Source organism: Hordeum vulgare, chromosome 7H (assembly GCF_904849725.1).
Source record: "Hordeum vulgare subsp. vulgare chromosome 7H, MorexV3_pseudomolecules_assembly, whole genome shotgun sequence".
In the NCBI taxonomy this organism is placed as follows: domain Eukaryota; kingdom Viridiplantae; phylum Streptophyta; class Magnoliopsida; order Poales; family Poaceae; genus Hordeum; species Hordeum vulgare.
In genome coordinates this window covers 521,350,290-521,422,378 of record NC_058524.1, presented here as the reverse complement: position 1 = coordinate 521,422,378, position 72,089 = coordinate 521,350,290, and the positions used below count along the sequence as shown (strand labels likewise).

The 72,089-nt window shown below is 45.5% G+C and overlaps 1 protein-coding gene across 2 annotated transcripts; it reads right to left on the bottom strand.

Annotated features, from left to right (window-relative positions):
• Positions 1-51,592: 51,592 nt before the first annotated feature.
• Positions 51,593-58,892, bottom strand: LOC123410314 (peroxidase P7-like). 2 transcript variants are annotated; one of them, XM_045103244.1, is made up of 4 exons: positions 58,557-58,892; positions 58,263-58,454; positions 57,618-58,160; positions 51,593-52,441 (listed from the first exon to the last, which is right to left on the bottom strand). In XM_045103244.1, exons 1-4 carry the CDS (start codon positions 58,776-58,778, stop codon positions 52,019-52,021), a joined length of 1,380 nt encoding a protein of 459 aa, XP_044959179.1. In that variant the 5' UTR covers positions 58,779-58,892; the 3' UTR covers positions 51,593-52,018. The 2 variants fall into 2 exon arrangements, with proteins under 2 accessions (XP_044959179.1, XP_044959178.1); XM_045103243.1 differs by lacking the exons at positions 57,618-58,160; positions 58,263-58,454; positions 58,557-58,892 and adding exons at positions 52,682-52,873; positions 52,969-53,449 and having other exon boundaries at positions 51,593-52,573.
• Between the last annotated feature and the right edge of the window lie 13,197 nt (positions 58,893-72,089).

The window sequence follows — 72,089 nt, the reverse complement described above, 5'->3', positions numbered from 1 at the left end:
TCTAAGTTGGCTAGCCAGTTGATCAAGGATAGTCAAGGTCTTCTGACTATGTACAAGGTGTTGTTGCTTGATAACTGGATCACATCATTGGGTGAATCATGTGATGGACTAGACCCAAACTAATGAACGTAGCATGTTGATCGTGTCATTTTGTTGCTACTGTTTTCTACGAGTCAAGTATTTATTCCTATGACCATGAGATCATATAACTCACTGGCACCGGAGGAATGCCTTGTGTGTATCAAACGTCACAACATAACTGGGTGACTATAAAGATGCTCTACATGTATCTCCGAAGGTGCCCGTTGAGTTATTATGGATCAAGACAGGGATTTGTCACTCCGTGTGACGGAGAGGTATCTCGGGGTCCACTCGGTAATACAACATCACACACAAGCCTTGCAAGCAATGTGACTTAGTGTAAGTCACGGGATCTTGTATTACAGAACGAGTAAAGAGATTTGCTGGTAAACGAGATTGAAATAGGTATGCGGATACTAACGATCGAATCTCGGGCAAGTAACATACCGAAGGACAAAGGGAATGACATACGGGATTATATGAATCCTTAGCACTGAGGTTCAATCGATAAGATCTTCGTAGAATTTGTAGGATCCAATATGGGCATCCAGGTCTCGCTATTGGATATTGACCGAGGAGTCCCTTGGGTCATGTCTACATAGTTCTCGAACCCGCAGTGTCTGCACACTTAAGGTTCGGCGATGTTTTATGCGTATTTGAGTTATATGGTTTGTTACCGAATGTTGTTCGGAGTCTCATTTGATTACCGGAAAGTTTTCGAGCATTACCTGGAATGTACCAGGAGTGGCGAATGGGTTCCGGATGTTCATCGGGGGGTAGCCCACCCGGGGGAAGCCCATAGGGCTTAGGGGTGCCGCACCAGCCCTTAGTGGGCTGGTGGGACAGCCCAGGAGGCCCTATGCGCAGGAATCAAAGGAAAAAAGACAAAAAAAGGGGGAAGTGGGAAGGAGGAGAAGGACTCCCCCTTCCAATCCTAGTTGGACTAGGATTGGAGGAGGAGGACTCCTCCCCTTGCTTCGGCCGACCCCTTGGGGCTCTCTTGAGCCTCAAGGCAGGTCCCTCCCCCTCCCTCCTATATATACTGAGGTATTAGGGCTGATTTGACACAACTTTGCCACGGCAGCCCGACCACATACCTCCACGGTTTTTCCCCTAGATCGTATTTCTACGGAGCTCGGGCGGAGCCCTGCTGAGATAGATCATCACCAACCTCCGGAGTGCTGTCACGCTGCCGGAGAACTCATCTACCTCTTTGTCTCTCTTGTTGGATCAAGAAGGCCGAGATCATCGTCGAGTTGTACGTGTGCTGAAGGCGGAGGTGCCGTCCGTTCGGCACTAGATCGGAGCGGATCGTGGGACGGATCGCGGGACGGTTCGTGGGACGGTTCATGGGGCGGATCGAGGGACGTGAGGACGTTGCACTACATCAACCACATTTCTTAACGCTTCTTGGTGTGCGATCTACAAGTGTACGTAGATCGGAAATCTCCTCTCGTAGATGGACATCACCATGATAGGTTTTCGTGCGCGTAGGAAATTTTTTGTTTCCCATGCGACGTTCCCCAACAAATATCATGTGATTAGACTATGTTAATGTTGTTGGGAGTTGCCACTAGTGGAAGTATGAAGCCTAGGCCCTGTTTCTCACCATTGTTACACCGTTTATGCTCACTTTTGTCACTTGCTACCTTGCTGCCATTTTTATTTCAGATTTACAATACCTTATTTTACCATCCATATCACTTGCCTTTTAACATATCTTCACCGAACTAGTGCACCTATACAACTCACAATTGTATTAGGTGTGTTGGGGACACAAGATACTTCTTGTATCTTAATTGCAGGGTTGCTTGAGAGATACCATCTTCAACCTCTACTTCCCTGAGTTCGATAAACCTTAGGTCATCCACTTGAGGGAAATTGCTGATGTCCTACAAACCACTGCGCTTGGAGACCCAACATAGTCTACAAGAATAGAAGTGTGCGCAGACATCAAGCTATTTCTGGCACCGTTGCCGTGGAGTGTAGCGCTATTGGTAAGTGAAATTGGTAAGGAAAGATTTACGTTGTACGTGCTGTTTTTATTTTACTATTTCCGCTTTTTGTCCCTATGGACAACTCTGCTCTTGGTTTGTTGCTTGTGGGGAACCGCCCCAACGCTATTGTGGTGGAGAAGCCTCCCCCACCTACTGAAATTGTACCCTTTAAAATACCAACTAGTATTATTGATTGTGTCTTGGCTAATCGATATACAAGAGATAGACATCCAGGTGAACACTTGCTATATCTTTCACAACTATGCTCCTAATTTAAGCTTGTAGGTATATTGATGGATTTTGTTATGATAAATATATTCTCTCTATCATTAAAACATAAGGCTTTGGATTGGTATAGGCTTCTTGATAACTCAAATTTGCTAAATTGGCAAGATCTTATACCTCTCTTTTATGCAAAGTTTTATCCTCTTCATGAAGTCCATGTGGATCATGGTAACAATGTTTTATGTGATACTTATATTTTTGATTTATTCATGATCCCACTAAAAATTATTATGATAAGGGAACATATGCTTATATATATTTCAATAATATCAAGTTCCCTCTCTTTATGTTGAAGGTTTTGAAGCTGCACTTGTTTTGCCTTCCGATGCTTATTGCTTTGTGCTTCAATGAATTATTCTATTGTAATGTTCCTATGCATAGGAAGCATGTTAGACTTAAATGTGTTTGGTATTTTCTTCTTGATTCTCCCTTTTGTTCTACAACTCTTATTCCTACGAGAGCATCATTAAAATCTTAAGCCTATCTTTATGGCTATAAAGAAAGAGCTCTAGGAGACAACCCTTGTTATCTTTACTCTGAGTTTTTACTTTCAGTTTTTAGTGGTCTTGATGTGTGTTACTACTGTAGCAACATCATTGTATATTTATTTTTAAGCTTTGTGCCAAGTTTTAGCCTCCGAATGCAAGAAAGTTCAAAAGTTGTGACATGTTGTCCAGAAACAGATTATGTCTGCTTGACGGAAAAATTCGTCAAAAATCACCAGATCATCTTTTTGATCTTAATTTATTTGAAAGCATGCTATATATAATTGTATTTCTCGCATATGTTCTGAGTTTTTTTATTTTAGTTGCAGAAGTGCCCCGAAAAAATTATTTACTACCTGTTGTTCTGTTTTTCACAAATTCTGCCACGTTTTGCGTTTTCATCATTTTGCAAATATTAAGCTTGCTTTTACTTTGCAAAAACCTTTTGGCAATCATGAGGAACAGTAGATTTTCATGAAAATATTTATTTCCAGTAAGTAATGAATTAGTTTATCATGGGTACTAACCACTCTAATCAGCTTATGATGAGTTTCATATGAAGGGAGTTTTCAAGTATGCGATGGAAGGTGATGAAAGAAGATCCAGGAGTGTCAAGCGCTCAAGCTTGGGGATGCCCCCATGAACCCCCAAGAAATATTCAAGGATACTCAGGCGTCTAAGCTTGGGGATGCGCCCGTGCATCCCCTTCTCAATCAACAATCATCAGTTCGTCCATCTCCATGCTATATTTTTATCACTTCATATGTTATGTGATATGCTTGGAGCGTCCCACTCTTTACTTTTTAGTTTGTTTTAATTTTTATTGCTGTTCATAAAAAGTTGGAACCAAGCCTTCCTTGTTTGGGAGAGAAACACGCTCCATTCCACTCTAGAACACAACATAGGCTTTCATGCTTATCCTTTTTGTGTGTTCTCTATCTTTACATAGCTGTTGTCATGCTTAGCTCTTAGTTTTCATACTATATCTTTTTAAGAGCTTTTATTTAGGTTTCTTTTGGAACTCTCTTGAGTTATCATGCTTATCTTGTTTAGAGAGTTGGCTTGTTGCACTGAGTTGTGTGTCTTGCATGAGTAGGTAATTGAGGTTGCTATTTAAGTATAGTAGTAACTTGCAATAGTTTTGAGGTATTGATTTGAGTAATGTTTGGACTATTGGTGCCAAGAGCTTGAGCCTATTAGTGATAGGTGTCATATTTTGGGAAATCCGTGTGTTTTTCAAAAACTAAAAAAATTAGTTGAGAACTCTAGCTACTAGATGGATCGCTAACCTCTAGAGGGGTTGGAATATATAGAGTACCCTCACGTTATCATGGGTCAAGGATGCGCAAGGATAACCAAAACCCCCAAACATTCCTCAGGGTACTTGTCTCTTTGTGAATCTCCTGACTAGATAGAGAGTTATCGATAATAAGTGCATGAGTTCTTCGGACTAATGCGAGTATTCGATTGTGGGCACTTACACCATCCATATTTTGCTAGCCTCTTTGGTACCGTGCATTGCCCTTTCTCATCTTGAGAGTTGTTGCAAACTTCGCAGGTGCATCCAAACCCTTGACATGATACACTCTGTCATCATAAGCCTCATTATATCTTTCCTCAAAACAGCCACCATACCTACCTATTAAGGCATTTCCATAGCCTTTCTGAGATACGTTGCCATACACCATCCACCATCTCATGACTTGATCTTCATGTCATACATGCTTTTGCTTGATCGAGGAGCCGCATGCTAGTTGGGCTTTGCCCTTATTATTGCTACATGACACGCTAGTTTCATTGCATATCCTGCTACACTGGCAGAGGCATACATTTGCATACATCATGATAGTTTTCATTTGTCTTTATGTTGAGTACTTCTTATAAAGTGTGAAGATCTTCTTTTTATTCTTGTAAAATATAGAGTGTTGCCCTTAAGTGAGGAAAAGATCCCAAAGAGGACAAATTAAAAGATCCCAAAGAGGACACATGAAAAGATCCCAAAGAGGACAAATGTGAGATAAATAGAAAGAGCGATAGAGGCCACACAAAAAAGAGAAGGGGGCAACACTACTATTCCTTTTGAAAGATCCACACTCGTACTCCATTGTTATATTTGTACTCCATAGAGATTATTATTCATGCATAACTATGTGGGGACCCTTACACTATAGAACTTGGCTTGTATATTCCAATGATGAGCCTCCTCAAATGAGTTGTAGGTCTTCAAGAGCAAGCAAGTTGGATGCACCCCCACTAGTTCCATTGGAGAGCTTACCTTAGCTCATATGTGCATTCGTTGTATGGCAATCCCTACTCCTCACATCATATCTATCATTTGGCTTTCTCTCGCCTATGGTTGTCCTCATTGATGTGAGCCTTTCACACCTTTCTTGTCTTCCTTCCCCATCATTATTCTCTTTGCCATCCTAAGTGACAACATATCTTGCTTGCGCTCATCCATTGCATGAGTGCTCAAAGTCAAAAGGGAGAGGATCATTTTGACTTGTGCCTGACTAGTGGTCTGGGGATGAGTCAAAATAAGATTCCGAAGGAGAACAAGTGTGAAGTTTTAGTAGATTGAGTTCTCAATTAAGAAAATGCTCTAAACCCATCTCCCACTTCTTGCACGCAAACAGCATTTGGAGACATTCGAGTCACGGACAACGAGAGATCTTGCACCTTTATGTTCTTACTATGCTATTTTCAATACTAAATATGGACTCTTGCTTGTTATTGTCTTGACTTGAATTGCATATCTTACTTGCTTTACTTTGAAGTTCTTATATGTATGTTAGCATGTCACCACAGAAATTATTTGTGTTATCATTTACCTACTCGAGGACGAGCAGGAATTAAGCTTGGGGATGTTGATACGTCCCAAACGTATTTATAATTTCTGCTTATTCCATGATCTTTTGGGTGACATTGTTATATGTTTTCCTACACTTTTATATCTTTTTACACATATTTGGACTAACCTACTAACTCAGTGCACCCACTGCCAGTTTCTGTCTGCTGATGTCTTTTTTGCAGGGGCTTTTACCCAAATTTCCAAAGCCCCAAAAATTCCGAGAAAAATATATAAAAATCAGCGTGACAGAAGCTTCCAGATCACCGAAGATGGGCTAGAGGGGAGCCAAGGGTTGCCCAGGCGGCCACCCTGCGCGGCCTGACCCCTAGCAGCGCCCACGGGTCGCCTGGGTGGGCCCCACCTCCTCTGGTGCCCTACCTTGGATCCTATTTTTACCCTCGTGGAGGAAACACTGATTCCGAACCCTTTTCTCCAGAAGAAATTCCGATCTCTGCCGCCATCGCAATCAAGTTTCGGGGGACCAGAGTTCCTATGTCGGCACCGTGCTGGGACGGGGAAGTGCCCCGGATTCATCTCCATCGACGTTGCTTCCTCCCTCCATGAAGCGGGAGTAGTTCCTCCTCGGGACTAAGGTCTTCTACAACAGGTATGTGGTTAATTCTCTCTCCCATGATGTGATCTTGATTGTGATCATAGGCTATGTTAATCTAGGGTGATCCCATGATGTTTCCCCTTCTTCTTTGTATTGGATTGATGTACTCACTTGATCTTATCTAGTATAATCCCCGAGACCATGGTGACAGCGGTCTATTGGACATGGATTAGAAGAATATTTTCATGAGTGATTTCCTCTTTTGTGAATTGATTGAAGAGTGAGAGTCTCTTGGTGCTTGTCTTTAACTATCCTTGAGATGCGTTGTGGTGATTGTGGTACTCTCTTTGGATGGCCACGGTGTCATTGAGAAATCTATAGAGAGAACTATGAACTCTGAGGTGTGCTTTTTTAGCCCTACATAATTCTCGTCCTCCCTTGATCACAAAGGAATGACCTCCGAGTACGTCTCTATTGCATGTTTTAGTGGAAATATCATGTGATTAGACTATGTTAATGTTGTTGGGATTTGCCACTAGTGAAAGTATGAAGCCTAGACCCTATTTCTCACCATTACACCGCTTTGTTGGAAATATGCCCTAGAGGCAATGATAAATAATTATTATTATATTTCCTGTTACAAGATAGTCGTTTATTATCCATTCTATAATTGTATTGAATGAAAACATAGATACATGTGTGGATACAAAGACAAAACAATGTCCCTAGCAAGCCTCTAGTTGGCTAGCCAGTTGATAAAGGATATTCAAGGTTTTCTGACTATGTGCAAGTGTTGTCCCTTGATAACTGGATCACATCATTAGGAGAATCATGTGATGGCCTAGACCCAAACTATGAACGTAGCATATTGATCGTTTTGTTTTATTGCTATTGTTTTCTGCGTGTCAAGTATTTATTCCTATGACCATGAGATCATATAACTCACTGGCACTAGATGAATACCTTGTGTGTATCAAACGTTGCAACGTAACTGGGTGACTATAAAGGTGCTCTACAGGTATCTCCGAAGGTGTACGTTGAGTTAGTATGGATCAAGACTGGGATTTGTCACTCCATGTGACGGAGAGGTATCTCGGGGCCCACTCGGTAATACAACATCACACACAAGCCTTGCAAGCAATGTGAATAAGTGTAAGTCACAAAATCTTGTATTACGGAACGAGTAAAGAGACTTGCCGGTAACGAGATTGAAATAGGTATGCAGATACAGACAATCGAATCTCGGGCAAGTAACATACCGAAGGACAAAGGGAATGACATACGGGATTATATGAATCCTTGGAACTGAGGTTCAACTCATAAGATCTTCGGAGAATATGTAGGATCCAATATGGGAATCTAGGTCCCGCTATTGGATGTTGACCGAGGAGTGTATCGGGTCATGTCTACATAGTTCTGGAACCCACAGGGTGTGCACACTTAAGGTTTGATTATGTTTTTAGTATAGTTGAGTTATATGTGTGGTTACCGAATGTTGTTCGGAGTCCCGGATGAGATCACGGATGTCACGAGGGTTTCTGGAATGGTACGGAAATGAAGATTGATATATAGGATGGTTTCATTTGGTCACCGGAAAGTTTCGGGCAATTCCGGCAGTGTACTGGGAGTGACGAATGGGTTCCGGGTGTTTACCGGGAGGGGCCCACACACCCGGGAGTGAGCCCAAGGCCCTAGTGTGGCGCACCAAGTCCTTAGTTGGCTGGTGGAGTCAGCCCAAGAGGGCTATGGCGCCAAATGTAAAAATACCAAAGGAAAAGAAGAAGAAAAGGAAAGAGGGAGGTGGGAAGGAAGAGGGGGACTCCTCCTTCCCAAACCGAATTGGAGGAGGAGTCCTCCTCCCTGGCGGCCGGTGCACCTTGGGGCCCTTGTGCCCCAAAGCTAGCCCCTCCCCTCCTCTTATATATATTGGTTGTTTAGGGATTTTTGAGACACAACTTTGCCACGTGCAACTCAAGGCTATTCCACATAGTTTTACCTCTAGATCGGATTTCTGCGGAGCTCGGGCGGAGCCCTGCAGGAGTAGATCGTCACTACCACCGGAACGTCGTCACGCTGCTGGAGAACTCATCTACTTCTCTGTCTCTCTTGCTGGATCAAGAAGGCCGAGATCATCGTCGAGTTGTACGTGTGCTGAACGCGGAGGTGTCGTCCGTTCGGCGCTAGATCGGAACCGTTCGTGGGACGGATCGTCGGATGACGGTGATTTGAATCACGAAGTTCTACCACTACATCAACCGCGTTTCATAATGCTCCCCGCTGAGCAATCTACAAGGGTACGTAGATCTAACCTCCTCTCGTAGATGGACATCACCATGATAGGTCTTCGTGTGCGTAGGAAAATTTTTATTTCCCATGCAACGTTCCCCCAACACGTTTATGCTCACTTCTGTCACTTGCTACCTTGCTGCCATTTTTATTTCAGATTTACAATACCTATTTTTACCATCCATATCACTTGCCTCTTAACATCTCTTTGCCGAACTAGTGCACCAATACAACTAATAATTGTATTAGGTGTGTTGGGGACACAAGAGACTTCTTGTATCTTAATTGCAGGGTTACTTGAGAGAGACCACCTTCAACCTCTACTTCCCTGAGTTTGATAACCCTTAGGCCATCCACTTGAGGGAAATTCTTGCTGTCCTACAAACCTCTGCGCTTGGAGGAACAACATAGTCTACAAGAATAGAAGCATGTGTAGACATCAGTTTGCAAGAAAATAAATAACACGTAAATAAAAACTAGGGCGTGCTAAGATAAAGAAACAACTAACCTGGTCTTAGTATAGATCTTTTTGTCACAAGAAGGTTTAATTGTCCCTAGGAAATCGATAACTAGATCGGTGATCATTATTGCAATTTTATATGAGGGAAAGTCATAAGCTAACATACTTTCTCTACTTGGATCATATGCACTTATGACTGGAACTCTAGCAAGCATCTGCAACTACTAAAGATCATTAAGGTAAACCCCAACCATAGAATTATAAGGTATCAGGTCCTCTTTATTCCCATACGCAAAGAACCTACTTACTCGGGTATGTGCTTCTGTCACTCAGCCACCCACAATAGGCAAATCATAAACATATTGCAAACCCTACACCGGGGATACCTCACCCTTGTGCGACACGGAGAGTACCATAGGACAACACCAATAATAAAACATGCAACTCAAACTAATCAAGATCATCAATCAACCCATAGGACAAAACAAATCTACTCAACCATCATAGGATAGCCATACATTATTGGGAAATAATATGTAGCATTGAGAACCATGTTTAAGTAGAGATTACGGCGGGAAGAAGGGGTGTTACACCGCTGCATAAAGGGGGAGAGAGTTGGTGATGACGGCGGCGAAGTATTTGGTGTAGATCGCCGTCACGATGATGGCCCCGGCTGTGTTTCGGTGCCACCGGGAGAGAGGGGGGAGAGACCCCCTCCTTCTTCCTCTTACTTGGCCTCCCCCCTAGATGGGAGGAAGGATTCCCCTCTGGTCCTTGGCCTCCATGGCGGCGGAGGGGCGAGAGCCCCTCCGAGATTGGATCTCTCTCTCTATTTCTTTTTGTTTCTATGTTTTTCTGCGTTCCAAATTCTGGCGTTTCACCATTTATTATATTCCCGGAGATCCGTAACTCCGATTGGGCTGAATTTTTAACACGGATTTTAACCTAAAATTAGCTTTCTTGTGGAGAATGAAGTGCATCGACCGCCTTACGGGGTGGCCACAAGCCTGCCAAGCACGACCTACCCCCCAAGTCACGCCCCTATGGCTTGTGGCCCCCTCGGGCACCGCCTTTTGTTGATTCCACTTCCCAAAATTCACAAATATTCCAAAAGAACTCTGTAAGTTTTTATCCCGTTTGGACTTTGTTTGATATGGATTTTTGGAAAAACAAAAACATGAAACAAACAGGAACTAGCACACGACACTGGATCAATATGTTAGTCCCAAAAATAATATAAAAAGTTGCCAAAAGTATATGAAAGTTGTATAATATTGGCATCAAACAATCAAAAATTATAGATACGACGGAGATGTATCGGCATCCCCAAGCCTAATTCATGCTCATCCTCGGGTAGGTAAATGATAAAAAAGATAATTTTTTATGTGGAATGTTACCTAGCATAATCTTGATCATATAATCTAATCATGGCATGAATATTAAGACACGAGCAATTCAAAGCAATAGTCTATCATTTGACATTACGACAATAATACTTCAAGGATACTAATAAAGATATCATGTATTCTGAAATTATCTTGGCTAAAAGAAAGTTATCGCTAGCCCATCATGCTCAATCATTGATCCATTCATTAAACACACTCAAATATTAGCTATGCCCAATGCTCAAGTACGATCATAGTGTTCCCCAGTTGGTGCTTATAAGAGAAGATGAAGACTCAAAGAAAAAATAAAACTTGCGTAAAGTAAATACATAGGCCCTTCGCAGAGGGAAGTAGGGATTTGTAGAGCTGCCAGAGCTCAAGGTTTATATTGAGAGAGAAATTATTTTGAGTAGTGTTGGGGATATTACCTGCGGATAACCCGCCCTTAGTGGGCCGGGTCACCAAAGGGGCGACTTACCATTCAATGCGCGTCCTGTGGCCCAGAAGCTGGATGGCGGTTCAAGAGGTCGTGCGGATGATGGATTACCAAGAAAGCTCCTGATCGTGGAGGACATTGCGACTTAGAAATAAGGAAAGCCACAAAGAATAGCATGGCACGACTTTGTAAACCCAAGGGCCCCGGCCTGTATGTAAAGGCGAGTCCCAGGGAAAGGTCACGCGAGTTAGAGAGAATCGAGAGCTAGGTCAGGCGAGTTACGCCCTCCTTGTAATCGAAACCACCATTAATCCACACAAAGAGGGACGTAGGCTTTTACATTCTCACGAGGGGCCAAACCTGGGTAAATCTGTGTCTCGCTTTCGCTCACCCCCTTCGAGTCGCCACAAAGGTGCGATGGCTCCATCTTTAAGTCCTTTCACGAGGACATCTGCCATGACAAAACCACGATAGTTGGCGCCCACCGTGGGGCTAGCGCACGATGGACTTGAGTTCTCGAAGGGAGCCCTACCGGGGTTAGAAAGCTATGCGGTCGGTGTCATGACAAAGAGACGTCGCGGGAGGTACTACATCGACAACTCGCTGTGGGAGTCGGAAGCCGATTCAGTCGAATCTCGCTATCGAGTCCCCTTCGGCAGGATCAACGTCTTCATCGGCATGATTGGGACACCCGTGCCTGCGCCGGACACCTCCACCGACAACGTCGAGCCGGCCAGGTACGTCCTCCCCATCACACGGCGGGCCAGGAGTCGCCACGCTTGTTCGGTTTTACATAGGGAAACGACATGCAAGATGAGCCGGCAGTCCAGGAGATCACCCCTGTCAATTCCGACGGCGAGTCATCCATGTGTGAGACAGGTTCAATCCACCCTCTTCGGGAAGGATAGCTCGGAGGACTGTCGTTGGCGATGGATCTCGAGGTCCTTGAGAGATCCCTTCGACAAGTCGCCATCTACATGGTGGGGTCGGCACAGCCTCAGCAAAATCCAGCCGGTAACAACGAGACCGGCGGAACGTCCAAACCCCCGACACAAACCATGGCGGAGCTAGAGGCAGAGGTCGCCAGCCTTATGGCAACTACCGTCACAACCAAGAATCAGGAGTCTATTAATGGCGAGCTAGCAAAGCTGCGGGAGGCGATGGCCAAGGCGCAGCGTGACATGGAAGCAGAAGCCGCCAGGGTGGAGACGCAGCAGGATGCGATCGCGGCAGAGACGGAGCGGTTGAGCACCGAGGGATGCCGGCTCGAGAGATGGCAGCACGCGTCCGACGCCGTTCACCAAAGGAGGCACCACGGGCGCATCCCGGCCGACTTACATCCAACTCGCCTTTTTGACACCCCGCGCACCCCCGGGGCAGATCCTGATCGGCCTTTACAAACTGTCCTAAGGGGAGGAACGGTTCCACCGCCCAATCCGCCGCCGCCTCAGGAAATGGATGCCCATGCGACTCGGTTCCATACGCCACGGGGTCACTTCTCGAATCCTGTAGACAATGTGCTGGCAGAAACCCGCCACCTGGAGTCCCTTTCGATCTATGGGGACTCCCCGGTCGAGATAGAGGCCAGAAACGCCATCGAGATGCTAAATCCGGCCGTGGTCCAGCACGCGCAATATTCCCATAGCCTCGATCGGCTGCACTCCACGCCTCAGGCGAGTCACACCAGAAGTCGCCATGAGGACTTGCCCGCAGTAACCAGTGGGCTACGGCGATTCCCTCAACATGACCCGCTCGGGATGCCCGACACGCGAGCCCAAGATATCGTGGATGCAGGCGAGCCGCGCATCAAGTAGAGCCAATAGCCGCGGCGGGTCAGGTTTACCCGGCTTACATGCCATCACCTCCCGTGCCCCTGTACGCCGGGGGCAAGCACATCGGGGTATCATGTCTTGCACCGGTTTTGCGCAACGAACGAATGATGAAGGACTTCAAAGGGCCCCGGAAGGTCCCTAATTACTCACCAGATCTCGAACCAGGATCGTGGATCGAGAGTTACGACCTGGCGATGGACATGCTCGACGTAAATGAGGCGGTTTGCGCTAAGTACTTCACTATGATGCTCGAAGGGACGGCACGTGCGTGGTTGAAAAACTTACCACCCAACTCCATCAACACCTGGGCGGAGCTAAAAGAACGTTTCATCAAGAATTTCAGAGCGACTTGCAAGCACCCGATGACCATCGTCGACCTACAGCACTGCGTCCAGCAGTCGGATGAGTCAGCCCACCATTGGACCCGGCGAGTTGCGGAAGTTATTCATTCATCGGAATGCATCTCGGCGGCTCAGGCGGTGTTGATCCTGGAGAAGAACTACCATTACGAACCTCTGGTACTAAAGCTAGGGCGACTTAAGCAAAAAAAGTACAGGACATGGGCGAGTTAATGGATACCCTTACCAGGTATGCTGAGTCAGACGACACCAAGGATCCTGGGGAGGACAACGACAAAGTTAGTACCGCCAGGAAGGGCGAGTTACACAAGGGCCATTCTCAGTTTCAAGGCCGGGGCAACCACCACCATGGTGGACACGGCAAAAAGAGACAACAGGAAGGTCCTACGAAATTTGTTGCTAATACTAATACAGGCAACGGAAACCCGCATCAGAAGAAGCGGGGCTTTAGCGGGAGGAAACCACCCAATTATCACGAGATGCTCAAAGGCTCTTGTCCGCAGCATGCCACGGCGGAAGGACCGGCGACTCACTCATGGGAGGATTGCTATGTGATGCAGGAATTTCGGGCCGTGGCGCTCAGGAGAGGTCAAGGCGGTGAACAGGGCCAGCGACAGGAACAACCCGGCGCATCCGGGTCACGCCAGGTCACGTTCGGTGGGTTTCCTAACCCGGGACCACAAGGCGGGTCACAGCCCAACATGGCCAGTACCAAGTTCACAACTAGCAGTACCATCCACCGAGAGTGTTCTAGGACCCCCCCCTGCAAGGGGATCCCCAGCGACAGGAAGATCGTGGCGGGTTTCAGAACAACCCCAAACAATTGAGCAGCGGGTTGTATCACGTGTTCACCACCAGCACCTGCAAGCGGGATCGCAAGGTGAAGCATAGAACCTTCAGCATAGCTAAGTCGGCGCTCCCTCAATACCTCCATTGGTCTGAACAGCCTATAACCTGGAGCAGGGAAGACCATCCCCCCCCCCCCCGAGTTGACAACCCTGGCGACTTGGCTTTGGTTGTGGCTCCCCAAGTTGGAGGGTACACCCTTTCCAAGGTCCTCATGGATGGAGGCAGCAGCATCAACATCTTATACTTTGATACTTTCCAACGGATGAACCTCTTGGAGAAAGACCCGATGCCATCATCCACAATCTTCCACGGCATTGTCCCTCGTAAGTCGGCGTATCCAATTGGGCGGATTAAACTTAACGTGGCTTTTGGCACAGAATCAAATTACAGGAGCGAGTCTCTCCTGTTCGAAGTGGTCAAGATCAAGAGCCCCTATCATGTGTTGTTTGGACGGCCGGCATACACCACATTCATGGCCCACCCATGTTATGTTTATCTCAAACTCAAGATGCCCGGCCCTAAGGGTCCCATTACCGTCAGCGGAGATAGGAAGATAGCTCAAGAATGTGAAGAAGGGGACGCGGCTTACACCGAGTCGGCTTGCGTGGCTGAGGAGCTCAAATTTCACCAAGCTAACATTGACCCGACAGACATGACGCCGCTCAAAAGGTCAACCATCGATTCAGAGGCGCCCCTCAATTTTAAACCAACGGACGACACCAAGGTTATAGATTTCACACCTGGCGACTCCACGAAGCAGTTCACTATTGGGGCGGGTCTCGACCCCAAATAGGAAAGCGCGCTCATCGAATTCATCCGTGAGAATCGGGACATCTTTGCATGGAAACCTTCTAACATGCCCGGTGTACCGAGAGAATTCGCTGAGCAACATCTTAACACTGACCCTAAAGTTAAGCCAGTTCGACAGTACCTTCGCAGGTTCAATGAAGAGCGTCGTAAGGCGATCGGAGAGGAAGTAGCCCGGCTTCTGGCCGCCGGGTTTATCATCGAGGTTTTCCATCCCGAATGGCTGGCTAACCTGGTCATCGTGCTCAAAAAGAATGGCACCTTCTGCATGTGCATTGACTACACCGACCTCAACAGAGCCTGCCCGAAGGATCCCTTCGCCCTTCCCCGCATTGATCAAATTATTGACTCGACGGCGGGTTGCGAACCTTTGTGTTTCTTGGACGCTTATTCGGGATACCATCAGATCAAGATGGCGGTGTTGGATCAGGAAAAGACATCTTTCATAACCCCATTCGGGGCCTTCTGTTATGTGTCTATGCCGTTTGGGCTCAAGAGTGCGGGGGCAACCTATCAGTGTTGCATCCAAAATTGCTTGCACAACCAGATAGGCCGTAACGTCCACGCTTATGTGGATGACATTGTGGTCAGGTCTCACCGAAAAGAGTCACTCTTGGAGGATCTCAAGGAAACCTTTGAGAACCTGCGTGTTTACCAGATGAGGCTTAACCCCACCAAGTGCGTCTTTGGTGTCCCTGTGGGGAAGTTATTGGGTTTCTTGGTGTCGGAGCGTGGCATTGAGGCCAACCCGGACAAGATTGAGGCAATTACCTCACTAGGGAAACCAGCCAACGTTAACCAAGTCCAGCGCATGGCGGGTCGAATCGCAGCTCTGAGCCGCTTTATAAGTCGCCTTGGGGAGAAGGCCATCCCTCTCTACCAGTTGCTCAAGAAAACTGATCGTTTCGTATGAACGGACGAAGCCAATGAAGCTGTTGAAGCCTTGAAGCGGCAATTAGCTAACCCGCTAGTGTTGGCGGCTCCGACAAACAAGGAACCTATGCTCCTGTACATTGCAGCCAATTCCAAGGCAATCAGTGCTACTGCAACAAAAGACCTTCCAACGGCACCAGAAACAAGTGTGCTGACGGGAGACTATTCTTGTCTTGATACTCCTCAGCAACGGCACCAGGAATCCTTCTGCCACGGCTACGCCTTTAGGGAATTCCTTGGGAAATATGCAAACGATTCCCCCGTGGCCTTGGAGCCTTGCGTTGTTGTCCCCTAGAAGCGGAAAGGGTGATGTAGCACAGTGGCGGTAAGTATTTCCCTTAGTTTTGAGAACCAAGGTATCGATCCAGTGAAGGAATATCACAAGTACCTTCACAAACACAAAGAGCTTGCACCCAACGCTATGAAGGGGTTGTCAATCCCTTATAGATTGTTTGCCAAGTGAGAACTGAAAGCAAAAAAAGAAACAAAGCAAAGTAAAAGCAAACGTGGAAACGATAGGTGTGAATAGACCCGGGGGCCATAGTGTTCACTAGTGGTTTCTCTCATGAAAGCAAGTAGACGGTGGGTGAACGAGTTATTGTCGAGCAATTCATACAACCGCGGAAAGTAGTGACATTATCTATGGCAATGATTATATCTATAGGCATCACGTCCAAAATAAGTAGACCGATACTTTCTGCATCTACTACTATTACTCCACACGTCGACCGCTATCCAGCATGCATCTAGTGTATTAAGTCCAAAAGAACAGAGTAACGCCTTAAGCAAGATGACATGATGTAGATGGACAATCTCATATCTACGATAAAAGCCCATCTTGTTACCCTTGATGGCAACAACACGATGCGTGCCTTGCTGCCCCTTCTGTCACTGGGAAAGGTCACCACACGGTATGAACCCAAAACCAAGCACTTCTCCCATTGCAAGAATCATAGATCTAGTTGGCCAAACAAAACCCAAGACTCGGAGAGACTTACAAGGATATCAAATCATGCATATAAGAAATCAGCAAAGACTCAAATATATATCATAGATAATCTGATCACAAATCCACAATTCATTGCATCTCGGCAAACACACCACCAAAGAGGATTACATCGGATAGATCTCCATGAAGATCATGGAGAACTTTGTATTGAAGATCCAAGAGAGAGAAGAAGTCATCTAGCTACTAACTACGGACCCGTAGGTCTGAAGTGAACTACTCACGAGTCATTGGAGGGGCGATGATGTTGATGAAGAAGCCCACCAACTCCAAAGTCCCCTCCGGCAGGGCACCGGGAAGGGTCTCCAGATGAGATCTTGTGGAAACGGAAGCTTGCGGTAGCGGAAAAGTGTTTTCGTGGATCCCCTGATTTTTTCTGGATTTTTAGGGAATTTGTAGGCCAAAGACCTAGGGCAGGGGAGCGCCAGAGGGGCCAAAAGCTTGGTTTCTGTGGCCTCCCCCTGGCCGCGGCAACAGGGTTTGTGAGCCCCCTGTGGGCCACTTTCTTGGCCCTCAAGCCTCCCGATCTTCTTCCATTCTGGAAAAGTTTATTTCGGGGATTTTATTCTGTTTGGACTCCGTTCCAAAATCATATCTGAAAAGAGTCAAAAACACAGAAAAAACAGGAACTGGCGCTTGGCACTGAATTAATAGGTTAGTCCCAAAAAATATATAGAAGGTAAACAAAACATCCAAAGTTGACAAGATAACAGTGTGAAACCATCAAAAATTATAGATATGTTTGAGACGTATCAAGCATCCCCAAGCTTAACTCGTGCTCGTCCTCGAGTAGGGAAGTGATAAAGAATGAATTTTTGATGCTTTCATGCTACCTAGCATAGATGTCCTTTGTAACTCCTCTTATGTGACGTGAATGTTAAGATCCATTAGATTCAAAACAATAGTTTTCTATTGACGTGGAAACAATAATAATTCAAGCAAACTAGCACGGTAATCATGAACTTTCAAAATAACAAGGCCAAAAGAAAGTTATCCCTACAAAATCATATAGTCTGGCTATGCTCTATCATCATTGCACAACGAATTTAAATCATGCACAACCCCGGTATTGGCCAAGTAATTGTTTTCACACCTTTACTTTCTCAAACTTTTTCAACTCGCACGCAATACATGAGCGTGAGCCATGGTTTTAGCACTATAAGAGGTGTGAAGTGTGGTGGAGGTTGCAAGACAAACAAGGAGAAGATGGTCACATTAACTAGGCACATCAATGAGCTATGGAGATGCTCAGCAATAGATAACAATGTGAATGAGTAGGGATTGCCATACAAATGATGCACTAGAGCTAAGAGTATGTGAAAGCTCTTAAAGAAAACTAGTGGGTGTGCATCCAACTTGCTTGCTCACGAAGACCTAAGGCAAATTTGAGGAAGCCTATCATTGGAATATACAAGCCAAGTTATATAATGAAAAATTCCCACTAGCTATATGGTGGTGACAAATCGAGAGACTGTCAATCATGAAGATCATGGTGCTTAATATGCACAAGTGTGGAAAGGTGGTAGCATTGTCCCTTCTCTCTTGTTCTCTCATTTTTTTGGATGGGCTCTTTGGACTCTTTTTTATTATTATTTTTATTTATTTTGGTGGGCATATTTGGCCTCTTTTATTTCCTCACATGGGACAATGCTCCATCAATGATGATCATCACACTTACAACTCAAAACTTAGAGCAATGATGACTCTATATGGAATGCCTTCGGTAGTGTACCGTGACAATGATCTAGCATGGCATAGACATTAATGGAAACATGCAATGGAAATGGTGGCTATCTTACGATCATGCAATGGAAATGTAGACGTGGTGGCACATGTCATGGTGGTAGTTGCATGGCAATATATCTCGGAATGACTTTGAAAAAGCCATAGTAGGTAGGTATGGTGGCTGTTTTGAGGGAGGCTAATGGTGGGTTTTGTGCACCAGCGAAAGTTACACAGCACTAAAGAAGATAGTGATGGTGGAAGGTGAAAGTGCATCTAAACCATGGACTCAACATTAGTCATGAAGAACTCATATACTTGTTCCAAAAGTTTTATTAGTAATCAAAACAAAGCATTCAACGCATACTCCTAGGGGAAGGGTTGGTAGGTATAAACCATCACGCGATCCCGACCGCCACACAAAGGATGACAATCAATAGACTAATCATGCTCAGACTTCATCACATAGCAGTTCACCATACGTGCATGCTACGGGAATCACTAACTTCAACACAAGTATTTCTAGATCCACAACACCTTACTAGCATAACTTCAATATTACCATAACCACAACTCAAAACTAGTTGAGATGAATCAAACTTCTCTAACTATTCAATGCACATGAAGGTGGAAGTTTTCGTATCCCATTGGATAACTAACCCTTTTGAGACTACTTTCAAAGCATAGGTCAACTACCAAGCCATGCACCGCCGTGCTCTAAAAGATATAAGTGAAGCACATAGAGCAAAAGCAACTAGCTCAAAAGATATAAGTGAAGCACATATGAGCTGAATTGTCTAACCAAAGGATATAAGTGAAGCTCAACCAAATCACGGTGAGTGCATGTCTCTCTCTAGGTGTGCAGCAAGGATGATTTTGACACAACAAAAATAAAAGACTCCTACGATACAAGACGCTCCAAGCAAAACACATAACATGTGGTGAATAAAAATAGAGCCCCAAGTAATGTTACCGATGGATTGAAGACGAAAGAGGGGATGCCTTCCCGGGGCATCCCCAAGATTAGGCTTTTACGGCATCCTTGAATCATCTTGGGGTGCCTTGGGCATCCCCAAGATTGAGCTCTTGCCACTCTTTATCTTTTTGTCCATAAGAACTTCACCCAAAACTTGAAAACTTCACAACACGAAACTTAAATAGAAACTCGTGATAACATTAGTATAAGAAAGCAAACCACCACTTCCTTAGGTACTGTAGAAAACTTAAATTCTACTTATGTTGATGTTGGGTTACTGTATTTTCAATCTTCCATGGCTAATACCCCCCGATACTATCCATAGTTTCAGTAAAATAAGCAACCAACACAACAAAAACAGAATCTGTTAACAGCAGACCAGTCTGTAGCAATCTATATACTTCGTAAACTTCCGGTACTTCATAAATTCTGAAAAATTACGACAGTCTGAAGAATTTGCATAGAAATCAGCAGCAAAAAGAATCAACTCAAAATCTCTTACATAAAAAAATTAAAATTCTTTTCGTGATCAGAAAGTTTCTATCTTTTCCAGCATAACCAAACGATCATCCCCAAGACTAATCATAACGGTTTTGCTTGGCACAAACGCAAAAAGAAACACAAAAAACACAATCATAACAGAATTATGAAAGTGTGGAAAACACAAAATAGAAATAAAAAGGATAGATTCTTTGGGTTGCCTCCCAACAAGCGCTATTGTTTAACGCCCTTAGCTAGGCATAAGGTGATGGAATTACGTATAGTCATCTTTGGTGCTCAAATCATAAGTAGTGTGATCATTTATCATCTTAAGACCTTCATCTTTATTGGATAACTCACCACTAGCTTTAGGAACAAAAACAGACTTGACGGTCTTTTTGAGAGTGAGACTTGGAGTATTTTGCACAGCGGCAAAAGCGGAACCCAAGTTGGTTATGACATCCTCTAGTTTGCCAATTCTAGAGGAATCATTAACTATGGATTCCTTCTCCCTTAAATTTTTCAAAATATTTCCCACTTTGGATCCGTACTGAGTAATTTGTTTGTGGATCTTTCTATCCAAACCCTCAATGAGTTCAACTGTGGCAATTTTGTTTTCAATAGCGTCAAGCCTTTGCATCACGTGTTCCAAGGTTAAGGTAGTTCCATTAACCATGAGCGGGGGTGAGCCTACCAAATTCATGATAGCTCCATAGGAGTCAACAGTATGGCTCCCCAAAATATTCCCGCCTACGATGGTATCAAGAATATACCTATTCCAAGGAGAGATTCCAACATAAAAACTGCAAAGAAGAATGTTAGTGGATTGCTTACGAGTAGATCTACTCTGAGCATTGCAAATCCGGTACCAAGCGTCCTTTAAATTTTCTTCCTCATTCTGCCTGAAATTGAGAACTTCGTTCTCAGGGGTATCATTTGGAGTGGTGAGTCTAGCCATTGATGGATTATCCCACACAAGAACGAGCAGGAAGAAAGCGAGTGAAGCAGGCAAAAGAGAACGCCAAAGGAAGACAGCAAAAAGACAAAAGGCAAAAGAAAACGGCAAAGGAGAAAGGCAAATGAAAATGGTAAAGGAGAAAGGCAAATGAAAACGGCAAATGTGAAGTGGGGGAGAGGAAAACGAGAGGCAACTGGCAAAAAAAGTAAATGCAAGAGATGAGTTTGTGAGACCTACTTGGATAGATCTCTCCTTCCCCGGCAACGGTGGCAGAAATACTTCTTCTACTGCAACAAAAGACCTTCCAACGGCGCCAGAAACAAGCGTGCTGACGGGAGACTATTCTTGTCTTGATACTCCTCAGCAAAGGCACCAGGAATCCTTCTGCTACGGCTATACCTTTAGGGACTTCCTTGGCAAATATGCAAAGGATTCCCCGTGGCCTTGGAGCCTTGCGTTGTTGTTCCCTCGAAGCGGAAAGGGTGATGTAGCACAGAGGCGGTAAGTATTTCCCTCAGTTTTGAGAACCAAGGTATCGATCCAGTGAAGGAATATCACAAGTACCTGCACAAACACAAAGAGCTTGCACCCGGCGCTATGAAAGGGCTTTCAATCCCTTATAGATTGTTTGCCAAGTGAGAACTGAAAGCAAAAAAGAAACAAAGCAAAGTAAAAGCGAAAGTGGAAACAATAGGTGTGAATAGACCCGGGGGTCATGGTGTTCACTAGTAGATTCTCTCATGAAAGCAAGTAGACGGTGGGTGAACGAATTACTGTCGAGCAATTGATAGAACCGCGCAAAGTCGTGACGTTATCTATGGCAATGATTATATCTATAGGCATCACGTCCAAAACAAGTAGACCGATACTTTCTGCATCTACTACTATTACTCCACACATCGACCCCTATCCAGCATGCATCTAGTGTATTAAATCCAAAAGAACAGAGTAACACCTTAACCAAGATGACATGATGTAGATGGACAATCTCATATCTACGATAAAATCCCATCTTGTTACCCTTGATGGCAACAACACGATGCGTGCCTTGCTGCCCCTTCTGTCACTAGGAAAGGTCACCACACGGTATGAACCCAAAACCAAGCACTTCTCCCATTGCAAGAATCATAGATCTAGTTGGCCAGACAAAACCCAAGACTCGGAGAGACTTACAAGGATATCAAATCATGCATATAAGAAATCAGCAAAGACTCAAATATATATCATAGATAATTAGATCACAAATCCACAATTCATCGGATCTCGACAAACACACCGCCAAAGAGGATTACATCGGATAGATCTCCATGAAGATCATGGAGAACTTTGTATTGAAGATCCAAGAGAGAGAAGAAGCCATCTAGCTACTAACTACGGACCCGTAGGTCTGAAGTGAACTACTCACGAGTCATTGGAGGGGCGATGATGTTGATGAAGATGCCATCTAACTCCAAAGTCCCCTCCGACAGGGCACCGGGAAGGGTCTCCAGATGAGATCTTGCGGAAACGGAAGCTTGCGGCGGCGGAAAAGTGTTTTCGTGGATCCCCTGATTTTTTCTGGATTTTTAGGGAATTTATAGGCCAAAGACCTAGGGGAGGGGAGCGCCAGGGGGGCCACAAGCTTGGTTGCCGCAGCCTCCCCCCTGGCCGCGGCAACAGGGCTTGTGGGCCCCCTGTGGGCCCACTTGCTTGGCCCTCAAGCCTCCCGATCTTCTTCCGTTCTGGAAAAATTTATTTCAGGGATTTTATTCCGTTTGGACTCCGTTCCAAAATCAGATCTGAAAAGAGTCAAAAACACAGAAAAAACAGGAACTGGCGCTTGGCACTGAATTAATAAGTTAGTCCCAAAAAATATATCAAAGGTAAGCAAAACATACAAAGTTGACAAGATAACAGCGTGAAACCATCAAAAATTATAGATACGTTTGAGATGTATCAGTCAGCGTGGCAGTAGTTGTCGAGCGGAAGGAAGAAGGAAAGGAGTATCTGGTCTAGCGACCAGTGTATTTCATCAGCGAGGTCCTCACCCTCTCCAAGCAGCATTACCCACATTGGCAAAAGCTGGTTTTCGGGGTGTTCATGGCGAGTCGAAACCTGAAGCATTACTTCCAGGAACACCCGATCACGGTCGTCAGTTCTGCCCCTCTCGGCGACATTATACAGAATCGAGAGGCCATTGGATGGATTGCTAAGTGGGCCATCGAGCTCCGATCTCATCATGTGCGGTATATGCCTCGGACGGCCATTAAATCTAAAGCACTCGTGGATTTAATCAATGATTGGACCGAGTTACAAATCCCGGAGGAAAGACCCGATCTTAATTATTGGACCATGTATTTCGACGGGACTAGACAATTGGAAGGCTCGGGGCCTGGTGTGGTAATAACTTCGCCTCAAGGTGACAAGTTTTGATATGTCCTTCGGCTCATGTTCCCATGTACCAATAATGCAGCAGAATATGAAGCCTTGCTCCATGGTTTGCGAATCGCCAAAGAGATGAATCTCACACGAGTCAGGTGTCTGGGCGATTCAGATATGGTGGCGCAGCAGGTTTCTGGCACCTGGGTTTCACGAGACCCTTTGATGGCGGCTTATAGACAAGCTGTGTCAGATGTAGCGGGTCACTTCAATGGTTATCAAGTGGACCACATCGACCGGCGACTTAACAAAGCAACGGACGCTCTTTCCCGTCTTGGTTCACAACGTAAGCCAGTTCCTCCCAATGTCTTTCTCGATGTATTGCATAACCCCTCGGTAAAACTGCCTTCAGAGGAAGATTTAGCGGTACCGGACCCCGAGTCTCAACTCGTGGTGGCTCTTCACGCTACTCCAGATTGGGCGACTCCTTACATGGCATATCTGACCAAAGGCGAGTTACCTGCCGACGAGTTATTAGCTCGCCAAATTGTTTGTCGGTGTAAATCAATGGTCATACACAATGGCGAGTTACACAAACGAAGCACCTCAGGGGTGTTTCAAAGATGCGTCTCTTCTGAACAAGGATGTATGATCCTCAATGAGATTCACGCGAGCGACTGCGGTCATCATGCTGGGTCCCGATCCTTGGTTTCGAAGGCCTTGAGACATGGTTTCTATTGGCTGACGGCTCATGCAGACGCAGAGGAGATCATTCGCTGATGATGGATGTCAAAATTTTGGACGCCAGATGCACGTGCCGGCTCGGGAATTGCGGATGATACCTATCACTTGTCCGTTCACAGTCTGGGGTCTTGATATGGTTGGCCCTTTCAAGATGTCTTCCAACAAAAAGACTCACCTATTGGTGGCAGTGGACAAATTTACCAAGTGGGTGGACGCAGAACCTGTTAGCAGTTGTGATGCAGATACGGCCGTCAAATTCTTGAAGAAGCTGATTTTCAGATTCAGGTATCCTCATAGTATCATTACTGACAAGGGTACTAATCTATCCAAAGGTGCAATGCAAGATTTTTGTTCACGAGAGCATATCCGGCTTGATGTTTCCGCAGTTGCACATCCCCAGTCTAACGGACAGGCGGAGAGGGCGAATCAGGAAATATTGCGGGGGATTAAGCCTCGGCTCATGGTACCTTTGGAGCGCACTCCAGGATGTTGGGTGAAGGAGTTGCCATCAGTACTATCGAGTATCATGACAAATCCAAACCGCTCCATGGGTTTTACTCCTTTCTTTCTGGTCTACGGAGTAGAAGTGGTGTTACCAAGTGACATCAAATACGATTCCCCACGAATCGCCGCCTATGTGGAACAGGACAACAAGCTGGCGCGACAAGACTCGCTGGACGCCTTGGAGGGGGAACGTGACTTGGCCGCATCACAATCGGCGATTTACCAACAGGACTTGCGACGTTACCATAGTCGTCGGGTCAAGAGCCGGGCTTTCCAAGAGGGTGACTTGGTGCTCCTTTTGATTCAATATCATACTGGTATGCACAAGCTATCACCTCCGTGGGAAGGACCGTTTGTCGTCAGTAAGAATCTTCGGAACGGCTCATACTACTTGGTGGATCTTCGCCCAGATCGGCCAACTACAGAGGTTGAGACAACTCGCTCCTGGAACATAGCCCATATGCGGCCTTATTACACTTAGAGCCATGAGCTCCCCCTTTTTGCTTTACCAGTTTTCAGAAAATTGTAATCCATGAATTATGAAAGCAATAAAGCCGGCACCCACGAATTTAGGGGTCTCTTGCCGTTTTAGCTTTTGAAAGCATGAGTCCTTATTGTTCTATAAGTCGCCCAAACATGGACGCTATCAAAGTCAAAGAGCGTAAGTCGCCATGCTACGCTTACTTCAAAACTGGGCTTTGATAAAGACAAAGAGGACCAATGTTGCCACGTTGCACGGTTCAAACATAGGCGCCTTATGTGGTTTTGAAAATTAAATCGGCTTACTTGGGGGCTACTAGTCCCCAAGTTGTTTCGCAGTAAGAGTGTATACACTTCTATGATCCTATGCCTGGTTTCTTCCTAAATCATAGGTCACTTGGGGGCTTCCACTCATTGAGTTCAGCCTGAATACCCTCTTGGCTAGCGAAAAATTACCGCATTACAAATGGTTATATTGCACTATGTATTGAACAAGTCGCCACATGGACCAATGTACTCAGGGCGAGTCAATCTGTTATTTGGACCCTGAACTCGCCTTGGTTAAAACATAAAAGGTACCGACCAGAGTCACACATGGGAAATAGAGAAACCATTGGTTCATTGAACCTGCTTCACGGAAGCTTGACTCGCACATGATCAGCCGGTCTAAAACAACAATGCCTTTTGCAAAAAGCTTTCTAAGGGTAACACTAGAGTTTTTCAAAGTCGTCTTATCCTATCGTAACTCACTCAGTCGATAAAATTTTCTTTCTTGATGGCAAGACCACAAGGTTCCATAATATATTTGAGTCGGTTTTTGATTATAACTCGCCCCGACTTATTTTTTAACCATTATTTGCCATAACCCGGGGGTTGATCTATTTTTTGACATAACCTGGGGGCTGATCTATTTTTTGCCATGTACTCACTGAGTCGGCTTATGTTTTTCCTAACACATCAGATAAAAACTTGTTTCCCAAATTATGATATTCCCTGGTTTTTCAAAATTATAGGCGAGTCATGCATAGATTCAAGGAATAACAGTGGTTCCATCAAAAGGCGAGTCCTGCACAGATTCAAGGAATAGTAGTGGTTCCACCAAAAGGTACTACTGACTGATTGTTGTTCCACAAACAGTAACAAAGCTATTACATGGCTCGCGTGGCCAAAATGGGTATCATCCCCCAATAAAGAAAGGATCTATGGACGACTCAAGCCGCCGCCGAGTAACCTTGCCTTGAGCTCTCCCCGCCTTCGATTCGTAAGTCGCCCAGTTTCCAATTACACTTGGACAGGGCAACGAACTCGTCTTCATCATCAAGGAAGAGAGATAGGTCCATGTCAAGATCAAAAGGATTCTTGGGTCGACGAGGAACCAAGCTAGCAGTCTCATATGAGGGAGGCGTCACCTTCTTTTTCTTCTTGTCATAGGCGGCTTGGTATTTACTCAAATCCAAGATGGCTGCCAATTGAGTCGCCGCATAGCGAGCTTCTATGATAACTCGGTGGTAGTCCACCTCGGTGAATTCCGACCCGTCATCCTTCAGCTTGGGATAGTCGGTGGCTATTTCTTCCGGTTTGAGCTCGGGGCATAAGCTAAGCACCGACTCAAGGTGTTCAAAACTCCCTTCTGGGCAGCTGACATTTTTAGTTCCTCTATTTGAGGAGGCAATGTAGACAGATAGCCGAGCATGTGCTTGATGGTCCTGACTGGCTCCTTGCTGCCCATCACCGCCTTAATCGTCAGCACGCCCCCGGTGTATAGCTGCTCAGCGAAGGTATATATGGCTTTTAACTTCAGCATGCAGTCGTCTGGAAGATTGGCGGCTCGTGCACCTGCAAAGGACACATCAGTATTTGATAATTTTTGGTACCAGATTGATTATTCAACAGTCAAGGATTAAAGCTTACCAAACATAGCGACGGTCATGTTGGAAATATGTTTCTTTAAGCCGGAAAGCTCCTGTTGGGCAGCTTCCAATTTTTCCTCAGCCTGCTCAGCACGCTTAAAAATGGCGGTTTGGTCAGCTTTGGCTTTCTTCTCAAGTTTTTGCTGGTCAGCCTTCATTTTCTCCAGCTCGGCCTAAATTAAGCGGTATTTCCTCTCCAACTCGGAGTTTGCATCTTGTTGGTCAGCTAGATTTTTTTTAAGTCGGCTACAGCCGACTCAGTCTGGGTCACAGACTCCTGCACATCAAATTTGGGGAGACAAGTTTCAGCATTACTCCAAGCAATACTCCTGATACTTGGGGGCTAATGTATGATTTTCTTCAAAATCATATCATATTCAAGACCCGGCTCATCTTTCAAAAGATGGCTGATGACCCACAAGTATAGAGGATCAATCGTAGTCCTTTCGATAAGTAAGAGTGTCGAACCCAACGAGGAGAAGAAGGCTGAACAAAGTCTTATAAGAGGAAAAACGCTCCCGAGGAAACACAGGAATTTCTGTCATGCTAGTTTCATCATGTTCATATGATTCACGTTCGTTACTTTGATAGTTTGATATGTGGGTGGACCGGCGCTTGGGTACTACCCTCACTTGGACAAGCATCCCACTTATGATTAAACCCTCTCGCAAGCATCTGCAACTAGGAAAGAAGAATTAAGACAACGTTTAACCATAGCATTAAACTAGTGGATACAAATCATCCCCTTACGAAGCAACGCATAGATTTGGGTTTAAACTTCTGTCACTCTAGCAACCCATCATCTACTTACTACTCCCCAATGCCTTCCTCTAGGCCCAATTATGGTGAAGTGTTATGTAGTTGACATTCACATAACACCACTAGAGGAAAAGACAACATACAACATATCAAAATACCGAACGAATACCAAATTCATATGACTACTATTATCATGACTTATCCCATGTCCTCAGGAACAAAAGTAACTACTCACAAAGCATAATCATAATCATGATCATAGGTGTAATGAGTAGCATCAAGGATCTGAACATAAACTCTTCCACCAAGTAATCCAACTAGCATCAACTACAAAGAGTAATCAACACTACTAGCAACCTTACAAGTACCAATCGGAGTCGCGAGATGGAGATTGATTACAAGAGATGAACTAGGGTTTGTAGAGGAGATGGTGCTGATGAAGATGTTGATGGATATGACTCCCCTCCGAGAGAGGAGTGTTGGTGATGACGAAGGCGACGATTTCCCCCTCCGGAGGGAATTTTCCTCAGCAGGATCGTCCTGCCGGAGCTCTAGATTGGTTTTGCTCAAGTTCCGCCTCGTGGCGGCGGAGAATCCATGAAAAGCTCCACCCTGATTTTTTTCTCGGACGAAACCCTTCATATAGCAAAAGAGGGGGGCAGTGGGCCGCCAGGGTGCCCACAAGCCCTGTTGCCGCGGCCAGGGGGTAGGCCGCGGCAACCAGGCTTGTGGGCCCCTGGCAGCTCCCCTCTGACACTTCTTTCGCCCAGTATTTTTTATATATTCCCAAAAAATTCCACGTTGATTTTCAGGGCATTTGGAGTTGCGCAGAATAGAGGACTCAGACTTGCTCCTTTTCCAGTCCAGAATTCCAGCTGTCGGTATTCTCCCTCTTCAAATAAACCTTGCAAAATAAGAGAGAAAAGGCATAAGTATGGTACCACAAAGTGTAATAACAGTCCATAAACTGATAAATATCAACATGAAAGCATGATGCAAAATGGACGTATCAATGACCCGACCATTGGGGGCTACAGGTTGAAAAACATTATTCCACACCCGGCTCATCTTTCAACAGATGACCCGGCCCTTGGGGGCTACAGATTGGAAAAAAAAATCAAGACCTGGCTCATCTTTCAAAAGATGACCCAGCCCTTGGGGGCTACAGGTTGAAGATTTTTTCAAGACCCGGCTCATCTTTCAAAAGATGACCCGGCCCTTGGGGGCTACAAGTTGAAGATTTTTTCAATACCCGGCTCATCTTTCAAAAGATGACCCGGCCCTTGGGGGCTACTGGTTGATGATTTTTTATTCCAAACCCGGCTCATCTTTCAACAGATGACCCGGCCCTTGGGGGCTACAGGTTGAAGATTTTTATTCAAGACCCGGCTCATCTTTCAAAAGATGACCCGGTCCTTGGGGGCTACAGGTTGAAGATTTTTTATTCAAGATCGGGCTCATCTTTCAAAAGATGACCCGGCCCTTGGGGGCTACAGATTGAAGATTTTTTCAAGACCCGGCTCATCTTTCGAAAGATGACCCGGCCCTTGGGGGCTACAGGTTGAAGATTTTTTCAAGACCCAGCTCATCTTTCAAAAAGATGACCCGGCCCTTGGGGCTAAAGGTTGAAGATTTTTATTATATTCAAAAACCCGGATCATCTTTCAAAAGATGAGTCGGCCCTTGGAAGGCTAATGGGTGAAGGAAAATACATAAATAGGCGTATCTCATGCCTAACCCTCATAAGATGAATCAAGCTCTTGTTCATCTCATAATCCCTTTCCAGATGACTTGCGAAGCCAGAACAAAGTTGGTCGAATTCCATCTTCTCATACTGGGGGAGCTTGAATTTACTTGTGTCTTGATCAGGAGAAGGGCGAGTTTCCTTGGAGGTATGCTTGGAAAGTACTCTGACCAGAGGAGTGGAATAGCCAGTACCGGTGACCACAACGTCGTCTGGATCTTTAGTCGCCTTGAGAGGGCTTGGCGGGTTACCCTTATCAGCGGTTTCCTTCAAAATTACGGGCCAGTCATCCCGGGCATCGGGAATATCGTCCACAGAAATATCATGAGCCGCCGCTTGCTCTTCATCAATATCTGGGACAGGGGTGCTCGTGCCTAAGGTGTCAGTAGTTTTGGGAGCAGAAGATAGGTCGCCGGTTTTCCTTCTCTTTGCTTGTGCTCTGAGACAAAGGCACCAAGATTAAAATCACATATCATTGTTTAGAAAAAAAATTGGGATTAACAAAGAGACTCACCCTTGTACACGAATCATCGGCGGGAGAGCTGATATTGTCGAGTCGCCAGATGTAGGGGAGAAGTCTGATAGAACAAAGGCTTGAAGTTAAAGAAGTGGCGAGTCACATTTTACACAAGAAAGGGTATGATAAAACAAAAGTGTACCTCGCTGGTGCGTTTCTGACCGGTTGTCTTCTCAGGCAGTCCAGAGATTAAGTCGCCAGAGAGACTACGGGTCTTGCGCTTGGAGGTATATCTTGCTTTCTTTAAAAGGAAATCAAGATCCATATAAGCATATGGGTGAGACATGGGCACTTTTCCACAGATCCGCCTAGCTGGTCAAGGAGAAGGAGAAGGTGAGTCGGAAGAAATAGAAATTACCTCGACCTCATCATATTGGCTCTCGTTGTTCTCGCCCTACACATAAATACGCATGGTATAAGCATAAGTCGGAATACACATGTAATGAGTGAAGGGGGAGTCCTACCTCTGAGCGTTCGTCGTCCGCTCGTGACTCGCTGACAACAGATGAATCTTTGGCGGCGCTTTACCTTTGCTTGCTTTATTTTTCTTCTTTTGTGGCGGCTTGGTGGTCTTTTGGGCAGTCACTTTGGGGCCCCTTCGCCAAAATGGATCATCTTTCTGGTGAATAGAAGAGAATTTCAAACCAAGAGCATTGATAAGTATAGAGAAACGAAAGGCGGCTTGGATTCTTACTGGCGGCACCGGGTTGGAGCGGTAGAAGGCCTTGAGCCCAATCTTGGCACATTCTTCCAAGGTCTCACCGGTTAGTTTCTTGATGATTCCGACAATTTCACTCTCCGAGAGTCGCTTGCGATTGAAGCACTTCGGATGGCCTACTGTACCATCATATTCATACATCAGCCCGTCTCGGCGACTCAAGGGAAGGATGTTCCACTCTATCCAGCAGCAGAATAGATCAATCCCAATGAGCCCGTTGTTGGTCAAAGACTTCAACTCGGAGACAATGGGGATAAACTCCGACTCTTCCTCTTCTGTGAGCTTCTCGGGCAGTTTGAAGTCCATGGGCAGGCGATTTGCTCTCAAACTCGGAAGTGGGTTTTCGCCGGGTGGAGAGGTGTCTCGGATATAAAACCATGACTCGCGAAACCCTTAGGATTTATGGGTAGAAGAACTAATGGGAATCCACGTTCGTGGCGTCTTTGAATGTTGACTCCTCCGAGCTCGTGGTTGGGACCGTTGGGAAACTCGGTCTGGCGATTCAAATGGAAGAAGTTCCAAAATAAAGGAACTATGGGCTCTCTCTGCAAATATACCTCACAAAAGACCTGGAACTGCCACAGGTTGCTGATGGAGTTGGGTCCGAGATATTGAGGATGAACATTAAGGAAATGCAGGACGTCTCGAAAAAACATTGACCCGGGCGGTTTAAAACCTCGTTCGAGGTAATTGGTAAAGAGGACTACTTCTCCTGCAGCGGGGTTGGGAGTCAACTTGCCTGGGGCGGTTCTCCAACCGATGGTTTCCTTATTGTCAAGAAGACCCGCCTTAACAAACTTTTCGAGAGTGGCATCATCAATTTTTGTCGGTAACCAGTCACACTTCGTAATGGCCATGAGTACAAAAGAGAGGTGAACGGGGCGGTTCAGTAACAACTAGGAAGTATTCTAACTCGCCGTTATGGGTCTACGGTATGTTCGAAAAAGGATTTGGTGACTCGCCAAATGGGTGACATACATCATAACCCGCTATTCAGGCGATTCATGGAAGAATCTTTGAAGTATCATAACTCACCCTTCAAATTGGAAAGAGAAGGGTCATAGCTATGGTGATAGATTTAAGTTGCTATGGAAGCTGGAGCTAAACGGCGACTCTCAAGGGTGCTTTTTTCCTTAAGGATATTCTCGAGAGACGAGCAAACATGTTTCTGAAAACAAGCAGTAAACTATAGATCTACAAGTGGATCAAAATAAAGGGATATTGCTTGAAATAATGGTGGAAAGTTATGAGCATAAGGCAGCGACAGCACTGGATCTACGACATGAAGGCTTAAGCTAACAAAAAGACGCGATAAAGTGGTCGTAGTTTGCTACTTCCTAAAGTCTATTGCGAAAATATGAAATGGATCTAAGGCAGGTAAGGATGTTCGTCGCGTCACGGAGCTAGCTCGCGGCAAGCAATGGTCATGGTGTTCTCGGCTTAACCCTAATAAGGGAATGCGTGTACCTGGGAGAAGGAGATCGGTGTTGGGGACGAAAGCGCAGTACTTCATGCTTCTTGGCGCCCGGAAGACCACGGTCGATGGAGGAGCTCGAGGAGTCGGTGACGACGCCGGGGCGCTAGTGGTCGAAGAAGAAGAGCACAAGGAATACGAGGAAGAGATGGAGGTAGGTGACGGGGCTTCCTCCCCTCCATTTCTCCTCTTGTTATTTAAAGGCCCGGAACAGAAATCGAGGTTGTCAAGGCGGAGATCGAGGCGACAAGTCAGAGACTGCGATGATGGCGCCTAGATTTTCAGGATAAGTGATTATGGAACAAAAGATCTGTTGATGGTTGCAGTAAGCCCCGGAATTAAGGGGATGAGGTGATGTCATCAAAGATTACACGGCGACTCAGATCAAATTACAACGAGTGGCGACTTATCGTTCGTCGAAGGATAGAAATGGTAAGAGTCGCCCCAAATTGATGGAGGTTTATTGACATGAATGAATTCAAGACAATCTGGGGCCTAATGTTGAGGATATTACCTGCGGATAACCCGCCCTTAGTGGGCCGGTCACCAAAGGGGCGACTTACCATTCAATGCACGTCCCGTGGCCCAGAAGCTGGATGGCGGTTCAAGAGGTCGTGCGGATGATGGATTACCAAGAAAGCTCCTGATCGTGGAGGACACGGCGATTTAGAGATAAGGAAAGCCACAAAGAATAGCATGGAAGGACTTTGTAAACCCTAGGGCCTCGACCTGTATATAAAGGCGAGTCCCAGGGAAAGGTCAGGCGAGTTAGAGAGAATCGAGAGCTAGGTCAGGCGAGTTACGCCCTTCTTGTAATCGAAACCACCATTAATCCACACAAAGCAGGACGTAGGCTTTTACCTCCTCACGAGGGGCCGAACCTGGGTAAATCTGAGTCTCGCTTTTTCTCACCCCCTTTGAGTCGCCACCAAGGTGCGATGGCTCCATCTTTAAGTCCTTTCACGAGGACATCTGCCGTGACAAAACCACGACAAGTAGCATGCTTTCCTGTCAACGAAAATGACAAGGTAGCTCACAATACTTTCCATGCTTGATACATTATAGGCGGTTCCCAAACAGAAAGGTAAAGTTTTTACTCCCCTCCACCAATCAATCACACTCTACGTTGAACCAAATCCACGGGTACCGTCCATACCAACAACATTCCTGGGGGAGTTTTGTTTCATTATATTGATTTGATTTTGACCATGGAACTGGCCATCCCGAATACCACCCACTTTCTCGTAAATGATAGTGAATTAACACATATCGTGAGAATAACCCACCTAGGATGGAAAAATATTGGATACTCCCCGATGTTTCATGAGCGGTACGGGTACACAAAAGAGAAAAATTATTTTGAAAATTTCGAGATGGCGCATACAAATTTGCTTGGAATGGCATGGAAATACCGCATATAGGTAGGTATGGTGGACTCATGAGGCAAAACTTGGTTTAAGGATTTTGGATGCACAAGTAGTATTTCTACTTAGTACAAATGAAGGCTAGAAAATAGATTGGGAAGCAATCAAACAAGAAACAAAAATTCACATAAGTGAGCATTGAGTCATAACTAACACCGAATAATGCACCATAGTAGGATATAACTTCATTGCATAACTATTGACTTTCGTGCATGCATAGGGAATCACAAACCTTAACACCAATATTCCTACCAATCCACAATTACTAACTAGCATGACTCTAATATCACCATATTTATATCACAAAACTATTGCAAGGAATCAAACATATCATATTCAGTGGCCTACAAGTTTTATGTAGGATTTTATGACTAACCATGTGAATGACCAACTCTTGTTAACTCTCTAAATAGATATAAGTGAAGCATGAGGGTTTAATTATTTCTACAAAATATATGCCCACTCTCTAACAAGTATAAGTGAAGCAAAAGAGCATTCTACAAATGGTGGTTTTCTATGTGTAGAGAAACACGCAATCCAAACTTCAAATGATATAAGTGAAGCACATGAAGCATTCTATAAAGCCATACTCAAAAGATATAAGTGAGGTGCAAAGATCCTTCTATAAATCAACCAAGGACTTTATCATACCAGCACCATGCATTATTAAAATAAAAATAAAAATCACACGACGCTCCAAAATTTAGGCATATCATGTGACGAATAAAAATATACCTCCAAGTAAAATTAGCGATGGTTGTTAGAACAAAGAGGGGATACCATCCGGGGCATTCCCAATCTTAGTTGCTTGGGAGTCCTTGAATATTACCTTGGGGTGCGTCGGGAAGCCCCAAGCTTAGTCTCTTTCCACTCCTTATTCCTTCATCCATCGTGATCTCGCCCAAACCTTGAAAACTTCCATCACACAAAACTTAACAAAACCCTCGTGAGATCTGTTAGTAATAATAAAGCAAATTACAACTTTAAGTACTATTGCCAACCAATTCATATTTGGTTTTTGCATTGTATATGTTGTAATATAACTTTTTTGTGGCTTATACCATAGATACAATCGATAGTTTCATCAAAACGAGCAAAACAATGCATCAAAAACAGGATAGTCCGTAGTAATCTGTACATTCACCATACCTCTCTAACTCTAAAAATTCAGAAACATCAAGAACGTCATAATTTTTTTTGCATAGAAGTACTGTGTAATAATTTCAGAAACTTTTGACATTCCAGTAAAAAATGTAAATTCACGCACTACAAACAAAGTTTCTGTTTTTGCACTGCACACACCAAACAAGCAATCTAATCATCCTAAAGGCAATGGATTTACTTTTATAATACAATGTATTTATACAAGGGGATAATTATTTTTGGTTGAAAAGTTTCTGTAATTAAGATACGCAAAGTTTCCATGGGCATGAACAAAGTTCAAGGAGCTCCCCCAATTCAACAGTGCTAGTCCTTCTTACTTTCACTTCTGATTTTGAAAAAGTTTTAGGTTCCCCTCTTTATTTTATTTTTTGTTTTTAAACTATATGAAAGCACACAACAGAATAAAATGACTCTCTAAAACTTCCGGCTTGTCTCCATGGCAGCGCTTTCTTTAAAGCCATTAAGATAGGCATAAAGTGCTCAAGTGATTGATCCACCCAGATCCCAAGGTATATCAAAGCCAAATTAATTAACAATTACTTGTAATTTAGTAGTGAGCACAGAGTAACATATATCACACAACAACTAAGTATAACTCTCTTCCCATGCATCGGCATGTCATAAAAGAAAAATCCGTGCACACAAAGTAAAGGCCAATGCATAGTATAAACAATTTCTTGCAATTTTATCGTGTTGGAAACATAGAGAGGCGGAGATGTAGTTCCTCTATCATAATAATTGCAAGTAGGAGTAGCAAGCACATGCATATTATATCTATCAAAATCATCATGTGTAATAGTAAAAGGCAACCCATCTATATAATCCTTAATAAGTGCAAACTTCTCCAATATAGTGTAGTTGGGAGAATTCAAAAAGATAATAGGACTATCATGTGTGGGTGAAATAGAAACAATTTCATTCTTAACATAAGGAACTATAGCAAGTTCATCTCCATAATCACCATTCATATTGGTATCATGGCCACAAGCATAGCAAGCATCAAGTTCATCAAAAAGGGATATTCCAAACGAATCCAAGGGATCATAACAATTATCATAGCATTCATCCTTCGGTAAACACGAAGGGAAATTAAACAATGTATTATTTGAAGAGTTACTCTCATTAGAAGGTGGGCACGGGGTAGCTAATCCGCTCTTCCTCCTTTTTGTTCTTCGCTCTCCTCCTCATCTTTTTCATCCAGTGAGCTCACAGTGTCATCAATTTCTTCTTCCATAGATTCCTGCAAAATAGTAGTCTCCTCTTGGACAGCGGAGGAGTCCTCAATTAATATATTGCTTAACATAAGCATTTTCATAGCAATATTTAAGTATGGAAAAACTTTCAGATTTGTAAAGAGTAGCATCATACTTTTCAATAAAAAAAGGAATTTCATAGGCACCCTTAAAAGCAACAAATTCTTCAATTTGCTCAATATCATAGTAATTATAAACACCCTTGGCATAAGAAGATACATTCCATTATCCTTAAACTCACATTGATAGGGAAGGTGTTTATTAGGGTCTTCAGAACAACAAGTAAAATCATAAATTTCGCTTAAATTCCAAGCATAGCATTGCAAAGTATTAATATGATGCCATAAAAGTTTCCCTTTTTGAGATAAGCGGTGTCGCACATAATAAGCATGCTCATTTAATGATTTGCCCTCAACTAAGCTAGTTGGGGTTTCAGTGCGAGCACAAATGGATCGAAGGTGACCCAAGTAATATTCTTCGGTGGTACGTAACACTAGTGGTTCCTCAACTTTTGGAGCAGCAAGTACATCTTTTTTTTGGTATTTTGCATTTCCTACCCATATCTAAAGATAGAAAACAAGCTAAACAACAAATAAAATCTACTTAGTGATAAAGCAAACAAGCACACACGAGAATATTCACCCCACGCTATTGCTCCCCGGCAACAACGCAAGAAAAAGGTCTTGATAACCCACATGTATAGGGGATCAAGTGTAGCCTTTCTCGATAAGTAAGAGTGTCAAACCCAACGAGGAGCTAAAGGTAGAACAAATATTCCCTCAAGTTCTATCGACCACTAATACAACTCTACACATGCTTAACGTTCGCTTTACCTAGAACAAGTATGAAACTATAAGTACTTTGTAGGTGTGATAGGATAGGTTTGCAAGAAAATAAATAACATGTAAATAAAAACTAGGGGCTTCTAAGATAAAGAAACAACTAAGCTGGTCTCAGTAGAGATCTTTTTGTCACAACAAGGTTTAATTGTCCCTATGCAATCGATAACTAGACGGTGATCATTATTGCAATTTTATATGAGGGAGAGGCATAAGCTAACATACTTTCTCTACCTGGATCATATGCACTTATGATTGGAACTCTAGCAAGCATCCGCAACCACTAAAGATCATTAAGGTAAAACCCAACCATAGCATTATAAGGTATCAAGTCCTCTTTATTCACATACGCAAACAACCTACTTACTCGGGCCTATGCTTCTGTCACTCACGCCACCCACCATAAGCAAATCATAAACATATTGCAAACCATACAGCGGGTATCCCTCACGCTTGCGCGACACGGAGAGCACCATAAGACAGCACCAATAATAAAACATGCAACTCAAACCAATGATGATCATCAATCAATCCATAGGACAAAACGGATCTACTAAAACATCATAGGATAGCCATACATCATTGGGAAATAATATATAGAGTTGAGCACCATGTTTAATTAGAGATAACAGTGGGGAGAAGGGGTGTTACACCGCTGCATAGAGGGGGGAGAGTTGGTGATGACGACGGCGAAGTTGTTGGTGTAGATCGCTGTCATGATGATGGCCCCGGCGGCGTTCCGGTGCCACCGGAAGAGAGGGGAGAGCCCCCCTCCTTCTTCTTCTTCCTTGGCCTCCCCCTAGATGGGAGGAGGGTTTCTCCTCTGGTCCTTGGCCTCCATGGCGGTGGAGGGGCGAGAGCCTCTCCGAGATTGGGTCTCTCTCTCTGTTTCTTTTCGTTTCTGCGTTTTTCTGCGTTCCAGATTCTAGAGTTTTACTATTTCTTATATTCCCGAATATCCGTAACTCCGATTGGGATGAAATTTTAACACAATTTTTATCTGGAAATTAGCTTTCGTGTGGCGAAAGAAGGGCGCCAACCGCCTTACACGGTGGACACAAGCCTGCCCGGCGCGACCTACCCCCCAGGCCACACCCCTACGGCTTGTGGCCCCCTCGGGCACCGCCTTCTATTGATTCCACTTCCCAAAATTAACAAATATTCAAAATAAATATCCGGAAGTTTTTATCCCGTTTGGCATTCATTTGATAGATTTTCTACGAAACAAAAAACATGCAACAAACAGGAACTCGCAATGGCACTAGTTAAATATGTTAGTCCCAAAAATAGTATAAAAAGTTGCCAAAGGTATATGAAAGTTGTAAAATATTGGCATGAAACAATCAAAAATTATAGATACGACGCAGACGTATCACCCAACCGTTGTGTTGGAATTATGCCCTAGAGGCAATAATACATACATAGTTATTATTATAATTCCTGTATCAAGATAATAGTTTATTATCCATGCTATAATTGTATTGAATGAAGACTCATTTACATGTGTGGATACATAGGCAAAACACCGTCCCTAGCATGCCTCTAGTTGGCTAGCCAGTTGATCGATGATAGTCAGTGTCTTCTGATTATGAACAAGGTGTTGTTGCTTGATAACTGGATCACGTCATTGGGAGAATCACGTGATGGACTAGACCCAAACTAATAGACGTAGCATGTTGATCGTGTCATTTTGTTGCTACTGTTTTCTGCGTGTCAAGTATTTATTCCTATGACCATGAGATCATATAACTCACTGACACCGGAGGAATGCTTTGTGTGTATCAAACGTCGCAATGTAACTGGGTGACTATAAAGATGCTCTACAGGTATCTCCGAAGGTGTTAGTTGAGTTAGTATGGATCAAGACTGGGATTTGTCACTCCGTGTGACGGAGAGGTATCTCGGGGCCCACTCGGTAATACAACATCACACACAAGCCTTGAAAGCAATGTAACTTAGTGTAAGTTGCGGGATCTTGTATTACGGAACGAGTAAAGAGACTTGCCGGTAAACGAGATTGAAATAGGTATGCGGATACTGACGATCGAATCTCGGGCAAGTAACATACCGAAGGACAAAGGGAATGACATACGGGATTATACGAATCCTTGGCACTGAGGTTCAAACGATAAGATCTTCGTAGAATATGTAGGATCCAATATGGGCATCCAGGTCCCGCTATTGGATATTGACCGAGGAGTCTCTCGGGTCATGTCTACATAGTTCTCGAACCCGCAGGGTCTGCACACTTAAGGTTCGACGTTGTTTTATGTGTATTTGAGTTATATGGTTGGTTACCGAATGTTGTTCGGAGTCCCGGATGAGATCACGGATGTCGCGAGGGTTTTCCGGAATGGTTCGGAAACGAACATTGATATATAGGATGACCTCATTTGATTACCGGAAGGTTTTCGGAGTTACCGGGAATGTACCGGGAATGACGAATGGGTTCCGGGAGTTCACCGGGGGGGCAACCCACCCCGGGGAAGCCCATAGGCCTTGGTGGAGACACACCAGCCCTTAGTGGGCTGGTGGGACAGCCCACAAGTGCTCTATGCGCCAAGAGAAGAAAAATCAAGACGAAAAAAAAAGGGAGGAGGTGGGAAGGGAGGAGGACTCCCTCCCACCAAACCTAGTCCAACTCGGATTGGGGGGGGAGAGTCCTCCCCCTTGGCTCGGCCGACCCCCTTGAGGGTCCTTGGACCCCAAGGCAAGGCCCCCTCCCTCCCACCTATATATACGGAGGTTTTAGGGCTGATTTGAGACGATTTTTCCACGGCAGCCCGACCACATACCTCCACGGTTTTTCCTCTAGATCGCGTTTCTGCGGAGCTCGGGCGGAGCCCTGCTGAGACAAGGTCATCACCAACCTCCGGAGCGCCGTCACGCTGCCGGAGAACTCTTCTACCTCTCCGTCTCTCTTGCTGGATCAAGAAGGCCGAGATCATCGTCGAGCTGTACGTGTGTTGAACGCGGAGGTGCCGTCCGTTCGGTACTAGATCGTGGGACTGATCGCGGGATTGTTCGCGGGGCGGATCGAGGGACGTGAGGACGTTCCACTACATCAACCGCGTTCTCTAACGCTTCTGCTGTACGGTCTACAAGGGTATGTAGATCACTCATCCCCTCTCGTAGATGGACATCACCATGATAGGTCTTCGTGCGCGTAGGAAAATTTTTGTTTCCCATGCGACGTTCCCCAGCAGTGGCATCATGAGCTAGGTTCATGCGTAGATGTCTTATCGAGTAGAACACAAAAGTTTTTGTGGGCGGTGATGTGCATTTTGCTGCCCTCCTTAGTCTTTTCTTGATTCCGCGGTATTGTTGGATTGAAGCGGCTTGGACCGACATTACTCGTACGCTTACGAGAGACTGGTTTCATCGTTACGAGTAACCCCCTTTGCTCAAGGATGACTGGCAAGTGACGGTTTCTCCAACTTTAGTTGAATCGGATTTGACCGAGGAGGTCCTTGGATGAGGTTAAATAGCAACTCATATATCTCCGTTGTGGTGTTTGCGTAAGTAAGATGCGATCCTACTAGATACCCTTGGTCACCACGTAAAACATGCAACAACAAAATTAGAGGACGTCTAACTTGTTTTTGCAGGGTATGATTGTGATGTGATATGGCCAACGATGTGATGTGATATATTGGATGTATGAGATGATCATGTTGTAATAGAAATATCGACTTGCACGTCGATGGTACGACAACCGGCAGGAGCCATAGGGTTGTCTTTATACTAACGTTTGTGCTTGCAGATGTGTTTACTATTTTGCTAGGATGTAGCTTTAGTAGTAATAGCATAAGTAGCACGACAACCCCGATGGCAACACGTTGATGGATGATCATGGTGTGGCGTCGGTGACAAGAAGATCGTGCCGGTGCTTTGGTGATGGAGATCAAGAAGCACGTGATGATGGCCATATCATGTCACTTATGAATTGCATGTGATGTTAATCCTTCTATGCACCTTATTTTGCTTAGAACGACGGTAGCATTATAAGGTGATCTCTCACTAAAATTTCTAGACGAAATTGTGTTCTCCCCGACTGTGCACCGTTGCTACAGTTCGTCGTTTCGAGACACCACGTGATGATCGGGTGTGATAGACTCAACGTTCACATACAACGGGTGCAAAACAGTTGCGCACGCGGAACACTCGGGTTAAGCTTGACGAGCCTAGCATGTGCATACATGGCCTCGGAACACATGAGACCCAAAGGTCGATCGTGAATCATATAGTTGATATGATTAGCATAGGGATGCTTACCACTGAAACTATACCCAACTCACGTGATGATCGGACTTGGGATAGTGTAAGTGGATCATGAACCACTCAAATGACTAGAGAGATGTACTTTTTGAGTGGGAGTTTAGCATATAATTTGATTAAGTTGAACTCTAATTATCTTGAACATAGTCTAAGTCCACTTTGAATATATTTGTGTTGTAGATCATGGCTCACGCGACAGTCATCCTGAATTTTAATACGTTCCTAAAGAAAGCTAAGTTGAAAGATGATGGAAGCAACTTTGTAGACTGGGCTCGTAATCTTAAACTAATCTTACAAGCTGGGAAGAAGGAATATGTCCTTAATGCTGCGCTAGGAGATGAACCACCCGCTACGGCTAATCAGGATGTTAAGAACGCTTGGTTAGCACGTAAGGAGGACTACTCAATAGTTCAATGTGCAGTCTTGTATGGCTTAGAACCGGGACTTCAACGTCGCTTTGAGCGTCATGGAGCATTTGAGATGTTCCAGGAGTTGGAGTTTATCTTTCAGAAGAACGCCCGGATCGAGAGGTATGAGACCTCCGATAAATTCTATGCTTGCAAGATGGAGGAAAACTCGTCTGTCAGTGAACATGTGCTCAAAATGTCTGGGTACTCAAACCGTCTAGCTGAACTGGGGATTGAACTCCCGCAAGAAGCTATCACTGGCAGAATCCTTCAATCACTGCCGCCAAGCTACAAAGGCTTTGTGTTGAACTACAACATGCAAGGGATGAACAAGTCTCCCTGGCGAGTTGTTTGCGATGTTGAAAGTCGCAGAGTCTGAACTCCGTAAAGAGCATCAAGTGTTGATGGTGAATAAGACCACTAGTTTCAAGAGAAACGGCAAAGGCAAGAAGGGCAATTCAAAGAAGAGCGGCAAGCCTGTTGCCAATCCGCCGAAGAAACCCAAAGCTGGACCTAAGCCTGAAACGGAGTGTTTCTATTGCAAGGGTATGGGTCACTGGAAGCGCAATTGCCCCAAGTATCTGGCAGATAAGAAGGCGGGCAAAGAAAAATCAGGTATATTTGATATACATGTTATTGATGTGTACTTAACCGGCTCTCGTAGTAGTGCCTGGGTATTCGATACCGGTTTTGTTGCTCATATCTGCAACTCGAAGCAGGAACTGCGGAATAGACGAAGGCTGGCGAAAGACGAGGTGACGATGCGCGTAGGAAACGGTTCCAAGGTTGATGCAATCGCCGTCGGCACAGTGTCACTTCAGCTACCATCAGGATTAGTGATGAACTTAAATCATTGTTATTTAGTGCCTGCGTTGAGCATGAACATTATATCTGGATCTTGTTTATTGCGAGACGGTTACTCTTTTAAGTCTGAGAATAATGGTTGTTCTATTTCTATGAGTAACATCTTTTATGGTCATGCACCGAATGTGAGAGGATTGTTCATATTGAATCTTGATAGCGATACGCATATACATAACATTGAGACCAAAAGAGTTAGAGTAAATAATGATAGCGCCATATTTTTGTGGCACTGCCGCTTGGGTCATATTGGTGTAAAGCGCATGAAGAAACTCCATGGTGATGGACTTTTGGAGTCACTTGACTTTGATTCACTTGACACGTGCGAACCATGCCTCATGGGCAAGATGACTAAGACTCCGTTCTCCGGAACAATGGAGCGTGCAAGTGACTTATTGGAAATCATACATACCGATGTGTGTGGTCCAATGAGTGTGGAAGCACGCGGCGGATATCATTATTTTCTCACCTTCACTGACGATTTAAGTAGGTATGGTTATGTCTACTTGATGAAGCACAAGTCTGAAACATTTGAAAAGTTCAAGCAATTTCAGAGTGAAGTGGAAAATCATCGTAACAAGAAGATCAAGTTCCTACGGTCTGATCGTGGGGGTGAATATCTGAGTTTCGAGTTTGGTGATCACTTAAGAAAATGTGGAATTGTTTCACAATTGACACCGCCTGGAACACCACAGCGTAATGGTGTGTCCGAACGTCGTAATCGTCCTTTGTTAGAGATGGTGCGATCTATGATGTCTCTTACTGATTTGCCGTTATCATTTTGGGGTTATGCATTAGAAACAGCTGCATTCACTTTAAATAGGGCACCATCAAAATCCGTTGAGACGACACCATACGAACTGTGGTATGGCAAAAGGCCAAAGTTGTCGTTTCTTAAAGTTTGGGGATGTGATGGTTATGTCAAAAAGCTTCAGCCTGAAAAGCTGGAACCCAAAGCGGAAAAGTGCGTCTTCATAGGTTACCCAAAAGAAACAGTTGGGTACACCTTCTATCTCAAATCCGAGGGCAAAGTGTTTGTTGCTAAGAACGGAGCTTTTCTCGAGAAGGAGTTTCTCTCGAGAGAATTGAGTGGGAGGAAGATAGAACTTGACGAGGTTGTCGAACCTCTCATCCCTCTGGATGGTGGCGCAGGGCAAGGGGAAACCTCTGTCGTTGCGACGCCGGTTGAGGAGGAAGTTAATGATGATGATCATGAAACTCCAGTTCAAGTTTCTGTTGAACCACGCAGGTCGACAAGATCACGCGCTGCTCCAGAGTGGTACGGTAATGCCGTCTTATCAATCATGTTGTTAGACAACAATGAACCTGAAAATTATGAAGAAGCAATGGTGGGCCCAGATTCCAACAAATGGCTAGAAGCCATGAAATCCGAGATAGGATCCATGTATGAGAACAAAGTGTGGACTTTGGAGATACTACCTGAGGGCCGCAAGGCTATTCAGAACAAATGGATCTTTAAGAAGAAGACGGACGCTGACGGTAATGTGACCGTTTATAAAGCACGACTTGTGACAAAGGGTTTTTCACAAGTTCCAGGAGTTGACTATGATGAGACTTTCTCACCCGTAGCGATGCTTAAGTCCGTCAGAATCATGTTAGCAATAGCTGCATTTTTCGATTATGAAATCTGGCAGATGGATGTCAAAACGGCGTTCCTTAACGGTTTCCTTAAGGAAGAGTTGTATATGATGCAACCCGAAGGTTTTGTCGATCCTAAAAATGCTGACAAGGTGTGCAAGCTCCAGTGATCCATTTATGGACTGGTGCAAGCATCTCGGAGTTGGAACAAACGCTTTGATGAGGTGATCAAAGCATTTGGGTTTATACAAGTGGTTGGAGAATCTTGTATTTACAAGAAAGTGAGTGGGAGCTCTGTGGCGTTTCTAATATTATATGTGGATGACATATTACTGATTGGAAACAACGTAGAGCTTTTGGAGAGCATAAAAGGTTACTTAAATAAAAGTTTCTCTATGAAGGACCTAGGAGAAGCTGCTTACATTCTAGGCATTAAGATCTATAGGGATAGATCGAAACGCCTGATAGGACTTTCACAAAGCACATACCTTGATAAAGTTTTGAAAAGGTTCAAAATGGAACAGTCCAAGAAAGGGTTCTTGCCAGTTTTACAAGGTACAAGATTGAGTAAGACTCAGTGCCCAGCAACTGATGAAGATAGAGAGCATATGCGCTCCGTCCCCTATGCTTTAGCCATAGGTTCTATCATGTATGCGATGCTGTGCACTAGACCGGATGTTAGCCTGGCCATAAGTATGGCAGGTAGGTTCCAGAGTAATCCAGGAGTGGATCACTGGACAGCGGTCAAGAATATCCTGAAGTACCTGAAAAGGACTAAGAAGATGTTTCCCGTATATGGAGGTGACGAAGAGCTCGCCGTAAAAGGTTACGTCGATGCAAGCTTTGACACAGATCCGGACGGCTCTAAGTCGCAGACCGGATACGTATTTATTCTTAATGGGGGTGCAATAAGCTGGTGCAGTTCCAAGCAAAGCGTCGTAGCAGATTCTACATGTGAAGCAGAGTACATGGCTGCCTCGGAGGCGGCTAAGGAGGGTGTCTGGATGAAGCAGTTCATGACGGATCTTGGAGTGGTGCCAAGCGCACTGAATCCAATAACCTTGTTCTGTGACAACACTGGTGCCATTGCCTTAGCAAAGGAACCACGGTTTCACAAGAAGACCAGACACATCAAACGACGCTTCAACCTCATCCGCGACTACGTCGAGGAAGAGGACGTAAATATATGCAAAGTGCACACGGATCTGAATGTAGCAGACCCGCTGACTAAACCTCTTCCACGGCCAAAACATGATCGACACCAGAACTGTATGGGTGTTAGATTTATTACAATGTAATTCACATGGTGATGTGAGGGCTAGATTATTGACTCTAGTGCAAGTGGGAGACTGTTGGAATTATGCCCTAGAGGCAATAATACATACATAGTTATTATTATAATTCCTGTATCAAGATAATAGTTTATTATCCATGCTATAATTGTATTGAATGAAGACTCATTTACATGTGTGGATACATAGACAAAACACCGTCCCTAGCATGCCTCTAGTTGGCTAGCCAGTTGATCGATGATAGTCAGTGTCTTCTGATTATGAACAAGGTGTTGTTGCTTGATAACTGGATCACGTCATTGGGAGAATCACGTGATGGACTAGACCCAAACTAATAGACGTAGCATGTTGATCGTGTCATTTTGTTGCTACTGTTTTCTGCGTGTCAAGTATTTATTCCTATGACCATGAGATCATATAACTCACTGACACCGGAGGAATGCTTTGTGTGTATCAAACGTCGCAACGTAACTGGGTGACTATAAAGATGCTCTACAGGTATCTCCGAAGGTGTTAGTTGAGTTAGTATGGATCAAGACTGGGATTTGTCACTCCGTATGACGGAGAGGTATCTCGGGGCCCACTCGGTAATACAACATCACACACAAGCCTTGCAAGCAATGTAACTTAGTGTAAGTTGCGGGATCTTGTATTACGGAACGAGTAAAGAGACTTGCCGGTAAACGAGATTGAAATAGGTATGCGGATACTGACGATCGAATCTCGGGCAAGTAACATACCGAAGGACAAAGGGAATGACATACGGGATTATACGAATCCTTGGCACTAAGGTTCAAACGATAAGATCTTCGTAGAATATGTAGGATCCAATATGGGCATCCAGGTCCCGCTATTGGATATTGACCGAGGAGTCTCTCGGGTCATGTCTACATAGTTCTCGAACCCGCAGGGTCTGCACACTTAAGGTTCGACGTTGTTTTATGTGTATTTGAGTTATATGGTTGGTTACCGAATGTTGTTCGGAGTCCCGGATGAGATCACGGACGTCGCGAGGGTTTTCCGGAATGGTCCGGAAACGAAGATTGATATATAGGATGACCTCATTTGATTACCGGAAGGTTTTCGGAGTTACCGGGAATGTACCGGGAATGACGAATGGGTTCCGGGAGTTCACCGGGGGGGCAACCCACCCCGGGGAAGCCCATAGGCCTTGGGGGAGACACACCAGCCCTTAGTGGGCTGGTGGGACAGCCCACAAGTGCTCTATGCGCCAAGAGAAGAAAAATCAAGAGGAAAAGAAAAAAAAAGGGAGGAGGTGGGAAGGGAGGAGGACTCCCTCCCACCAAACCTAGTCCAACTCGGTTTGGGGGGGGGGGGAGAGTCCTCCCCCTTGGCTCGGCCGACCCCTTGAGGGTCCTTGGACCCCAAGGCAAGGCCCCCTCCCTCCCACCTATATATACGGAGGTTTTAGGGCTGATTTGAGACGATTTTTCCACGGCAGCCCGACCACATACCTCCACGGTTTTTCCTCTAGATCGCGTTTCTGCGGAGCTCGGGCGGAGCCCTGCTGAGACAAGGTCATCACCAACCTCCGGAGCGCCGTCACGCTGCCGGAGAACTCTTCTACCTCTCCGTCTCTCTTGCTGGATCAAGAAGGCCGAGATCATCGTCGAGCTGTACGTGTGCTGAACGCGGAGGTGTCGTCCGTTCGGTACTAGATCGTGGGACTGATCGCGGGATTGTTCGCGGGGCGGATCGAGGGACGTGAGGACGTTCCACTACATCAACCGCGTTCTCTAACGCTTCTGCTGTACGGTCTACAAGGGTATGTAGATCACTCATCCCCTCTCGTCGATGGACATCACCATGATAGGTCTTCGTGCGCGTAGGAAAATGTTTGTTTCCCATGCGACGTTCCCCAACACGTTGGGCCTAATAAATCGGGCCCGAGCCCGAAAAACCCCGATGAGCCCGACCCAATTGCGGCTAAAAAATAGTTTAGCTCAAGCCCGGCCTGGCCCAGTCCGAGTGTCGGGCTCGTTTTTCAGACTCGAGCCCCGCTTGGTGGGACGGTTAGGCCTGGGCCGACCCATGATTTTTGGGTTGGGTTGTCCGGGTCCGGCTGCCCATGGAGAAGTGTACTCTCCATGTTACAACATCTTATCTCTGCTCCTATAAAAATCTTAGTTAGTTATAATGGTGTGCCTTCCATCTATGATTTTTTGGACTGTTAGATTTTCATCTAACGCTTGCAAAGCCAAGGCATGACACTTTTGCAGAAACACGCCCGCGACGCCTGACTTTTCTGTCCAACCCCTTGCCTTCCAAACTCAAGTCGCACACCTCTTCTCGAACCTTCCCTCCTGCTGATCCTACCCAGCAGCTGCCTAAACACCGATGTCCCATCCATTTAGTCGTCACCCGAATCTTGGCGATGTCTACGACACCCTTGTTCTTCTGCACCTCTGCCCCTAGCTTTCCCATCTAAAGCCTGCCTTCGTCGTTCCGAGCAAGCCACCACCCACATTCAAAATCTACACATGAGATACTCAATTTTTCCACCTTCCATATATGAGTGTGCCAAGATATCATGTATTTGGTAGAAATCGCCTCAATCCCACGATCCCAGGGTCATGGCAGCTACCTGGAGCTCGTCTATAGGTCGTCACTGCCACTACACGCGAGGTTATTGGAACGTAGCCTCGCAACCGCGTATGGGGATGCACAACTCATGGATCTGGAGGTGGCCCTAAGGCTGGTCATAGTGGGAGTAACATAAATGTTACATATTCCTTCCGTCATAGTTTAGAAAGCATGGTTAAATTTATGTGCATTTCCACAATAGACAAGGTTTAGGACGCATGACATTTACTCCTAGCAGCTAATTAGTAGTCTCTTGTACTACTTCTATATGCATGCATAAATAAGTAAAAATGATGATGTGAGAGATAGTTACTGAGGAGAAAGACAAATAAAGTAATATATTATATTACCATCACATAGCGCTTCCCAATGCAAAATGTCTCTACAAAGCAATAAATAAAGTCGTCCGTGTTACCACATCTATGACCTACTATAAAGATAGTAATATAGACTAGTAATATATGCATGTTACAAGAAAAAGTTACTCTCCAATATGACTAACCTAATACCAGTATCGCTCGTCCCGTCGCTGCCCCTAGCTCTCCTACAGGCCACCGCCCTGGTTAGGAGTCACTCATTTGGCCGGATTAACAACCTGATCGCGAACTTCCCATTAGTCTATCCTTGCTGAGCTCAGGGCCGGGCCGGCAAAATCTGGAGCCCTCTACAAAATTAAAAAATGGGGCCTTTCTCATTAAAAAAATAAGTTAACGAGCAATTATATAAACCACACTAATGTTTGCATGATGACGTAAATCTGTATTATTAAAACACAAGATAAAAAGATAAATTAAATTATAAAGTAGCATATATTAATTGAAGATCATGTGTTCATTCTGGATATTAGACAAACCGTTTAACACACCTAATTTTGGATCATGTATAGTTAAACTGCTACACTATGATCTTTAACCGGAGAGGTAAATAACGATTTCTAACAAAGCAACGATCCCTGTCAAAAGTTAACTAGAAAATTTGGAACTAGGAATAGGAATCGAAGTTAATTGAAAAGGAGGACTCTCTAAGCAGTTGAAGTCTACAGTAGGTCACGGATCGATCCGACGAGACGACGACTTTGAAATTTGGAAGAGGAATGTACGAAGACAACAACGACAACAATCTAAATCCGATCAATCTGATGAGACGAACGTGATGAGACGATCGTCTTTCCTATAGTGACGGAACCTTTTTTAGACCGAGGGTAACGTTTTCATATTATCAATTGAGCGGTTTCCTCTTTTTTAGAAATATCGATCAAAGGCATGTTCTCGATGGCCTAGACTCAAGCCCAACTTCAGCTTTCGATTGACTCAGACCGAATTCCAGTGAATATGATTTTTTTTTTAAATACTACTAGTTATATATATATATAATTTGGGGGGCACTGCTGGCCCAGCCCTGGCTGAGCTGTGTATTGAGAAGCAACTATAGAGAAGGGAGCACACAGGAGCAGTTTTCGTCTCTGCATTATGCACAAATGGGAGCATCAATTACCAAGAACAATATACGGTGTGCAATTAGAAATTTACTCTGCCTTAAAAGACGACATATTTTTGTTCCAAATATGATATTTATTTATGCTTCTTTTATAGCAGACTTCTCAAGTCAATCCGATTGCATTTGTTTGTGTATGGGAGTGCTAGTTAGTGCAAAAAATGTTTAATAATTGATTAATTATACAATCCAAAATTTAGATTTGCACATGCTAAACTAGAAAGATGGTAAGAAATATGATTTATTCAACTTATTGCGCGCAGAACTCTTGCTACATAAAGCTTAGTTTGATGGTCATGGGCTGCGGATTGTGGTTACTACTCAGGTCATTGGTTATGGAGTGTGACAAATTGTGATTTTTTTCTAATTATTTATTTAAACTATTGATTGTTAAAGTCCGGAAAGAGGCAAGTATTTTGTAGCGTGATGTTACATTTGGTATGGTGGAAACTGAAAATCCATGAGTATTTTAGACTTTGCGTCTTCTAAATTTCAATCTAGGGAATACACTCATTAGCCTTTCCAAAAACACAGCTACGTATACTCCCATATTCTCATCGTATGGAAGGATTTTATATTGTGGCATTCTCTATGTCCTCTCACCATAGGATAGAGCGAGGAATGATAAAACACAAGAAGCCCTCCTGCAAGATGAATGTAGAGAAATTGTTTGGTTTAGAAGAAGAGATTTTAGTTGGAAACTGGCGAGCAATCTCTTGATTTTTTTTATTCTATAACTATGTTTTTTTTTGAATTGTAATGCAATAGCGGTTCCTGATAAAAACGACTTCCCTAACAAACATCATATATACAATGTTAAACATTACAAAATCGGTTTTGCTGAAACTCAGCTAGCTGAGTTTTAATTTTGGTCGCAGTCACTTCTTTTGATCGTACATGGCCTCGCACCAGATTATGTTGTCGTTGTTCATTGTGTCGTCCGAGCAAACGTTGCTCCCGTCTCGTACATCCGGGATCCCATGAGTGTTGTCTTTGCTTTTTTGTCTAAAGAGCTGGGCTATGTTGGCTTTTTATGATCCAAGATGTTAATCGTTGTTAGCTGCTTGCAGTCCTCTTTTGAATTGTAAAGGGGAAGCTCATGTCCGTCATTGCTAGGTTGTTTGCGTGTTATTGTCATTTGCTCAACTTTTTGAATCATGTTATTGTCATCTGTTGACCGTAGCTGCTAGGGTCATCTCTTTTGTAACGACTTTCCATTCCATTTTTTCTCTCCTGATTAATTATTGTTTCTTTTTTTCTTTTTATATTAATGACATTAATATTTAAAGTCGCGTCGCAACTGCAAGATTTGAAATGTATCCACAACTGTAAATATTTGAAGTCGGGTCGCAACTGCAAGTATTAAAAGTCGGGTGACAACTGCATGTATTTGAAGTCGGATCGTAACTCCAAGTATTCAAAGTCGGGTCGCAATTGCAAGTATTCAAAGTCTAATCGCAACTGCAAATATTTAAAGTCAGGTCGCAATTGCAAGTATTCGAAGTCGGGCCGCAACTGCAAGTATTCAAAGTCGGGTCGCAATTGCAAGTATTTAAAGTCTAATCGCAACTGCAAATATTCAAAGTCAGGTCGCAATTGCAAGTATTCGAAGTCGGGCCGCAACTGCAAGTATTCAAAGTCGGGTCGCAATTGCAAGTATTCAAAGTCTAATCGCAACTGCAAATATTCAAAGTCAGGTCGCAATTGCAAGTATTCGAAGTCAGGCCGCAACTGCAAGTATTCAAAGTTGGATCGCAATTGCAAGTATTCAAAATCTAATCGCAACTTCAAATATTCAAAGTCAGGTCACAATTGCAAGTATTTAAAGTCGGGCCGTAACTGCAAGTATTCAAAGTCGGGTCGCAACTCCAAGTATTCACGGGCGGGTCGCAACTGCAAATATTCAAAGTCAAGTCGCAATTGCAAGTATTCATAGTCGGGACGCAATTGCAAGTATTTATAGTCGGGTCGCAACTACAAGTATTCACAGGCGAGTCGCAACTGCAAATCTTATTTGTGCAGCAACTACATGAAAAAAGCTAGAATCAAGTTGTTTTTTACTAAGAAAAAAACAAATTATTACATCATAATTCATATAATAAAGACACACTACTTCTTTGTACAAGAATGTTTAGTGGTCAAATTAGTTGAAGCTAACAAGCCATTACGTAACTTTGTTTTGCTTATTCTTTTTTTGTCTATCGACGATTTCTTTTTTAAAAGATGCGACGTGCAACAACAAGAATCGAATGAGTAGTTATTGAACCGGTTAGATGGGGCGCATAGCAAAACAATCAAAAATATGACATGTGATTCCAAAAGAATAAAATGATAGACTAAAAAACAAAAGGAATAAATACAAAATACAATAATATTATGTGAATGAGACCATAAAAAATCTCACTTAGCTGAGTTCTAGACACTCCCTTACAAAATACTATAGCTATACCTATAACCAACAAAGACTCAGCTGGCCACGCCGAGGGCAAGTCTCTGTCTGCTTGGGGCCTGGGTCCATCACTGTTGTAATGTACTGGTTGTTGACTATTCCCTCATCCGAAAATACTTGTTATGAAAGTATATTCTTTTTTATCTATTTTTATGACAAGTAATTTCAAATGAAAAGAATATAACTTTAGTAAATAAATTTCTATCTGAACTTTTATGAGCCCATTGCATCTTACCAGTAGTTTATATATTTAAACAATTAGCTCCATGTTGACATTGGAACATCGGTGAACACTTGACAACCCTTTTACACTGTTTACTGATCTTACCACAGCCCTCTCCAGTTCGACTGGACTGGATATTGATCGCGGCCAGCCCTCAGAAAAGATTCGTGGTCCAATTGACATTAGTTGACCTTCTTGCAGTCCAACCTGATCTCCGTGGCCGTGTCTGCCGATGGCATGAGGCTGCCCATCCTCCCCATCGCCTTGGCAAAGTCGGCGGCGAACATGCCAGCGTTGCCTCTGTACTTCTTCACCAGCTCATCCTGCGACCCGCCGTTGAACAGCTCTTGGTCGGAGTGGAAAAGGCCCTGCTTGCTCACCAGGTTCTGGTAGTAGTAGTTGTCGAACTTCTCCGGCGTCGCCGCGTCGATGGGCGCGAGCGTGCCTTCGCCGCCGGATGGCTGCGGGCACGTCTGCTGTCGGAGCGCGGCGAACGATGCGTTGATGTTGGCGTCGTTGTAGATGCGGTCGCGGAAGGTGGTGCACCGGGCCTGCCCGACGGTGTGCGCGCCGGAGAGCGCCGTCATGTCCCGCGGCGACAGCCCCTTGTTGCCGAACATGGTGATGAGGGCGGCGAGGCTGGACCCCGGTCCCGGCAGGTTGGAGTTCGCCGCGCTCTGGCTCGTGTTGAGTGCGTCGCGGCGGCCGAGTTGCACCGTCCACGTCGGGCCTCCGAGCTGCATCGTGGACATCAAATAAGTTCAAAATGCTACCCACAGAAGAACTTTTCCTTGACGCCAATGATTGCGGTCGTGGATGAAGCGGGATTTGTTAATTATTCTTACCAGGTTAACGCTGTCCCGTGCAGCGAGGGCGACGATGTCGGCGCAGGAGACGATGCCGCTGCAGGATGCCTCGACTTGGGCCTTGATGGCGTCGATGACCTCGTACCCGCGCACCGAGTTGGCGTTCGGCCCGGCGTTCTTCTCGCCGGTGAAGCTCGCGGTGTCGTCGAGCAGGATCGACGCGTCGCAGCCCTGCGCAAGAAAGTACGACACCATGGAGATCAGCAAATCGATTAGTAGCAGCACATTCCCACATTGCAACCGAGGAAATGGCAACTCTCGCTCACATTGACGAAGCAGTCGTGGAAGAAGAGGCGCAGGATGGACGCGCCCATCCGAGGCTCGGCCGCGACGGCCTGCGCCATCGCCGATCGCACAATGCTCTGCAGGTTCGGGCAGTTCCTGTCGTAGAACCTCGTCGATAGCTTCCCGCCTGCAGCGCCGGCTAACAGCGGCGCCAACACGACAACAACCATGAGAAAGCACCTCACTGCAGTGGCCATGTCGCTGGATCTCAAGAACGCCAGAACGGTATAGTGAGTTAGTGACTAGTGAGCTTTAGACTGGTAGTGATAGATAGTGTACAAACCAGCGTATATGTAGTGTGTTTCTCGCGCTAGCTTGCCCGTGCACTGCTTGCATGGTGGCAATGCAGGATCCAGCATGGCCCTCCGGCAAGAAATTATCGTGGGCGACGTCTGAACTCGCGCTGGATTAGTTGACTAATCTGCATGCCGGGAAGGTGACGGTGGGCGGATTAAGGTTGGACTGTAGTGGTGTTAGCTAGCGCTAGATCAGATCCATGTAGAGCGCGGTGGTTTGGTTTGGTTCGGTTCGCGCGTGTTGGTGAAATCACGTTTGTAAATTGACAACTTGGACGCTCGGCTCATCTTCCGAGACAAAACAGATCGTGTGTTTGTCCACTCGAGCCAATCCACGCTCGAGTTTCTTGTAATCCTAACCAGTAATCACGCTTTATGCTTGCTTACCTACTCGCCGTATAGTACTCCTGCCGCTGATGCCTGCCTGGCGAGTGACGACAGATATTCGGTCGGTACGCTTGTCAGTAGTAAATACAAGTGTGCGAGTGGAACTTCTGCACTCGCAGTGTGCTTCACTCATTTACAGTTTTTCTCTTTTCTTTACTCGAAATAGATTTTAGCCCCGTTATATTAATATAGCGACCAACTGGTACAATACTGAGTTCACTATTTGACAAACAACACAATCATGTTCAAGAAAAAAAGCGAAAACAAAAGAAAATAATGTCAACATCATCGGATCAACGAGAACTGTAGTATGTTGTAACCGTTGGGCCCACCGAAGAATGAATTCCATCCTACTCCTATGCTGCCAAGTTGTCGCGTACCAAGCAACACCTATAATAAGGACTGCGACAACGACGACGCTGCTATCCGGACTAGTACTAGGATTTCTCCCGGTACATGGAGGGAAATGGGGGAGAGGTACAACTAACACCCTTCAGGAAGGGTGGCGACGCTCACAGGCATCACCGCATCGGTGTCGGCCAGGCCCAACAGAGATTTCTCCTGACCCCTCATAACCAGAACCCAGGACCAACGTTGGTTTCACCATGCTTACCTCCCACCAACATATGCCACTAGTGTCAAGTACCACCGTCGTCTCTCCACGGTAAACGCTGCGAGACCGGCCAGACCAAACCAAAGCTATCACACACAAGGACCGATAGCACCACAAACGCATGAGAGGGGACAACCACCACCGACTAAGTTGCCCAGCCGGGCCCAGATCAAACCCGCTAAGCTCCCGACGTCGCGGTGCAGCCAACACAACACAAGAGCCGCCGCCCCCATCGCCCTTAGCTTGTCAGTCCAGACGGAAACGACACACTGGAGGCCAGACTGGCACGCCCAGTCCCAAATCGGCTCGAAGGGCCCAAATCTGGGCAGGAAGGGTGCCGTCGGTCAACGGAAAACCCTATTTGCCGCTCTGTGCGAAGCGGTGTCGAGGGTTCGCACAAAGCAGGCAGGGGATCAGGCAGGCCCGGGTAACGAGGATGAAGTGCCCGGTTTTGGAAACCTTCTAGGGGCTCCCAGCCGGTTTTTTCGGTTTTGGGAAACTTCTAGAAGGTTCCTTGAACCGTTTTTTTTCTTTCTCATTTTCTTTATTCTTTTTTGTTTCTTTTTTCTTTTTTGTTTCTGTTTCAAAAAATGTCTGGATTTTCAAGTAATATTTTTGGATTTCCAAAAAATGTTGACGTTCTTAAAAAAATGTCTTGTATTTTCTAAAAAATGTTCTCGGTTTCAAATTTTATTCTTAAGGTTCAAATTTGATCTTATTTTTGGAAAACAATTCTTAAGATTCAAAAAGTGTTCATGCTTTCAAAAATTGTTCAGGATTTTTCAAAATTATTCTTCGTTTCAAAATTTGTTCTTAAAATTCAAAAAATGTTCGTGCTTCAATTTTTTTTATGCTTCCAAATTTCTTCTTAGTTTCAAAATTTGTTCTCAAGATTCAAAAAAAAAATTTGTGCTTCAAAAAATTGTTCGTGCTTCCAAATTTGTACATCATTTTTCAAAATTGTTTTCAGCTTCAAAATTTGTTCTCAAAATTCCAAAAAATTTCATGCTTTACAAATTTGTTCCGGTTTTTTTTTCAAATTTTTGTTCTCGAGATTCAAAAAATGTTCATGGTTTACAAAATTGTTCGCGCTTCCAAATTTGTTCATGTTTTTTTCAAAATTCTTTTCTATTTTAAGATTTGTTCTCAAAATTCAAAAAATGTTCGTGCATTAATTTTGTTTGTGCATTCATATTTGTTCTATGTTTTTCAAAATTTTGTTCTCAAGTTCCAAAAAATGTTCGTGCTTTAAAAAATTGTTCGTGCTTCCAAATCTGTTCACGTTCTTTTTAAGTTTTCGGTTCCTACTTTAAAAATTCGTTTGCACTTCTAAATTTGTTCTTAAGATTTTAAAAATGTTCGTGTTTTCAAAAAATTGTTCGTGCTTTCAAATTTATTTGGGGTTTTACAAAAAAATTCTCTGTTTCAAAATTCTTTTCTCAAGATTCAAAAAATCTCCGTGCTATAAAAAAATGTTCTATATGTTCAAAAATTATTTGAAAATTCTGAAGGTGTACACATTTTCCGAAAATGTTCAGACTTGTTCAAAAAACAGGAACATTTGACATTTAGAAAATTTTATGAAAATGTTCCACTTATTCGAAATTTGTTTGCATATTCAATTTTATGTATTTATAATTACGAAGTTGTTCTAAATATATTATATATTTTTTTCACATATTTTAAATTTCTTCGTGCTTGTTAATTTTTTGGAATTTAATAAATGTTCCTATTTTTTCAAATTCATACATTCATCCTATTTTAGAATTTGAAATTTTGTTACAACTCTTCCTAAACTTGTTCGCGTTTTTTAAATGAGAAATATTAAAAAAATTAGTCGGAATTTTCATGAAATGTTTGTAAAATGTAAAAGGAAAAAAGTATTCGGAATTTTCATGGAACTGCCGGTATTTTCAGTTCTAAAGAATTTGCATTCTGCTTTGATCAGGAATGTTAACCCGATCGAGTGGTTATGGACCCGCTATCTAACATTGCCTGCTGAGAGTTCGAATCCTGGCTACGGTGGAGCTTGCCTGTGCAGTTTTTTTTTTACACCGTTGTTTTTACCTGTTTGTGGGCCAGGTTTGTTTCTTTTTTACACCGTTGTTTTTACCTGTGTGTGGGCCGGCCCAGGCGGAAGGGCGCCTGTGCGAAGCCTCGTCGATCTGCCGCAAAATGCGGAATATAGGACATCCCCCAGTCAACCACCGTTACCAACCGCCACCAAGGGGCCACACCATTTCCTCTTTTCTTTTGCGGAGGTTACTCGTTTACAGTTATACATGGACATTTTGGGATAAGAACATATCATCCGATCACTCGGGACCGAGATAAAAACTGCGGGCGCTTTGACAGTCAAAACCTTTTTTGCAGTACTTTCTGTTTTGTACGTGGAATATTTACCAGAAGAAGCTACGTACCCCAAGGAAATGCATCAAATGTGGCTCAAGAGATGTACTGTAGTAGTACTCTTGCAGGTGCTGCTCATCAGGAAATGTTGACGACAGAAAGGGCAAGGGCCTAGGTATTTCAAGGCGCCGATGAAAGCACCACTTGTCGCAGGCAACGCGGTGCACTACGGCACTGGTGCGAGCTCACCGACAAGTGATAACCAGGCCAGGAGATGTGGTGGTGTGATGCAAATTATTTTGTCTTCTACTCCCTCCGTTTTAAAATATAAGACCTTTTAGAGATTACACTAGAAAACTACATGCAGAGCAAAATGAATGAATCTACGTTCTAAAATATGTCTATGTACATCCGTATGTAGTTCATAGTGCAATATCTAAAAGGTCTTATATTTAGGAACGGAGGGAGTAGGTTCGGGTTTTCACTTTTGACAAGCGTATCCTCCCAAATGCCTTTGATGTAGTATTACTTTTCCTCTCCTGTCTTAATCTCCTACGAGTACTATATACTGTGAAGGTGTTTGGTTCAGAAACTGTAATGTAAATGGTAATGAAATCAGAATACGTCAGTAAAGGAAACCGTTTTCGGAATAGGGTGGGCGGTATCGGCGGCGAGTAGCCATGTAATTGGATTACACGGAAACGGATTACAGCCCATGTGGTCCAAACACACGTAACGTTTTGAAGTTACGCTGTAATCAGGTTACGGGTCAAAATTCACGAACCAAACACCTCCTGTATGTTTCAGTCCGAAAAGTAGAATGCACTCCGCAATTCATTTTCCTGAAGAAGCACATAACTAACTACACAATCTGATTAAGATATAATACTCCTGCTCGCGTTAGCCGGTCACATAAATTGTGTGGGTGATGTTAATCAAGTTTGTGATCTTAGTCACAAACAGAAACAGGCAATCCTTAGTTAACCTTCCTGCAGTTCAACCTGACCTCCGTGGGCGTCCCGGCGGCCGGCAAGAGGCCACCCATCTTGACCATGGCCTTGGCGAAGTCGCCGGCGAATATCTTGCCATTACCGCTGTACTTCCTCACCAGGGAGTCCTGCGACCCGCCGTTGAAGAGCTCCTGGTCCGAGTGCAGCAGCCCGCGCCGCGCCACCAGGTTGGTGTAGTAGCCGTTGTCGAACGCGTCCGGCGTCCGGTCGTCGAACGGCGCGAGGTTGCCGTCCCCGCCGGCCTGCGGGCACGTCTGCCGCCGCGCCGCCGCGAAGGTGGCGTTGATGTTGGACTCCCCGTAGATGCGGCCGCGGAAGACGACGCAGCGCGCCCGCCCCACGGTGTGCGCGCCGGAGAGCGCCGTCATCTCGCGCGCCGAGAGCCCCTTGGCCGCGAACGCCGACACGAGCGACGCGGCGCTGGAGCCGGGCCCCGGGAGGTTCGCGTCGGCGGCGCTCTGGGTCGCCGTGCGCGAGTCCTTCCGGCCCAGCGGCACGTTCCAGCTCGGGCCCCTCAGCTGCATGCATGCCGTGCAGATCACCTCGCGTTAGCGACACACTGCGAGCTGAAAAGGTCAAGGTGCAGCACCGCCGGCGGACCGGGACGTGCAGTCACTCACCAGGTTGACGGCGTCGCGGGCTGCCAATGCGACGATGTCGGCGCAGGAGACGGTGGCCTTGCAGGCCGCCTCGACGCGCGCCTTGATGGCGTCGATCACCTCGTAGCCGCGCACGGAGTTGGCGTTCGCGCCGGCGTTCTTCTCGCCGGTGAAGGTCGGCGTGTCGTCCAGGAGGATCGACGCGTCACACCCCTGTGCGTGCATGTAAACAAACAGACGTGCGCACGCGTATTAATTCAAGCTCAGGGAGGTAGCCGGCGAGGCAGAGACGAGGAGAAAACGCGACGGACTCACGTTGACGAAGCAGTCGTGGAAGAAGAGCCGGATGATGGACGCGCCCATCCGCGGCTCCCCGGCGACGGCCGGCGCCATCACCGACCGCACGATGGCCTCCACGTTCGGGCACGTCCTGGCGTAAAACCTGGTGGAGAGCTTCGCGTGGCAAGGAAGGATCACACAGAGGAGAGCAGCAGCAACGACGTAGCTCCTGGCGCTGGCGGCGACCAAGAAACCCATCTCGGCCCTCTCAGCTCAGCTACTACGACAAAAACAGAGCACACGCAGTCGTAGAGCGGCTGCCTTCAGTAACGGATGTGGCAGAGAGAGACGGTAGATAACAGTGCACTTATAGCGGCTGCTGGTCGTGGTGATGGTCTGAGTTGTGTAGTGTACCAATCTGAACGCACGTAACGTGATTTGAGGCGCACTGGGTGATTGGCTGGTTGACGAGAATGCATGCATGGTGGCCTCTTGGAGAAATGGAGAGCTGGTTGCGTGTGTGCGCGGCGCACCACGGTGCGCGCGTGGTGTCCAGCACGGGCGATCGGGCGGCTATGGGGTAGGGTAGGGTAGGGTCGGTCCTCTCCTTTGGGGAACAAAGGCGGAGCGCGACCGGGGGCATCGTCGCTTTGCCCTCGCTTTCTTCCCGTCTTTGCGTGGTGTGCGGAGGTTCGGAACATGGTGAAAAGCGGCGCCTTGGCTCTGGATTTCAGCGGCTTTTGCTCTGAGAGCAGTACGTGGGTGAGTGAGTGCCTTCGGTTGAGAGCTGGTCTTTGCTTCGGCACTGAAATTTCTATAAGCCCGATTAGGATCGATGAACAAAGGAAAACTCTTACCATCAGTCGATGGATTCCACCAGACGCGTGTCCTGTATTGGACAAAACCAATTCGGTGCTGATGCAGACGTCCTAAACTCCGGCGCCCTAAGTCTCCTTCTTGGTTTGGCCCCGAGCTCGAGCCCCATCCCTCGAAAAATTTTGCAGAGTTTCTGCAACAACGGTGTTGTTGCGATTGACGCGACGACACTAGTGCAAGTAGACGCAATGGCGAGTTTTCGCAACTTGATCTCTGTTTCAAAAAATTGAAACAAATATCTTTTGTTGCAAAAAGTTTTCTCCAGCCTGACCTACGTTGCAAAAGTTTTTTGCAGCCTGACCTACGTTGCAAAAGTTTCTGCAACACGATTCTTGTTGCGGAAAATATTCCATAACAAATTTTATTGCAAAAAAAATATACGAACGTTTCCGCAACATATTCTTTGTTGCAAAAAAATTTTTTGCAACATAATTTATGTTGCAAAAGATCCGTCAGTCACTTTTTAACCCGTCAGCCGGACGCGTAGCAGCGTGCATGTTTTTGCAACTGGAGCGTTGGTTCAGAATTTTATGTGATGGACGGAGACGACCGAGCTGATGATCAGACGGTACGCCCGTATACATCAGACGGCTAAAAGGATGGTGGATGATCTATAAATCCATCAATGGATGCCTAGCACTCCCATGAACAAATCTGTCCAGGCACTACTGATCACAGTAGTTACCTCTGGATACAAACGCACTTTCGATGGGCTGGGCACGCGTCTCCGCGAGCCGCGCGCTGGCCGCCACCCACGAAACGAGAGACCGTTTTTGCAAGTACGCTGTACGCGCATCCATGTGCCGGCCGCCCACCCTGTCTGTTGCGAGTGCTTCGCTGCTCCACAACTCGATATCGCACAAACCTGCTGCTGCCGCACCGCGCACCGGGGCAGGCAAACTTGTCGGCCCTCTTCGTCACTGTACGGCTTCGGTGCCTCAACTATTGTTGTGATTGCCTGATGGGGATGACCAGTTCTGGTATGCCCCAACTCGGTCGGGAACAACACTGCGTGACCGCATGTCTGAAGACATTTGCATGCAGGAACGCGGACACTGGGTAGCAACGATAGCAACTGCCAGGATGATTTCTCAACAAGTTGGCTCCACCTCATGCGCTCTGAATCGCTACTACGTACGTATTTGGGACAGACTGAGATCCCGTGCCCTGCCCTGTGCCCTGTGGCCCACGATCCACCATCCGCTCTCCATCCGACGGACTGCAGCGAGTCAACCTAAAATTGGACCAGTCCGCTCGATGGGGCTCCGCGAGGGCGAGTACGAGCCGCGCGTCGTGCATCGCGTGCGTAAGAAAGAGGAAGGATCGAGCGGACTGATCCAATTTTAGGTTGACTCGCTGCAGTTCGTCGAATGAGGAGCAGATGGTGGATCGTGAGCGTGCCCTGCCTTGAGCGGGACACGGGATCTCAATCACCCGACGCCCCTGCAAGCTCAGATATTGGCCATGTGGGGGCAGCGATGCTGCGTCTGCTGCAGCGCATCGGCAGGGGCTTAGCGAGCCCGATCAGGACCCAACTGGATAGTTGTACCGGCATGCTCCTGCTCATGCGTTCAGTTTGCTATCATTTAAGCCGATGGAGGTTGTCCCCTCCCACACGGTTGCGATACTATCTATCCCTGTCTACGGTGGCTTTGTCTCGGTTCGGTGGGCCTCACTGTGTTTGCTATGGTGAGACGACGGTGGTGTCCTTGTATGGCTATGGTGACGTATGTTAGTGGGTGGTTGCCATGGTGGAGCCGACAGTTGGTTCTTGGCTGTGGGTGCGAGGGCTCGGGAGAAATCTCTTCCGGATTTTGTCAACACCGATGCGGTGATGCCTGTGGGCGCCACCACCTTTCTTGAAGGGCTTCGGGTGTACCTCTCCCCCACTGTCCTTCGTATATGGGAAGAAATCTTAGGACACGTCCGACCAGCAGCGTCATCGTCGTCGCACTCCTTCTTAAAGGTGTTGCTTGGTACGCGACATTCCGATGACATTGAAGTATGATGAAATTGTTCGGTGGGCGCAACAGTTGCAGGATGCTACAGCTTTCGCTAATCCGATGGTACTCGCATTTTTTTCTTGTTTTTTCTTGCCTTTCTTGTGGACATGATTATGTTGTTTTTTCCAGCATGAAACTCTTTGATGTATCGAGCGGTTGCTATATTAATATAGCGGGACAAAAGCTTATTTTTAGACCGTACTTATTGATCACTCCCGGTAATCACTCCTATCGGATGAAGAACTCTGAATGAATTAAACATATTATACTTGTTTCTACTACATCGCTTTTTAGATATTTTTTTGGTATATGTACTTTAAGGTTAGGGCATCGAAGCCCTGACCTCACGGCACACAAGCGTCGAGGTGGTATAAACGTTCATGTGTCAATATATAGGTTATTAATGTTTCTATCATGAAAGAAGAAATTCAAAGACTAAAAACTTTATTGGAAAAAACCATCCGATATATAAAGTTGTATTTGTAAGTAATCATGGTAATACATAAACGCCCATCCACCCACCTTAAGAAAATTCAATCCAATGAGTAAATCATTGCCACTCACTCCTAATTTCTCCTCAACCATAAAGTTGAAGTGTATTTACCGGCCTTTGCCACTGAACTACACCATAACCAACCATGGTGCAGGGTGATGCCATAGGCAACCAGGGTTCTTTGGGAGATAACATCTGATGCACCCACCCTTGATGATATTGATGCACCAGTCGTCCAAAATATACTCTACCTGTGTGTAATTTTTTTGAAAATAATTTAGCACGTACACAAGACATGCATCCATTATGTCTCAAAAATTTAGATTTGAATTAGACCTAAAATTACTTAGATAAAAAATAAAATGATGTTATGAATAGTACTCATTTTAGATGGGGTCCATTAACACGATCAATGTAAAATATATATTTTCTTAAGAAGTTATTTAAGTTTACTTTTGATTATTTGTCACATGGTACAGAACAATCGAAATGTTAGTATGATTCTAAAAAAAGTCGTGTTAGTATAAATGTCTAGGATCGACAATGGAAGGGCTAATGAGCAAGGGGACAGAGGGGAACAAATCTAGAAGGGCTCCCGATAAGCTTTCGAGTGGGGGATGCTCGCTCGAGTATGTCAACGCGGTGAACCTGGAAGAGATAAATACACGAGGGATTGGTGGAAGAGTTGTTGTATTGCTTGAACCTCGTGGGCATATATATAGGAGTACATGATCATCTTGTAGTACAAGTCAAGGCAGGAACAAATCCTACTCTATCTATGCTTTCCTAAACAATCACGTTACTCAACATCCCCCCGCAGTCACAACGGTAACGACGCAGACGGTGAGACTGGAGAAGAATCCGAAGGTAAGCCGACAGTCATCCCCCCACAATCGTAACGGTCGAAGCATCGTGGAAGTTGTGGCTGGAGTGGAAACCAACGGGGTTGCTCAAGCAAGGCGGTAGCCCTTTGTGCGTTTGGTCGAGGTAGCCGAGAGCGTAGGGTGGTGTAGCCGTGGTCGAGGTAGCCGTGCGAAGAACGCTGTGGTCGATGTCGAGTCGGGGTAGCCGGTGTCGAGGAAGTCGTCGTGGAGCCGCGGGCGCAAGGAGGTGCCGAGTTAGTCATGGACGCAGTGGTGTCGAAGTAGTGGTGCGCCGGGAAGTAGACGTAGTTGAGACGCGTCGCGTCGAGTTTGCCAAGTCCGGGGACACATCATGGACGAAGGCACACATCGGTGTTGCAAGCACCGCGCATGCGTAGACGAACGAAGTCGATATTGATGATGCGTCGCTCCAGGTTTGCCAGGCCTAGGAACACACCGGGGACGAAGGCACACGTCGGTGTTGCCAGCACCGGGCATGCGGAGACGGGGACCTACACACAACCTGTATGCCATGTCGAGGAGGCTAGCAGAGAATGACTCGACGACGGTTGCGGCGCAAATCGGCGGGGGCCGATGTTGCCCGTGGTGGTCGGAGTAGATGAAGCGGTCAGGGAAGACGACGGTGACGCTGGCGATGAGCTGGTGCTAGACGAAGATGACGGAGGTGGACGGGCGGTGCGACTCGGGTGAGCGAGCTGCAGCAGCGCCAAAGAAGAGTGGCGGCGGCGGCCTAATGGCGGCGGCGGCGGCTGGTTAGGAGTGCGGCGGTGATGCTCGAAGTAGGCTAGGAAGAGCCCGACAATATGATGAAGACCGGAGCGGACGACAGCGTTACCGCGACGAAGCAGATGGTGCGGCGCATACCACAGGAAGTCGGCGTGCGGGGACGGCGGAGTGGACCACACGCCGCGGCGCTACGACCCGAAGGGGCGACAAAGCGGTAATGCGCGGGTCGGGGCGACGACAGAAGACCTCGGGGTGGCGGCGTAGACCGTGTGCCGCAACGCTACGGCCCGAAGGGGCGACGCAACAACGATGCGCAGGTCGGTGCGGCCAAGGGGACGGCCTCGAGCGGCGGTAGGGACCGTGTGCCGCGGCCCTACAACCCGAAGGGGTGGTGTAGCAGTGGCTCGCAGGTCGGGGCAACCGCAGGGAGAACCACTGGGCGGCAGCGCTGCGGCAGCGGCAACCCGATGCTCAATCGATGAAGGGCGCGCTTTACTCGGGACAGTCTTCACGGGGCCTGCGGAGGCGCGCACAAAAACGGGCCAGGTCGGTTGCATGACATAAATGAGGCGGTCGCGGACGGATGGGTGATCAATCCGATCGCACACGAGGTCGTGGACGTCGCTCTGTAGAGGCGGGGTAGCATCCAGTTCCGACGGCCGGTGCGACGCAGGCGGCCCGAAGCAGCCGTCGTGATGCATGCGGCGCAACAGTGGGCACGAGGCGACTGGCGCAAGGCAGCCGGCGAGGAGGGAGTCGAAGCCGGCACGACACAACCGACCCAAGGCAGCCAGTGCGCGACCGGACGAGGCAACGGTGGAGATCGACAGGCAGGCGGCGCACGAACGGCGGTTGTGATGGGTCGCCGCATCTTGCGAGGCCATATGGTCGGGGCGATGCAGGAGTCCTGATCGGAGCAGGGCGATGACGGCCGACGGAGATCGATGGGCGTGCCGGCGAATGAACGACTACGTTGAGGGGCCACCGGGTTTGCGCGAGGCCGCCGGGTCGAAGGAGAAGCCGGGTCGCGCCGATGTCGGAGTAGAGGCACGGTGGTCGATGATACGTCTCCGTCGTATCTACTTTCCCGAACTCTTTTGCCCTTGTTTTGGACTCTAATTTGCATGATTTGAATGGAACTAACCCGAACTGCCGTTGTTTTCAGCAGAAGTCCCATGGTGTTGTTTTTGTGCAGAAATAAAAGTTCTCGGAATGTCCTGAAAATTTACGGAGATTTTTTCTGTAATAAAAGAAAAATACCTGCGCAAAGATCCACCAGAGGGGGCGTGCCAGTGGGCCACAAGCCCACAGGCCGGGGCCACCCCCTATGGCCGCGCCGTGCAGGCTTGTGGGGCCCACGTGGCACCACCGCCCCCAAACTCAGCTCTATATCTTCCGTCTCGCCCGGAAAAATCAGAGAGAAGGTTTCATCGCGTTTTGCGATACGGAGGCGCCGACACATCCTATTCTTCATCTCGAGGGCAGATCTGGAGTCCGTTTTGGGCTCCGGAGAGGGGAAATCGTCGCCATCGTCATCATCAACCTTTCTCCATCGACAATTCCATGATGCTCTTCATCGTTCGTGAGTAATGTCATCGTACGCTTGCTGGACGGTGATGAGTTGGATGAGATCTATCATGTAACCGAATTAGTTTTTGACGGGGATTGATCCCTAGTATCCACTATGTTCTAGATTGATGTTGCTACTACTTGGCTATGCTTAATGCTTGTCACTAGGGCCCGAGTGCCATGATTTCAGATCTGAACCTATTATGTTGTCGCCAATATATGTGTGTTTTAGATCCTATCTTGCAAGTTGTAGTCACCTACTATATGTTATGACCGAGCAACCCCGGAGTGACAATAGCCGGAACCACTCCCGGAGATGACCATAGTATGAGGAGTTCATGTATTCACCAAGTGTTAATGCGTTGGTCCAGTTCTTTATTCAAAGGAGAACCTTAATATCCCGTAGTTTCCATTAGGACCCCGCTGCAACTGGAGGGATGGACAATAGATGTCATGCAAGTTCTTTTCCCTAAGCACGTATGACTACATACGGAATACATGCCTACATTAGATTGACGAACGGGAGCTAGTTACTTATCTCTCCGTGTTATAGCTGTTACATGATGAATCACATCCGTCATACTCATCCATCACCGATCCACTGCCTACGAGTCTTTTACTACTTGTCCTCGCTATGTTACTTTGTCTAGGCTTGTCCCTTGCTGCAAAAGGAATTGGGCCACTCTGTTGCTGCTGTTGTCACTTTGTTGCTACTGTTGTTACTCTGCTGCTGCTGCTACTGCTGTTCCTTGCTACTTCACTGTTACTTGTTGCAAGACCTTTTCCGACACCGTTGCCGAGGAAGAATATTTCCCGTCCACGTGCAACCTACTGGCGCCATTGATACAACAGTTAGGAATAGTCTGCCGTCAACAGTTCTGTTTCTGGCACCGTTGCTATCATACTACTTTGCTACTGATACTTTGCTTGCAGACACTAATCTTTCAGGTGTGGTTGAATCTAACAAACTCAGGTGCTAATACTTGAGAATATTCTTTCGCTTCCCCTTGTGCGAACCAACAAATTTGGGTTGAATACTCTATCCTCGAAAACTGTTGCGATCCCCTACACCTGTGGGTTATCAAGGCTTTTTTCTGGCGCCGTTGCTCGGGAGGCACAACTATATTCTCTGAGTCACTTGGGATTGACATCTGCTGATCACTATGAGGAATTCGAAAGATCCAAGAACTAAAATCCTACCTTCCACTACGAGGAGAGGTAAGGAACTGCCATCTAGCTCTGCACTTGATTCACCTTCAGTTTTGAGTAAGTTTGCGACTTCGCCTCCTGCTAGAAATCTTGATATGTCGCATGTGCTTGATGATGCTACTTCTGCTGCTCATGATGCTATGCTTGATACTATGCCTGATGATGCTATGCTTGATACTATGCCTGATGATGTTATGCTTGATACTATGCCTGATGATGCTATGCTTGATACTATGCCTGATGATGCTATGCTTGATACTATGCCTACTATGCCTGATACTGCTTTGCCACTTGGTGCATCCCTTGATGCACATATTGCTAGAGTTGCTGCTAGATGTGATGATGCTTCTGAAACTGCTGATACTATTGAAGTAGAACCTGCTACTATGCCTGAATTGCCTGTTATGCCTGATACGCCCTATGTTATGGAGGGAGAGATAGCTGAGGATTTTCTTGCGTGTAAGGATATCTATGATGTTGAGAAACTTCTGCGCAAGTGGAAAGAAAAATCTCTGAATGCTAGGATGAAATACGACCCGAAGTTTGCTACTTCGCCTATCTTTGTGACCGATAAGGATTATGAATTCTCTGTCGACCCTGAGTTAATCACTCTGGTCGAATCTGATCCTTTTCACGGTTATGAGTCTTAAACGGTTGTAGCCCATCTTACCAAACTACACGATATAGACACCCTATTCACTAGTGAGGAAAAGATCCTCCACTACTATATGCTCAAGCTGTTTCCTTTCTCGCTAAAGGATGATGCTAAGACCTGGTTCACTTCTCTTGCTCCTGGATGTGTGCGTAGTCCCCAGGATATGGTCTACTACTTCTCTGAAAAATATTTCCCTGCCCATAAGAAACAAGCTGCCTTGCAGGAAATATACAACTTTGCTCAAGCTGAAGAAGAGAGTCTCCCACAAGCTTGGGGGAGGCTCATCCAGCTACTGAATGCTTTGCCTGATCACCCTCTTGAGAAGAATGAGATACTTGATATCTTCTATAATGTACTTACCGATGCTTCCAAAGACCACTTAGATAGTTGTGCCGGTTGTGGTTTTAGGGAACGAACCCTAGAACAAGCTGAGATTCTACTGAATAACATCTTGTGCAATGATAATGCTTGGACTATTCCCGAACCACCTCCTAAGCCAACTCCGAAGAAAAGAGGTATTCTATTCCTCAGTCCTGACGATATGCAAGAAGCCAAGAATTCTATGCGAGAGAAAGGCATTAAATCTGAAGATGTCAAAAATCTACCACCTATCGAAGAGATCCATGGTCTCGATAACCCGATACAGGTAGTAGAAGTAAATTCTCTACGTAGGTTTGATGAGAGTGATATTCCTTTTGATAAACCTGCTAGCTTATGCATGGATGAATTTGATAATTTTGTTCCCAAACAACAAAGTTTCGATGATTATGTTAGCAGACAATTGGAAAAAACTGCTCGTATGCTTAGTCATTTAAGTGCTTGTGTGGACAAAAATGTCAATGATCTTAAGCTTCTAAGTAAACATGCCTCCATGGTTACTACACAGGTAGAACAAGTAATTAAAGCTCAGAATGACTTGCTCAATGAGTTGAATGACAATTTCGTCAGAGTCATTACTAGAGGCGGTAGAATGACCCAGGAACCCCTGTATCCTGAGGGTCATCCGAAGAGAATTGAACAAGATTCTCAAGGAGTTAGCACTGATGCACCTAGTCATCCTAGAAAGAAGAAGAAAGATGATAGGAACCTGCACGCTAGCAACCATGTTGCTGCTACCCCTGAGAGTCCAAACGATACCTCTATCTCTGATGCTGAAACACAATCTCGTGATGAATATGAGCCTAATGATAATATCAATAGTGATGTTCATGAAGATGCTCAGCTTAGCAATTAAAAGGATGTGGAGATTGAACCTAGTGTTGATCTTGATAACCCAGAGCCTAAGAATAAGAGATACGATAAGAATGACTTCGCTGCTAGGAAGCACGGTAAAGAAAGGGAACCATGGGTTCAGAAACCCATGCCCTTTCCTCCCAAACCATCCAAGAAAATGGATGATGAGAATTTTGAGCGCTTCGTTGAGATGATCAGACCTGTCTTTCTGCAGATGCGTTTGACGTATATGCTCAAGATGTCTCCGTATGCTAAGTACATGAAAGATATTGTGACTAATAAGAGGAGGATACCTGAGGTTGAGATTTCCGCCATGCTTGCTAATTATACCTTCAAGGGTGGAACTCCAAAGAAACTAGGTGATCCCGATGTGCCCACTATATCTTGCTCCATTAAAGGTAACTACGTGAGAACTGCGTTATGCGACCTTGGAGCCGGTGTTAGTGTTATGCCTCTCTCCCTTTATCGTAGACTTGAACTGGATAAGTTGACACCCACTGAAATCTCTCTGCAAATGGCCGACAAATCAACTGCTTTCCCTATCGGCATTTGCGAGGATGTGCCTGTTGTGGTTGCTAACACCACTATCTTAACAAACTTTGTTATCTTGGATATTCCCGAGGACGATGCCATGGCTGTCATCCTCGGAAGACCCTTTTTAAGCACCGCAAGGGCTGTTATAGATTGCAACAAAGGCAATGTCACTTTCCATGTCAATGGTAATGAGCATAAGGTGCACTTTCCGAAGAAACAATATGGAGTACATTGCATCAATGCTATCGAAAAAACTTCATCGATTCTTATTTGGAGCTTTAAATGCCCTATTCCTCGAGTCAAGATGAAGTATGATTTGCTTGTTGGGGAGATACACATCCCCATTGAGGTGACCTAGTGACTATTCGAAAATTCTCCATTCTCTTTTGCGATTCGAAAAGGTTTGTCAAGGAGACTTGATCAGCCTCATTGACGGATTTTCTTTCGATGACCATGAGATGGATGAATCGAGGAGTCACAAACCTCTGTTCCAAGATTTCACCTTCGGTTGCTTAGAAGAAAAATGATATATTTAGTTTAGTTTTCCCTGTTTTCTGTTTTAGCGTCCGGTAGAAAAGTACCCCGAAAATAGAAGTTCTCCGAACGTCCTGAAAATCAAGTATGATTTTTTCTGGAATTTTTGAAAAATATTGGGACAAAGAGTCTGTCTGGGGCCCACACCAGTGGGCCACAAGCCCTAGGGGCACGGGCACCCCCTGGCCGCGCCACCCAGGCTTGTGGGGCCCACAGGAACCCCATCCACTACTTCTTGCTTTTATCTCCTTCTCCTACCTCCAGAAAAAATTGTTTCGCAGCTCAAACCCGTGTTCTTGCTCCTCTTGCTGGGATTTTCGATCACTTTGCTCAAATCACCGTTCTCCGAACTGTTTTGGGGAAATTACTCCTTGGTAAGTGACTCCTCCATTGGTCCAATTAGTTTTTGCTCTAGTGCCTTATACTCCGCGTATTTTTGCTGCCTTGGTGACCATGTTCTTGAGCATTGTATGCTGATTTTAGCTGGCCCCAAATAGTTTTCATGCGTAATTTGGCCTCTAGGCACTTGTGGGAGTAGTTGCTACTAGTTTAGTTGAGCCTTGTTCACCTTTCCTTTGGGTCACTGAAAATTTCAGAAAAGGAAGATGTTCAGGAGAAACTTTCATGGTAGTTCCTCAAGCAAGAGAGGTCCCCGTCTTGCAATTCGGGAGCCTGATCCTTACTAACCTAGGGATGCGCAGGTACAACCATGTGAATGACATTCTAATGAATTTATGATTGAGGCAGGTTTCAAAGATGAGTTTGATGCACTTGTTCACAACGTCGAACTCGAAGAATTCATATCCGATAAATGTGAACAATATGTTGCTCTCTGTGCCTCTTTTGTTCGTAGATTCAAATTTTTAGCTGGTTGTGAGCCATCGGTACTGTTTGATCTCTATGATAAATCTTATACCATGGATTTAGAGGATTTCAATAGAATTTGAAAAATACCTACTTGGGGTAGCCTCATTGATCCTCCTAAATCTTCGGTTAGAGATTTTTGCTCTGGTATTACGGTTGGAGAAACTAGAGACATTACACAAGCTACCATGGGGAGTATTCATTTTCCTGCCTTGCATTACTCTGCCCTCTTCATAGGCAGATGCATTAATGGCAAGATTGAGCATTGTCACCTCTGTGCACCCGACCTTAGTATCCTTAAGAGCGCAGTGACAGGTGACAAAAGCTTCAACATGGGAGCTATTATAGCAAGAAGGCTGAATAAGAATGCAATTGAAGGGGATTTCTTTGGTGGGATCTATGCCACTCACATAGCAAATTTTCTTGGAGTACCCATCCGCGAAGGAGATCCCCCGCTCCATACAACTTTCCTTGACCGCGTCGCTTTGACACGCTACCAGTTCCTTGAGAGGGATGATGAATCCCTCCTATATTGATTGATATTTAACCGGCAGCGTGTTTTCCATATTACCCTTCCTGCTCCTGCCTTCTTTGAATTTCAGGTAAAACGGAGATATTACATAACCCGAGGAGAGGCAGAGGAGTATGAGAGGGAGGCAAAGGCTGCTCGTCTCCATGAGGCAGCTATTCAGGCAGTGGCTGCAGCGCTCCCATATAACCCCAATTATGACTTTGGGTCTCGCCAGGACCATCCATGGGAGTAGACCAAGTTAGGCCAAAAGCCTAAGCTTGGGGGAGTACGTGTTCTCACCGACTTTACATTCTTGCTTATGCTTTCACTTTGTTAGCCGGTGTTCATACTTTGCCACTGTATCATCCATGCTAGTATATTTTCTTTTTCTCGTTTTCTTTTCGTGTGTCTATCTAGTTTGAGAAAACCCAAAAAGATTTTCTTTTCTTCTTTTTGCTTGTTGGGAGCTTTCCCGTGTAGATAGTTTTCTTTTTCTTTGGGTCAAGGTAGAAGATATTGGTTACAATGTTTAGTGGCTCTTGCATGCATACCTGTTTAGCTTTCAAAGAGCCATATTACTTTGTCTTCTCCTTTGTGTTTTCCTACAGCAGCATAGTCCAATTGTGACGCCCTCGGTTTAATCGTACGCTAATCATACACGCAAATGCGTACGATCAAACCCAAGGACTCACGGGAAGATATCACAACACAACTCTAGACACAAATAAAATAATACAAGCTTCATATTACAAACCAGGGGCCTCGAGGGCTAGAATACAGAAGCTCGGTAAGCACACGAGTTAGTGGAAGCAACAATATCTGAGTACAGACATAAAACATGGGGTGCATTAGAGAAGGCTAGCACAAAAGATACATCGATCAAACGAGGCGAGGCCTCCTGCCTGGGAACCTCCTAACTACTCCTGATCATCAGCGGCCTCCACGAAGAAAACACCAACGGGGCGACAGGCGTCGGCAGGAAACTCCATCTCCTAGGCTCCATTAGCTGGTCGCAACAAATGAATCAAGGGGACAAGGGGGGAGCAAAGCAGCGGTGAGTACTCATCCAAAGTACTCGCAAGACTTACATCAGAACTATGCTAAATATGCACCAGTATCGAAGAAGGGGTTTTATATGTGGACTGACTGCAGCAATGCAAGAATAGAGAGAAGGCCTAGTCCTATCAAAGACTAGCATCTTAAGGGTCTTGCAGCAAAAGACGAGAGTAGGACAGGGGTAAAACATTAATAGTCATATTGTTGCAGCAAAATTTAAAGTGAGGTCACGCCCAAAGATCCTCCCTCGACTCCGTGCGAGGAAGCTATCCCGAGGCAAACTAATTCCAGTTAAGTAACCATTGCAGTTGTATAAGATCAGGGCACAACTCCAAGTCGTCGTGTAACCGTGGACACGGCTATTCGAATAGTTAATTTTCATCCCTGCAGGGGTGCACCACATGTCCCGTCACGCTCGATAA

Bases quoted from the DNA above. Each gene is read 5' to 3' on its own strand.
- LOC123410314 (XM_045103244.1), bottom strand. From the start codon at position 58,778: ATGGGTTTCTTGGTCGCCGCCAGCGCCAGGAGCTACGTCGTTGCTGCT. The intron at 58,455-58,556 runs GTGAGTCCGTCG...ATGCACGCACAG, and splicing joins TCCACGACTGCTTCGTCAAC to GGGTGTGACGCGTCGATCCT. The intron at 52,442-57,617 runs GTTAACTAAGGA...TTCGGCAACAAG, and splicing joins TCAGGTTGAACTGCAGGAAG to GGGCTGTCGCCGCGGGACAT.